General features: G+C 44.6%; 1 protein-coding gene and 1 long non-coding RNA gene across 2 annotated transcripts; one reads left to right on the forward strand and one right to left on the reverse strand.

The window, feature by feature from the left end:
- Nucleotides 1-5,969: 5,969 nt before the first annotated feature.
- SCG3 (secretogranin III) lies at nucleotides 5,970-57,320 on the reverse strand. Its single transcript, XM_082198644.1, has 12 exons — nucleotides 56,706-57,320; nucleotides 55,720-55,772; nucleotides 51,370-51,415; nucleotides 51,051-51,266; nucleotides 47,880-48,022; nucleotides 46,904-47,065; nucleotides 45,846-45,999; nucleotides 41,477-41,593; nucleotides 24,102-24,179; nucleotides 22,176-22,301; nucleotides 11,153-11,233; nucleotides 5,970-8,139 (listed from the first exon to the last, which is right to left on the reverse strand). The coding sequence occupies exons 1-12, from the start codon at nucleotides 56,794-56,796 to the stop codon at nucleotides 8,021-8,023; spliced, it is 1,386 nt and encodes a 461-aa protein (XP_082054770.1). The 5' UTR covers nucleotides 56,797-57,320; the 3' UTR covers nucleotides 5,970-8,020.
- Nucleotides 30,129-38,355, forward strand: LOC309518602. Its single transcript, XR_014213545.1, has 3 exons — nucleotides 30,129-30,153; nucleotides 37,366-37,805; nucleotides 38,184-38,355. It is a non-coding gene; the product is annotated as an uncharacterized lncRNA (long non-coding RNA).
- Nucleotides 57,321-64,353: the final 7,033 nt, after the last annotated feature.

Consider the following 64,353-nt stretch of genomic DNA (forward strand, 5'->3'; position numbering starts at 1 on the left):
CTTTTGCCTTCCTTTCCTCCCTCCCATTATATCCCTCTCCTGCATTCTTAGCCAGCTGCTTCTCTGCACACCCCTCTCGTGCTCCTTGTCCCTTCTGTGTTTTTCCTTCCCTCCCCACTTAAAATGTGGTTGCAAAGCATGGATCCACATGGATCCTCAGGATCTTTGCATTGGGTCACCCCAAATTCACCATCAGAGCACATAGCATGTCCATGGCTACAGCCTGCCCCCCCAAATCACGCACCCACTGTTGCCTGGGGCTGCAATGGTGCAAAAACGTGGTTACAAAGCATGGATCCACATGGATTCTCAGGATTTTTGCATTGGGTCACCCCAAATTCACCATCAGATCACATGTCTGTGGCCACAGCATGAAGCACAAAAATGATACATCCACTGTTTCATTCAGAATGTTTTTTCCCTTGTTTTCCTCCTCTAAAAACGATGTGCGTGTTATGGTCAGGTGCGTGTTATAGAGCGAAAAATACGGTAAATTTGATCACTGTGCTCTGCAGGCAAGGGCCTCCTACAGACACAGTCTTATCTGCTCTGTTCAGCACAATATAGGAATCTGGCCTTCAGTGTTGTGGCACCTACCCTTTGGAATTGCCTCCTATCAAATATCAGACAGTCACAGAGAGAATAAACACCATGGTGCATCTGCAGCAGCACAACCAGATGCCTTCATCTGCCCCAACTGCAACAAAGCATGTTTCTCCTGTATCAGTCTCTACAGCCACAGCAGGTGCTGCAGTCTTAACTTCACCCTCAAAGGCACAATCCTCCATTGTCTCCTGAGACAGATTGATGCCAGCAAACATACCCTCTTTCAACACGCCTTTTAAGCAGAGAGCTTTCCCAGTCTGCATCTGTATTGGAATTGTTTTTCGGTATTTTAATTGTTTTACCAGTTAGTGTTTGCTGCCCTGGGAAGAAGAGTGGGATATAAATGCAATTAATTGATTAATATATGTCCCTATTTAAAATCAAGTGCAGTACTTCTATTCTTCGATGGAACACAGCCATTCAGTGTCTCACAGCAGCCCTGAAGTCTGTTTTGAAATCAACTGCAAAGTTCTAAGGTTTTCATTTCAGATATCCCTGCTCCCCCCCCTGCTCCTTTTTATTCAAGCCCAGTGAAAGCTGTTGCCATAAGGATTGACGTTGGGGTGAAATGAATCTGCTTTAAGTTCTCCCTATAGATTTCCTGTCAACACTTCTTCACTTTCTTTGAAAGAGAAGCCTCCAGTGGAATTGTTTTGCACTTAGCAGGGGTGTTATGAAATACACTTACTTGCATCTCATAACACCATGCAGCTTGAAGAGAACAATTATCCTAGTGCCCAAAGTAATGGGTGAACGACATCTTTCGTATTTGTTTTAACCTCTGGAAACATGTTTAAAATACTTTCACATGCATATCTAGAGAAATTCATGAGGGATTGTGTCATTGAAGGCACTCGTGGACGGAGACAGTAATGTACAGTGGTGCCTCGCAAGACGAAAAGAATCCGTTCTGTGATTCTCTTCGTCTAGCGGTTTTTTCGTCTTGCGAAGCAAGCCCATTGACAGATTAGCGGATTAGCGCTATTAGCGGCTTTTAGCGGCTTATCTGCTGATCGGATCAGCTGATAAGCGGCTTAGCGGCTTAGAAAAAGGGGGGGAGGAAAAAAAACCAGCAGGAACTCTCAAGACATTGTTGTCTTGCGAAGCAAGCCCATAGGAAATTTGTTTTGCGAAGCTCTTTCGTCTAGCGAGTTTTCCGTCTTGCGAGGCATTCATCTTGTGGGGCACCACTGTATCTGAACACCAGTTGTTGGAAACCACAGGAGGAGAGCTTGCAGGTTTTCCAGAGGCACCTGGTTGGCCACTGAGAACAGGATGCTAGACTAGATTAGCCACTGGCCTCATCCAGCAGTCTATTTATGTTCTTAAATAGTATGTCTTTTCTGCAGGTTTTGTAAGTAAAAAAAAAAAAAAAAAAGGTAAAGGACCCCTGGATGGGTAAGTCCAGTTAAAGGCAACTATGGAATTGTGGCGCTCAACTCGCTTTCAGGCCAAGGGAGCCAGCGTTTGCCCACAGACAGCTTTCCACGTCATGTGGCCAGCAGGACTAAACTGCTGCTGGCACAATGGGACACCGTGATGGAAACCAGAGCACATGGAAATGCCATTTACCTTCCCGCCACAGTGGTACCTATTTATCTACTTGCACTGGCATGCTTTTGAATTGCTAGGTTGGCAGGAGCTGGGACAAAGCAATGGGAGCTCACCCAGTCGCAGGGATTCGAACCACCAATCTTCTGATCGGCAAGCCCAAGAGGCTCAGTGGTTTAGACCACAGCGCCACCCGCGTTTTTTAAGTGGCAGGTGTGGGTTTGGGCAGACTTCTGAAATAAAAGATTCTGAACTCTTCCTTGTCAGAATGATGATTTCTGGGAGATAGACATACTATTGTAGACATTGCATTCAGCTCCTAGCAGGCCCATTTAAATTAAGGAACCCAAATTAGTTATGTCCATCACTTTAAACGGATCTATTTTAAGCAGGAGTAGCAATAGCTACAAGTCACAGTTTCCACATTTTGTACAGATCCTTGGATATAGCCTTTCTGTTCTTACTGGCACCTGATCCAGCCTTTCTGAAATCAGTCGGAATAGGTTTCAAATAGGTTTTGCGTCACAAAATGTGTGTCTCACAAAAATGTGTCTCAAATGGCAGAGATTTCTCTCCACCCCCAATGCATGTTCATAGACGTCTATAATAATTTCCACAGTACAGGATCAGAGCCTTCAGAGAGGCGATGCACGAAAAAGAAGAAAACGAAAACCTGCGCCAATGTATCTTGTAGTAAAGCATTTAATAAAGTACAGTATCAGAAACAGGATTGTATTAGAAAAGTGTATTGTGAATGTAGTATACTTCTGTTACATTTGCCCGTCAGCCATAGTGAAGACACATCAAAATACCTAAATTCTAAAAGATACTTTGAATGTTAAAAAAAATATTAATGGTGCTGCGTGGGATTACAACTGGAGATGTACAGGATACATACTTCATTCCATGGAGGTGATAAGAGAAAATGCTTGCAAGCTGTGGTCTGAAAATTGCTACTAAAATGCTGTGATAGCAAAAGCCTCCAATTGTCAGGGTACCATATCAGGCATCTGCAGTGCTAATCGTGATGACCGAAATTGCTCACTTTGGCCTTTTAGCGCAAGCCACAGCCCTTCTGCACTGCAGGGTGATGAATGAGGCTGCCTCCTCTTCATAGCTGTCAACTTACAGATTTGAAAATAAGGGACCAGCAGTCTCGAAAATAAGGGATCAGCAGCCAAAATAATGGATTTTCAGAGCACAGGTATGTTCAACTTCTGAGCCCCTCCGAGCCAAAGGCAGAAAGCCCAGCCAGCAGCCAAACGAAGCCTCAAGCAGTGGTTCCCACAGCACAGCAACCCGGCAAAGGGGATGCAGCAAGGAAAACCACCGTCACCTCTCCACTGGGAAGCGCTGAGCAACGGCAAGTCCCCAGGCAACGCGGCCAATTTGATCGGCACAAGGCATGCAAGCTCCACCCCCCAGGCGTTCTTAGACTCATTGGGTTAGCAACGCAGCTGAGCAACGCAGCTGGGGCCTCCCTCCTCCCTGGCTGGCAGGGAGGGAGGGAGAGGAGCTGCTTCCTTTGAAACCCGGGAAATTTAAGGGACATCATCAATAAGGGACAGCAGTGGGACACGGCACTGGGATAAGGGACTTTCCCGCCAAATAAGGGACGGTTGACAGCTATGCTCCTCTTCGCATTGTCATCTCACACCATGAAAAGCTGTTGCGTTTGATGCAGCCTGACTGAGCCCATGCTTAGAAACGTGCACCGAACAAAAGCAGGGGGAAATGAACCTGCCGTTGTTGGTGCAACGTTCCCTCGCCATTAAAAAGACACTGGGTTGTATCCAATGCAGTGCTAAGTCACTTAGTGGTCTCCTTGTTAACTATGCTCAGTGGTAGAGTATTTGCCTTGCATGGAGAAGGTCCCAGGTTCATCCTCAGGTATCTCCAGGGGGGGGGGGGCTGCTGCCAGTCAGAGTAGACAATACTGAACTGGACTCAGTACAAGGCAGCTTCCTGTGCTTCAGTGTGTGTCAGAACAATGGCATGGACTGTTTCCTGCCAGCTCTTGCAAGTTGCTAGGTCAGGGATGGATCCATTCCACACAACTGGGCTGACAAATCTAGGAAACGCCATACATGGAGCCCCATTTTGTTTTTTCCACCAGTCTTTATTCTACTTTCTCCTCTTTCTCTATTCCTTAGTAGGAACCACAAAGAACTTTGCCCTTTTATCCCTCTGTTCCCCCTCCTCTGCACACAACTTCTCTGCATCTCGACAGCTTCTGCTACAACCTTCACGCTAAGGACTTGCAAATCTGCTTCTCTAGTACAAGTCTTGCTAATTCTCCAACACATCTCCAAGTCTCTTGTTGGAAAGAAAGCCTGGGGTCATCTTTACCTCCTTCCTTCATCACCTAAAATGCAAGCAAATTCTGCTTTTTGCTTCCAGCACCTCCAGGCTAGATCGGTTTCTTTCTATATGACTAGTGAAACTATTACCTGCATCTAGCATCCTGTGGTTAATGCCACCTCCTCCTATCACCTCCTTAAATCTTTCAAATGATGCCCTATAGCTATCTGCAATCGAGTTCATCATCCCACATCCTTCTCTTTAAAACCCACTCTTATTTCTGCCTTCCTCTGCTAAACTCAAAATTAGACTCTTTTCTTTTCTGCCCATTATGCAAAAGCTTGTTTGTCACTACTCCTGCTCCTACGCATATCTATCTTTGGTTAAAATGGGGAGCCTCTTACACCTCCTGTATCTGAGCTACATTCCTCTCCCTCTTTGGCATGCTACTCCCTATTCCCTTTATGTATCTTCTCAAAATTAACTTTTTCAGCAACCCCAGCCACACTGTCATCTGACCATTGCCATCTAGCTGTTCTTTTAGTGGGAAATTGCAGTCAGCCATAACTATGAATGAGTGCTAGTTAATGCACGAAGGGGTTAAGATCAGAGAGGTCTATTCCTAGACTCAGACCACACCATCTCACCTCCTCCTTCTCTTCTCTCACTCTATTTGCACCATGTAGCCAACCAGGAAGGACTTGCCTGAGCTTGCTCCAACCTCAGACTGCTTGCTTGAAACCACCTTTCTGTATTTTGTACCCAGGAGTATTCCGCTTGTGTTCTCCTTGCGGTCGCATGGAACAACACATGAATCAGAACTTTTGATTTGGTAAGTATTTTAACCTTACTTAAGTGTGTAGTCTGTAGGGATAGAGAGAGGTGCAAGCACAGTAAGCAGACGAAATGGGATATGAAAACAACCTATGTTCCCATGCTATACTGCTGCTTAACTCTTTGGCTGTTTTAAACTCCGCTGGGGAGTGTGTTAAACCCCATGTTTTGAAGCCAGGCATCCAGCCAATTCTTTTGTTAATAACCCACACGTGGGTCACACAGCTCTAATCCCCCCCCACTTTTCCCCATTCCTTTTTTCTTTCCAGGTACAGTAAGTCCTCTTTGGAGCCCCACATGTGTGGTCTGCACAGTGTCTAGCACATGCAAACCACTACACAACTAAAGTAGTCGCCAGAATTCTACTCATAGCTGCAACAATCCCAGGAAGGCTTTAAAATGTGTGGCAACTTTCTCTTCTACAACAGGGGAATGGACTGGGTGCAGAAGTATTTTCTTTTGTCTGCCCTGATTCTTCAAACAGTCAACTTCACTCAATGCCCCATAGGTTCTATTATTATAAAAGGAGAGAGGGAAAATGTCTCTATTTTGCTTTCTACACACAATGTCTAATCTTATTTACTTCTAAGTTTGTTCTGGGTATAAGCTTTCATGTGCATGCACATGAAAGCTTATACCCAGAACAAACTTAGTTGGTCTCTAAGGTGCTACTGGACAATTTTTAAATTTGTTTTGACTGCATCAGACCAACACAGCTACCTACCTGAATCTTATTTACTTCTATCACGTCCTGCCTTAGTCACATTTTTTCTGAACTCCAAAGCCCCAGATATTGTAACCTTTCCTCATGGTGGGGGGAATGTTTATTTCTTTTCTCACTTATTTCTTCTCTCTTTTAATACTCATCAAGCCATTTCCCTTGCACAACTGGAAAGCCCATGTGTTGTTGTTGTTTTATTGCATTGTTGTTTCTTCTTCCCACTTTTTACAGTCATGATTATGGTAAATCAGTTGTTCCCCAAAGCTGTGTGCCACAACATACCACAGTAGAACCAACACAAGGAGTTACTGGTAAGTAGTGAAATCATGAAAGTCCCCCCTGGACTCCAAATCCCCATCTGCAAAAGAGGCTGCCTGCTGCAACTCTGCATGATATCCAACTCTGGTCTTAGTCCCGTCCCCCCAGCCAATCTCTGCTTCTGAAAGGGCAGATTATTCTGTCACAACAATTCAGGATATGTGATTGGATCATTCAGCTATTCCTGAGGCAGCGGCAGCAGAATAGCCTGTCCTCTGATGAAGCTGATCATTGTCTCTTTGCATGTGTCACTGGAAACAGGCATGCCTAGGGCAATTTGGAGGCACGTTCAAAATTCATTTAAGCTTTATTTTTTTAAAAAGACATGCTTCCCACACACTGCATAACTGTATCTGCTTAGGTGTAAGAGGGATATAGACCTGATAAAAGTATGCTTCATCTCTTAGACATTTGGAAAACACTGGGTTGCATTCAACTTGACCAGGGTTTCCCAAACATGGGTCTCCAGCTGTTTTTCGACTACAACTCCCATCATTCCAAGCTAGCAGGACCAGTGGTCTGGGATGATGGGAATTGTAGTCCCAAAACAGCTGGAGACCCAAGTTTGGGAAACCCTGAAGTAGACCCACAGAACTTAACACATAAAAGTTAGCCATGCCTATTAACTTCAGTGGGTCTCCTCTGAGTAGGACTAACACTGGATACAGTCCATTTTGCTAAATGGCCATTCAATCTCCAACAAGCTTGAGGGTATAACAGCAATTTCCTTCGATGCAGGCCAAAAGTTCAAAACTTTGCATGGTCTGACTGGCAGAAGTGATGAGCAACCTATATTGATATTGACACCTCTCATCCTAAGCACACTTCTAATTCTAGGTTCCTCAAACGCTTTGTCTTTAAATTTCTCCTCCTCCTCCTCATAAATTAACAGCTATTTACATGTGCCATTAGGCTACTCACATCAAGAATTCCATTCTTTATACATGCAGAGAAATAACACTTATTAAAGAACTATGAAGGTGTGTTAATGACAACATTGCTGGTGTACCTGACCATAGCAATGCCGTGACACAACAGCTCCTTCTCCCTGTAAGATCTACTTTAAAGGCTTGATGCAGTGTGTCGAACATGTAGCAGCTACTCAGTGGCACACAGACAGGGACACAATACAGAATGCACCAAACAGCGAGGAAATGGCGACATACCAATTCAAACGGGACCATCTTTGACACAAAAGAATAGGAACGACAAATGGGAACCCGATTGTGAGATTTCTTAATATTTAGTTGCATCGTTCTCATCCTAATAATGCCCTTTGCAAATGCAGAGAGTGGCATCTCTACAAAGCCACTGAATGGTGGAACAAGTTGGCGGATGCTGGGCGTGAGGGGGAAGAGATATTTTCCAAAAGCATCCGCCTTCCCTAGAGGATGTCAAAAATTAGGCTAACGGCAACATGATGCCAGCATTTTACCCTGTTGACTAGAAAGTGGGCAGCAAAAAAACCCTGCCTTAAGTGGAATGGTTGATGTGCAGGGGAAAATGAAGATGCAGTCATAGTGGGTTGTGAACCAAGGCTTTTCACCTGGAAGAAATTCAGTACAACGCAGAGAATACTTTCTAATAATCTTGGGGTGAGAGGGCAGGGAGAAAGGAGGTTGTACTAGGTGTGGGTGAAGCTCGGCTAGAATTTCCTACAGCTTCAAGAGACGTCCCCTTTCCTGCTCTTTACAGGCTGCCATAGATACGTTTGATCACGTCTGCCTCTTCTTTATCCAGGATGCCCTTGTCGACGTAAGCGTCGGCTTGCTGGTCGATGAAGTCTCGCAGCTTAGAAAGATCGTAATCTGGAACACAAGAAAGGATTCATGCAGCAAGCCTCCTCTGAGTCAGTTTCTCCCAGTAAACATAACGTTTTCATTGCCAAGGGAGGGTTTTAAAAAGTTTTTGCGACGGTTTCCTAGCGCCTCTAGAAGTTCCCAGTTCTTTTAGCACAGCACAGTGTAGCAGCGAAGCCAAACTTCAACCATTGTCCAAACCAGAGATGGTGGTTAAGCTTCAACTCCTTAACCACACCGTGTAGCCTAATTTTGCCTGATGGTCGAGGGATAGAGACTTTATTCAGGATCCCGGGTCCAGGTGACACACTAAGTCAAACCTGGACTTAGAGGTTGTGATGTATTGTGCTGAAAGAGCTGGGGAGCAGAAGAGGCAGTGCCGGATTTATGTATAAGCTAAACAAGCTATAGTTTAGGGCCCCACTCTCTTGGGGGCCCCCAAAAAATTAAAGGAAAAAAAAGCTGGATGTACATTTCCAAAATATAAGATAAAAAACAAAATAAAACCTACATACAGCAACAGTGTTCTGTGTTGTGTAGGCTCCTATGATGTAAGTAATGGGCCCCTCCTGCTAGCCTGCTCCCTAAAATATCACTGGTTTGCTCATTTCTATATATAGGGTGCCTACATTCTGCATGTGCAAAGGGCTTTAGATACCTATTGGGTCCATAAATTACCATATAGCATATAGGTAAAGGTAAAGGTACCCCTGACCGTTAGGTCCAGTCGCGGACGACTCTGGGGCTGCTGCGCTCATCTCGCTTTATTGGCTGAGGGAGCTGGCATTTGTCTGCAGACAGTTTTTCTGGGCCATGTGGCCAGCACGACTAAGCTGCTTCTGGCGAACCAGAGCAGCGCACGGAAATGCTGTTTACCTTCCCACCGGAGTGGTACCTATTTATCTACTTGCACTTTGATGTGCATTCGAACTGCTAGGTTGGCAGGAGCAGGGACCAAGCAACGGGAGCTCACCCTGTTGCGGGGATTCGAACCACTGACCTTCTGCTCAGCAAGTCCTAGGGTCTGTGGTTTAGATATATGTGGTTTATATACAGGATATATTCAACACAAAAACAGTGACAATTTGTTGTTGACAAAGGACAGCTGGACATATAAAGGGCCCCATTACCTTCAGTAGCTTAGGGCCTCATCAAACCTAAATCTTGCCCTGCAAACGCCTCTTCAGAGCACACCTGCACAGTCTCTGTAAGCCACAGTCTGGCTTCCCATGACAGGTGAATGCAGCATGTGGGATGTAACCCTACATTAATTTCCAGCCTAGAAATTTGTAGGACTCCCCTTCAATTTGTATATTCAGATCAGCGTACTGTGAAAATATCTGCAAACACAAAAGATAATGACCAAGCCATCACATTTCACAGCACTCGCTTTCCAGGGCCGTTTAGAGAAACCGGATAATTGCTCAGTTCATTTGTCTGAATTGAATGTGAAAAAGGCCACCCTGTCACTTAGTTCACATTCATTGCAGCATTCGGCCCAACATTCCAGATGACAGGGGCAAATATATGTGGAATAAGGTCTTTGCAAATTTGCAGATTACGGCTAATTTGGTAAATATGTTTCACGGCACTCTAATAATTAACAGACAAAGCATGTCGCTTATCTCTGTTAAGTTTGGTGGAAAAGTATCGTAATGGGCACATTAACAAAAAAACAGCAATATCTTCCCATCTGCTGTCTCAATTAACACTGATGCCTAAGGACCACTGTTGTACCATTTCCCCAGGCGCGATCGCAGAGCTTTTCAGATTAATAATTCAAATACCATTGCCAAGTTTGTACTTGCTGTGCCATCTCATATCGCTCTCCCCTTCCTCCCTTCCTTGAGTCTCCTTTCAGATTTTCTTCCATTAACTCTATACGAATCTACACTAGCATCACATACGAATATTACACACTTCATTCTCAGAATTGTGTGCTCAAGTCTTTAATTTCATCTTGTTCCAGTTTTGTTTAATGGAACGATTAATGTTTGTGCAACAGATCTGTGGTCAAATGTTTGTGGAGCACGGAGACCTAAGTCTGCAGGCAGATGCAAAACAGCAAAAACAATACAAATCTAAATGCTGGCAGCCCAGTACCTTGAAATGAGAATTATTTAGGGTGCAATGTTACAGCAACAGCTGCTTCCCATTGGGTCTGGTAGGGCAGAAGGGAGGGAGACCAAACGGTAGGTGGAGCTGGAGTCAATGACAGGCAGAGCCTTTCCCCTGATTGGTTGTAAGCCAGAACTCAGGCAGGTGGGACCTGCTGAGCTTGGTGGGAAAATTGCCCTGATAAACCTTCCTCCAGTCCAATCCTATATACATATTTACCTGGAGTAAGCCTTATTGAACTCAAGGGAGCCTAGCTCAGAGCAGGCATGCCTAGGACGACACTATCAATGTATGAGATAATTTTCTTTATTTTTCTTTAAATTAAACCATCTATCTACCTGCATATAATTAAAAAACCCCCACCATGAAATCAAGATAACAAACTTTTTATAAAAGAATGGAAATGGTTTATGGAATATTTACAAAAAAAACTGTAAACAGATAAGAACATTGGCAGGATTATTGTAATAACCTGCAGTTTTATAGGAATATATATTTAAGGTAGATGAATAAATGAGCAAATTAAGTTAATTTGGATATGCAGAAAATATTAAAAAATAAATTTATGGAACCATAGAAATAGGGGGAAGGAAGTCAAGTTCTGAAATGTTAAAATGAATGTAAAATTATTGAAATGTATAAAACTGAATTTCAATGTATGTGTGATATATATATATATATATATATATGTAAATAAATATATATATATATATATGTAAATAACATGGTACATAATTTCCGTTGTACAAATGTAGGTAGAGAACAACCTTAATTTCATTTCTTGAAAGGAATGTTTCTTATTTATGCCAGCAAATCAGCCCATAGAGTCAGTGGCGTAGTGTGAGGTGTGCACAGGGGCGGTTGCCCCGGGCTCAAAATCACAAAAGAGTTTCTCCCACTCTACCTTCTTTCTTTCCTTGCTTGTTGTGCTTCTTTAGCCATTCTATGTTCTTTCTGATGGCTTCCAAATATGCCTCTGCTTTCCCTTCAAGAGAAAGAGAAAAGAGAAATGAAATTATTTAGTACCAAGTCCAAATATTCAGGGTAGCTATAGGCAAATAGAGATGGGGGTGGGAATCATTTTGGTTCTCGTTTAAAGCGAAATATACCAAATCCACTTTCCAATCTGAGATCTAAAACACAACTATCCTTCGAAATTCACACTTACAGTGATACCTTGGGTTATGTACTTAATTCGTTCTGGAGGTCTTTTCTTAACCTGAAACTGTTCTTAATCTGAGGTACCACTTTAGCTAATGGGGCCTCCCACTGCCATCGTGCTGCCGGAGCACGATTTCTGTTCTCATCCTGAAGCAAAATTCTTAACCCGAGGTACTATTTCTGGGTTAGCGGAGTCTGTAACCTGAAGCGTATGTAACCCAAGGTACCACTGTATATGAATTTTATGATGCAGTTCTCCAACCAAACGAAATGTTCACAAAAAGGCCTATTTTAGGGGGAAGTTATGCATAAAAATGAACTAATATTATTAACAACACATTTATTACGCACCCTTCACCATAAGTTCCTAGGGCAGGTTACTACAATCTAAAACACAATGTTAAAAATAACTTTTAAGGACTATAACTTTAACAAAACGTATTACAATAAAATGAAATAAAAAGGGTGGGTCCTGAAAAATAACATACAAAAATGCATCAGATTAGGAGAAATTGCTTGTATAAATTTGTACGTGAATCAGAACTGCATACAAAAACATGTTTCATTACAAAAATGCTGAAAAATTTTCATGAGGATTTTAAAAGAAGCAAATTGCTGTAGAAATGTGGAGTACTGAGTTTACAATTGGAAAAACAAACAGAACTGAGAAAACTGTGACTAGTAGATCTAACTGTTCTTATATGCAGTGATTCATTACAGCATGTCTTGAACACAATCTATCATTAGAATTTGGGAAGGTACATTTTAAAAGGAACTAGCTCTAGTTCAAGTTCAATGTGCCCAAAAGGAAACATCACACATATAGACTTCCGGGGTTGACGCGATCTGGGAATGGCGGATTCCCTCCGAGCTCCGGAGGGAATCGGCTCAGCAGGGGACGGGTCTTTGCCGTGCCGGCGACACGGGGACCCTTAAAACCGCAGGCGCGGAATGCCTGCGGACTGAAGACTCGGCGGGTGCCTTAAGCGCCCCCCCTGATTCGCGAAGAGCCTTTTTAAAGGCTGCGGAGGGGATACGGGGGGTGGCGCGGCACTGAGAGTCCATCGCTACCTCTGCTGAGCGAAGCCGCGAGCCATGACCGGAGAGCGCTGACTTCCTTCCTTGAAATTCGGCTGAAAAAACAACCCGTGAGTAATTTGGACTTGGCTTTTAAGAAATTTATCCACTGAATTTGAGACGATCGGGGGATGTGCTAAAAGGAAGTCCGCACCCCCTACCTTGCAGACGATCTAGAGCAACGAAAAAAGAACTAAGCTGGAGTGCCTACCCTGTAAAGGGTGAGTTTTAAAAAAAAGACAGTAACTTCCAAGATTTGGAAATTTTGAGCAGGAGAGAGGAGTGTTGGATGTTTTATGTTCTGTTGTAAACAACCCCCCCTCCCGGGCCCGGGAGCGTCCTGCTTTGGAGCTGGTTTAAGAAGTGCAGAGTTTGACAGCTGTCAAAGCTGGCAAACGGACTGTTAATAGTGGAAAATTGCTACCTAAGTTACCTCTGGATTAAAAAGAGTTACAATTGATCTAAAATTGTTGGAAATAAAGAAACAATAACAAGACAGAGGACTGTTGGGGAAAAGAATACTAAGTAACCAGATTCCCTCTAGAGGGAATTCTGTGGAATTACAATGGCTGTGGATGGAAAGATACTGGGAGAAATCGAAAGGATGTTTTATTTGGTTGGAATCTTACAAGAGCAGACTACGGCTATGAGTGAACAATTGATGACCTTGACTTCTGAAACAAGTAGTCCTGCTGAATGTAAAGAGGACCTCAATGAGAAAGAATCCACAGCTGAACCAGAAATGATAATAAAAGCAGAGGAGAAGACAAAACAAGAAAGAGAAGAAGTGATGTGGGAAAATACTGAGCAGAAGCTGACGCCTGTGGAATACAAACAAGGAGATTATTGGAGTAAATCTACTATAAATCCACGAAAGATGCAGAAGACGAAAGTGGAGGCCCTGGGAATCTATGAAATTAAGGAATTTAAAATAAAGAAATATAATTGGGGCCTCCACATAGACTCTGACTTTGATTACCTTCAAGATTCATGCCTTGTGGAAACTCTTCAGCAGCTGTTTGCAAATATGGGAAGAGACTTTGGATTGAAGGTGAAAGAACTCCTTCGAGATGTGACGACTGGCATAAAGGGTTACCAACAAGACCGGCGGAGAGGGACTGAAAGAGACTGGAGGGCCTCGGACGTGAGGAACCCGGGCTAAGAACTGTTATTTTGGACATGCTTTGGGAAGGGACGCAAACCGGGGATGGGAGGGAGGGAAAAATTAAGTTCTAACAACACTCATGATTATGGGATTTGGTTAAAAAGATCATTATTCAAGACAAAATGGGAAATCGATGGAAGGGAATTGAGGTCCAACTTAGAAAAAATTAATTTTGTTTGCTTTTATAAAAGGACTAATATTAGGACAGGGAAATGCCAATTTGCTGACATAAATTTGGAAATGGGGATGCAAGAGAGGGGGTAGGGGGAAGTCAATGACCAGGGTTAGGAAATAATATCTTCGGGAAAGTATATATGTTTGTTGTTGTTTCCTTTTTTTTTTCTTTGTTTATGTGTTTATTTGTTTTTTGTGTTTTTGTTTTTGTCTATATAAAATGTGAAAACCCAATAAAAATTTTATTTAAAAAAAAAAAAAACAAAAGGAAACATCATAGTTCATATTTGCTCCTTTACGAAAAGAACTAGTTTGGTTCACAGTCAGTTCAAATTTACCCACATAACCCTTGGCATGCACCCCCCCCCAAAAAAATCAGCATTCAGAATGTTACAAGCTGCTGCGCAATATAGACTAAGAAAACGTCAAAACACACACAAAGTGGAATGTAAATTATATAATTTAATTTATCCTCCCCCAAATTATTATTTTAAGCTTAAAGGTCTAAAGAGTCTCAATAATAAAACAAAACAAATACCCACACACACACACATACAAGAAAATGAACTGGAAGATGAACTCATTCTAAGTTCTACCCCTAAAATTAACTAATTCACACTCCTATCGCTCGGCAAGAATAGGAACTACTTTCGGGGATAGTTCAGAGAATTTTGAACTAATTTGGTGAATTTATTAAACCAAACCAGTCAGTTCCAAACACTGTTCTTAAGCTTGCAGCATGGGTTGGGGAGCAACACTGAGATGGGTCTCAGTGCCACAGTCCACCCAGGGCCTCCTCATTTGCCCATCCTGCCTCTGGCTGTACCATGGCCTTTTGGTTGGACCAATGTCATCACTAAGAGCATAAGAACACAAGAAAGGCCCTGCTGGGGCAGACCAAGGACCCATCTACTCCAGCATTCTGCTCACATGGCCAACCAGATGTCTATGAAAAGCCCCCAAGCAGGACCTCAATGCAACCGTGTGCTTCAACTCATGATCCCCAGCATTCAGAGGCATACTCCCTCCAGCAGTGGAGGCAGAGAGAACACAGCCCTTGTGAATGGGGTAACTGTGCCCCTGAAGGACCAGGTGCGCAGCTTGGGAGTCATTCTGGGCTCATAGCTGTCCATGGAGGCGCAGGTCAATTCTGTGTCCTGGGCAGCTGTCTACCAGCTCCACCTGGTATGCAGGCTGAGACCCTACCTGCCCACGGACTGTCTTGCCAGAGTGGTGCATGCTCTGGTTATCTCCTGCTTGGACTAATGCAATGTGATGTGTGTGGGCTACCTTTGAAGGTGACTTGGAAACTATAGCTAATCCAGAATGTGGCTGCAAGACTGGGAGTGGCTGCAGGGACCATATAACACCGGTCTTGAAGGATCTGCACTGGCTCACAGTACGTTTCTGAGCACAATTCAAAGTGTTGGTGCTGACCTTAAAAGCCCTATATAGCCTCAGCCCAGTATACCTGAAGGAGCGTCTCCAACCCCATCGTTCTACCCGGACTCTGAGGTCCACCTTCAAGGGCCTTCTGATGGTTCCCTGACTGCGAGAAGTGAGGTTACAGGAAACCAGGCAGAGGGCCTTCTTGGTGGTGGCGCCTGGCCTGTGCAGCGCCCTCCCATCAGATGTCAAGGAAATAAGCAACTATCTGACTTTTAGAAGGCATCTGAAGGAAGCCCTGTTTAGGGAGGTTTTTAATGTTTGATGTTTTATTCTGTTTTAATATTCTGTTGGGAGCCACCCAGAGTGGCTGGGGAAACCCAGCCCGATGGGCGGGGTATAAGTAAACTATTTTTATTCTTGTACAGTTGCTGGGAATACCTCTGTGAGAGGTAAACTTCAGTGCCCGGGATTCTCTGAGGGAAAGAAGGAGGGTCAGACGCTTGGCAGCTGCCTGAGGTTGCCCAGTGGTGCCCTGGGCCTGGCAGAGAGAGCGTTCCTGGAGCCCAGAGCCCATTGGCTCCAGTTCTTGGCCAGACTCTGACCTCACAGCCAGCTGTGGAATCCTGGGGAATGTTTTGTTTCCTCGGAGGCCAGGTGAGCTGCTTGAAAGGATCTCTGGCTAAGCTGAAAGCCCAGTCAGTTGGAGCAGTTAGCAGCCATTCAGATCACTTCTCCTGTTCTTGTCTTGAAAGCTGTGCAGATGGACTGACTGACTTTCTGGACATCTTCAGTTTTCTACCCCCATGGAACAATGTGCTGCTGGTTGCGCAGAAGGTAAAATCATGGGAAAGAGGGGAGACATCCTGAAGATTCATGTCCCCACCACATGCCCAGTTTTTAAAGATGCTCCTTGGACCAAGGACCTTGGTTATTTGACCATTGCTAGTATCATGTTGGGTGTAATGTGAGCCAGCAATTTTCCCAGGGAGTTTTCTGATTAGTTTTCTGAGTTTTCTTTTTTTGTCACCATCCAAATTGCAGCAGAATTACCATCCTCCCATCCCAAATATTCAGGAGAATGCTCCCTCCCCCACCAATCTCACCACCCACAAATAGGATGGTTCCTGGTATGTTTCTGAGCACAATTCAAAGTGTTGATGCTGACCGTTAAAGCCCTAAATGTCCTCAGCCCAGTCTCTGCCCCCATCGTTCAGCCCAGACACAGAGATCCAGCTCTGAGGGCCTTCTGGCGGTTCCCTCATTGTGAGAAGTGAAGTTACAGAGAACCAGGCAGAGGGCCTTCTCGGTAGTGGTGCCTGCCCTGCAGAACGCCCTCCCATCAGATGTCAAGGAAATAAACAACAATCTGACTTTTAGAAGACATCTGAAGGCAGCCCTGTTTAGGGAAGTTTTTAATGCTTGATGTTTTATTGTATTTTTAATATTTTGTTGGAAGCTGCCCAGAGCGGCTGGGGCAGCCCAGTCAGATGGGCCGCATATAAACAATAAAATAATTATGATTAGTAGCAGCAGCAGCAACAACAACAACAACAGAGAGCCTTAACAGAAGAACAGCCCTGCAAGATCAGGCCAGGAGCCCGTCTTTCCACCAGATGCCTCTAGGAAGTCTGCAGGTGGGACCTCAGTGCAACAGTGCTCTTCCCACTGAGCATAACAGCCCTATCGGCTCCCCTCTATCAGCTCTCCACAAGTGCAGTCCACAGATGTGCATGGGAGCAGGAGCTGCTTAGAAAGTGAAGCCATAGCATGCAAAGTTGAAGAGAGAAGGAAAGAGTCAGGCAGCAGACAACAGACAGGGCGTTAGAAACAGAGGAGAAAGAATAGTGGGAGCCGTGACTTAAATTAGTGCTTAAAATTCTATACTGCCGTGAGTCATTGTGTCTACAGGGCAACCAGGACAAAAGGTAACCTAATGTGGTCTCCAGTGGAATATAATAGTTTAATGGATTCTGATCGCTTAACTTTGCTGGAGCTTCACAGATGAAATCTGGTCCCATTTGGTCTGTGTGGCTCATTCCCTCAAGAGCCGGTAATTTGAAGAACAGGTGAATTAAGCGCTAGCAGTGGGATAATTTTTTTTTTGTTTCGAAGAGCATAGAAAACCACGCTATGGTGAAGAATGCAACAGCCCAACTCCCTCCGATTTATTATCATGCAAGTCCAGTGAATTCAATAGGGGTTGTGAATTAAATGGGAGTAGAGTTGAACATATGTGGTGAATTAGCTTTAAATAAAGTATGTATTTACCGCTTCAGTGTCACCCAGGAGGATCTTTTGGTTTTTATGTCAATTTTCCGCCAGCAGATGTCAAACCTGCTATTCCAGAAATAAAGGCTAATTCCTGGGTTGCTGCTATTAAAATGCATAGCCAATTGGCAGCAGAATATATATAATTAGTCTCGACCCGTAGCAAATCATTTGAAATACGTATGGTATTCTGGTTAACTCTGTCAACTTTGCTTAATTAGGATGTAGACTGCATACATGAAATTTGCATATATATATATTTTAAAAAAATAAATCTATGGTTTCAACAAATTAACAATATTCTGATCCTGGCGTACAAGACAGTCACTCAAAAGGAAGAAAGAAAAGCAGTTATTCACGAATCGGGTCCTCCCTTAAAGAGGGCATGTATTGTGGTGAGACCTGGACAGCCGACACCCTGTGTTGTGGGTGAGTACGATTGGTCAGCCACAACACCTGATTGGTAGGTCCCTCGAAGTTGGGTGCAATCTGGCCAATGGGACACAGTCCAAATAGTTTGAGGGACCTATTTATGCCCATGCACGTGACCCAGAGCTTCGTCTTTCAGTGCTTGCATTCGGAACACCCACCCACCTCTCCCTACTTTAGGGCTGTGTGCTTGACCTTGCTATGCCGTTGTGTGTCGTCTGTCGTTGGGACAGGGGCACAGCAGGAATTTTCCCCACTTGGCTGATTGGCTGTTGCCATTTTGGTTTTGCCTGCCACGTAGCAAATCATCACAACTTGTAAGGTTGCGGGTAGGCTATGGTTCAGGTGACAGGGATGGGAGAACGCTCTTGCCATCCTTATGTGAAGGGTATTCCGTTAAAGGAATCCAGGGACTCGATGGTTTGGTCAACCCCTGAGAGGGGGTTGTGCCCGTGCCTGAGTCCAGGGGGATATTTGGGTGGCGGAGTTAGCCTGTTCCCGGCTTTCCGCTTATCCAGGTGTTCACCCTTGGCTGACCTATGCTGGAACCTGGGTCAGCGCTACCTGCATGGCAGGGAGCTAGTCGAACCCGAACCTATGCAACCAGTCACTTTCTGTAATCAATAAAATTGTGGCCTAAATTCTGCCAAAAACCAAACCAAAATTTGAGACATGTGTGAATTTATTTAGGGGGGAGGTTTCTGGGTCTGAACACGCAAATGCCTGTTATTTGGTGACTGAAGCTTTGAGGGCAGAGAGTTGCATAGGTCTTCTCAATGGCCACTATGTTTTGCTCAGAATTCCCTGGGTGGAGTGTGGTTCTGGGGCATTCGGGGGGGGGGATGGCAGCTGTTATCCCCCCACTCAAATATCCCACAGTAGACTTCTTCAGCACGAGACCCTCCAGATATTGTTGGCAGAAGCTACTTGCTGAGTGGGGTAAAGAGGTTATGCAAACTTTGTGGCAGATGAGTCGCTGTTGTTTACTGGGAGCGGAAAGGGAAGGTGCAAGCTGGTGGGCAGTTCAGCACATGGCAAACTCGCCAGCAGGCATGCCAGTTTGCTCTTATGGGTACGTTTGCACCACGATGACCTCCCTGCCACCTCTAACTCTCTGCAAGCAACAGCGAGTCACCTGCTGCAAAAATTGCATAGCAGTTCCACCCCAGAATGGAAACTGCTTCTAACTGGTTGACGGCAGCTCCCATCAAGCACCAGAGCCTGAAATTGGGCCAAAGATTCCTGCATTGCAGCGGGTTGAACTAAATGACCCTTGTGATCCCTTCCAACTCTACAATTCTATGACCATTGGCTGTGCTAGCTGGGTCTGATGGGATCTGGAGTCCAACAACATTCGGAGGGCACCAAGTTGGGAACCTAGAATGTCCTAGAATGTCTCCTGGATAAAGTGAGGGAGAGAAATTGTGGCCGCCAGCCACCAACCACCAAGAGGGATGCAGCTACATTTTTGTGGCAAGGGTTATAAAACCGAGTAGAAAGGGAAACACAACAACAAAGGTCTGTTGCAGGGGTCAGCAACTTTTGTCAGCTGTGGGCCAGTCCACTGTCCCTCAGACCATTTGAGGGGCCAGACCATATTTTGAAAAAACACACGAACGAATTCCTATGCCCCACAAATAACCCAGAGATGCATTTTAAATAAAAGGACACATTCTACTCATGTAAAAACATGCTGATTCCCAGACCATCCGTGGGCCGGATTTAGGCGGCGATTGGGCCAGATCCGGCCCCCAGGCCTTAGGCTGCCTACCCCTGGTCTGTTGCAATTATAAGCTGATTATTATTTTTTGCACACACCCCTCCCAAAAGATTGGTCAAAGTGCCCCCCACTCCTGACACCTGCAAATGGAGGAGCATTATTTTTGTATGAGGGCAGGGAATAAATTGTATCATCGTCAAAATCGCAGATCAGACATCACTGCCAAGTTTCTGTTTAGCCATTCACTACATACAAGTTTGCGCAAGTGGTGATGTGGAGAAGGGATGTTGAAAGCCTCCACCTCATCCATCATATGGGCACTTTGTTCTGAGCCATTCAGCGGGCAGCATTATGCGCTGGAAATCGACTTGCAGACGTTGGTTTTTTACAGCACCTCTCATGTTACAGACCAATCAATATGCCCGGCCCAGACTATTGAGCTCCCTAATGATTTTACGTTCTTAAAAAGGGATAGATGCAATTAGGTGAAAATCTTTAGCTATAGTGCTGCACTGAATGTATTGAATTTAGGTCGCAAAAGTAGCATTCGGAGCCTGAAAGAAAAAATAAAGGACGCTAATTGCTCCGAATTCAGTATATCAACCCCAGTTATACTGCGTTGCTTAGACCAGAGGCTCAACATTGCTTTCCTGTTTCCTTCTATTTAGGGCTAAAAGCATTAATCAATCATTTGATGTGATAATCTTATGGCTGATTTATTGTTCACGTTTGTGACTTGCTCTCCTAGGAACTCAGCACAGTACTATATGTGAGGCCATTTACTCATTGCAACAGCCTCATGTCGTTGCTTGGGCACTGACAGCTGCCCAGTCAGACCTGAGAAATGGAAACCACAGGCAAGGGGTTGGAACCAGTTGATACTGCTGTTCTCCAGGCAAAGTCCCACCCTGACATGGAAGACTTTGAGCTCAGTCAAAGGTGTGATGCAGCAGCCAAAAAAAGCTCATGCAATTATAGGATGCATCAACAGAAGTATCTTGTACAGATCAAGGGAAGTAATAAAAAAGGTAAAGGGACCCCTGACCATTAGGTTCAGTCGTGACCAACTCTGGGGTTGCGGCGCTCATCTTGCTTTATTGGCCGAGGGAGCCGGCGTACAGCTTCCGGGTCATGTGGCCAGCATGACTAAGCCACTTCTGGCGAACCAGAGCAGCGCATGGAAACGCCGTTTACCTTCCTGCTGGAGCGGTACCTATTTATCTACTTGCACTTTGATGTGCTTTCGAACTGCTAGGTTGGCAGGAGCAGGGACCGAGCAACGGGAGCTCACCCCGTCGTGGGGATTCGAACCACCGACCTTCTGATCAGCAAGTCCTAGGCTCTGTGGTTTAATCCACAGTGCCACCCGCTTCCACTCTATTCTACCTTGGTCAGACCCCATCTTCAAGTACCATGTCCAGTTCTGGGTGCCACAATTTAAGAAGGATATTGACAAGCAGAGGAGGGTGACCAAGTTGATAAATGGTCTGGATATCGAGCCTTATGAGGAACACTTGAGGGCGTTGAGGATGTCTAAGCCTGGAGAAGAGATGACTGAGAGGTGATATGATAGACATCTTCAAATATCTGAAGGGCGGTGACAGCTTGTTTTCTGCTGGTCCCGCAGGTAGGGCCCAAACTGATGGAGCTTCAGACTAAACATTAGCAAGAACCTTCTCTGATGGCAAGAGTTGTTCGACTGTAGAATGGACTCCCTTGGAAGCTGGTGGACTCTCCTTTATTGGAGGTTCTCAAACAGAGTTCGGATGGCCATCTGTCAGGGATTCTTTAGCTGTGACTCCTTCATTGCAGGGGGTTAGACTAGATGGCCTCTTGAAAGACCTACATTGGCTCCCAGTACGTTTCCGAGCACAATTCAAAGTGTTGGTGCTGACCTTTAAAGCCCTAAATGGCCTCGGTCCAGTATACCTGAAGGAGCGTCTCCACCTCCATCGTTCTGCCCGGACACTGAGGTCCAACGCTGAGGGCCTTCTGGCGGTTCCCTCACTGTGAGAAGCCAAGTTACAGGGAACCAGGCAGAGGGCCTTCTCGGTAGTGGCGCCCTCCCTGTGGAACGCCCTCCCACCAGATGTCAAAGAGAACAACAACTACCAGACTTTTAGAAGACATCTGAAGGCAGCCCTGTTTAGGGAAGCTTTTAATGTTTGATGTATCACAGTATTTTAATATTCTTTTGGAAGCCGCCCAGAGTGGCTGGGGAAACCCAGCCAGATGGGCGGGGTATAAATAATAAATTATTATTATTATTATTATTATTATTATTATTATTATTATTCTACAATTATATTCTTTTATGATTCTATACTGGTAGGGATGTGCCTTGAGGCTCGGCTTCTAGGCTTCCCAGAGGCATCTCGTCGGCCGCTGTTAAGAGACAAGGATTCAGGGCTTTTTTAATGTATGGTCTTTGGCAACCAGCCACAACAATAATTTTATTACATAAGGTTTTGAAGACACATGCCGGAAAAACCCCGGGGGCTGGATCTGACAATGGCAGCAGCAAGGACAGGAACCTCTCCTTACCTTTGGGCTCCTCGTCGTTTCCTGTGTTTTGTTCTTCGGCTTTTGTCGAATCCTTCAGCATTTCGTATTCTTTTTCCATCTTCGCTGCTGCGGCTTTTGTGCTGTCGGCCTCTTCGGTGCTCTTGTCTGCGGGGGGGGGGGGGGGTTGGGGTTGGGTTGAAAGCAGAAGGTTTCCCTGTATCATCTCAACCGCATCATTTCCTGAAAGCGCACCAGCTCACCCTTACGCACCGAGTGGAATTGGAAGCGCCGTTTGGCTGACTTCTTTCTGCCAGGAGTACATTAGGGCTGTGTACACACCGTGCATTTAGAACGTAGTCAAAGCACATGGCTAGAGTTCCCAGGTTCTTTGGGGGAAGTCAAGCATTTTAAAGGCACTTTAACTTTATCTTGTGTGCACAGCCCTACTTTGCAGAGGACACCCCTCTCTTTAAAGGGCTTTTTCAAGTCTTGTTTAAAGATAAAGAAACTTCAGAACAGAGAGTGGGGGCTGAAATTGCCCATCAACAATGAGTAGTCCCCAGTCTTAGTAGGCATGGCAGCCACCTGGTTGGCTTCCCTCACTTTGGTGAGGCAAAATAAAAAAATTCCTTCCAGTAGCACCTTAAAGACCAACTAAGTTAGTTCTTGGTATGAGCTTTCGTGTGCATGCACACTTCTTCAGATACCATGCACACGAAAGCTCATACCAAGAACTAACTTAGTTGGTCTTTAAGGTGCTACTGGAAGGAATTTTTTAATTTTGACTATGGCAGACCAACACGGCTACCTATCTGTATTTGGTGAGGCAGATTGTGTTTCTATTTAAACTACAGTAGTACCTCGGGTTAAGTACTTAATTCGTTCCGGAAGTCTGTCCTTAACCTGAAACTGTTCTTAACCTGAAGCACCACTTTAGCTAATGGGGCCTTCCGCTGCCACCATGCTGCCGCTGCATGATTTCTACTGTCATCCTGAAGCAAAGTCATCTTGCCTGCTCTGTTAGGCCAACTGTGGATTGTGAGCTATGAGAAGTTGGGGCCATTCACAGAAATGAGCTCTTATACCTCTTAAATAGGCATTAAAAAGGTAAAGGTAAAGGGACCCCTGACCATTAGGTCCAGTCGTGGCCGACTCTGGGGTTGCGGCGCTCATCTCGCTTTATTGGCCGAGGGAGCCGGCGTACAGCTTCCGGGTCATGTGGCCAGCATGACTAAGCTACTTCTGACGAAGCAGAGCAGTGCACGGAAACGCCGTTTACCTTCCCCCTGGAGCGGTACCTATTTATCTACTTGCAATTGGACGTGCATTCGAACTGCTAGGTTGGCAGGATCAGGGACCGAGCAACGGGAGCTCACCCCGTCACGGGGATTCGAACCGCCGGCCTTCTGATCGGCAAGTCCTGGGCTCTGTGGTTTAACCCACAACGCCACCCACATCCCTATATAGGCATTACTCCCCCCATAAATAATCCTGGGAACTGTAGTTGTCAAGTGTGCTGGGAATCATACAACTGTGAGTGGGGTTTCCTAACAATTCTCAGCATCCTGATCAAACTACAGTTCCTAGGATTCTTTGGTGGGGAGACACGGCTGTTAAAAGTGACCAAAAAACTGCATTAAATTTATGGTGTGGATGTGTCCAAGATCCACTGGGAGCATCTTGCCTGAGGATCTGCCACTGAACCTTCTGCAAGCAGATCATGTGTTCTGTTACTCAGCTATGCGCTTTGGGGAGCGATAGCTCTCAGGTAGAAAACCAAGCCAAAGAAGCCAGACTAAGGCAATTGGAAAATTATGGGAATCAAATTACACTAGGGAATATAGGATTTTCACGACAGAAGGCTTTTATTATTTAAATCGATTGGACAGCTGTGCAATAAGCAGTTGATTATATCTACTGGGAACAAAGCTATAAAAGCAACGCAATATCAGAATAAATGAATACCTGATGGCAGCTTGTTTTTGGTGCTGGGCTTTTCGAGTTTCTTTCTTGTCTGTAGAGCTATCATTGCGTCCAGGTTTTCTAGAAAGTAGAAGCAAAAGATATTCATCCCTGCGCATTAGAACGGGCTTATATGAGGCTTGATTTGATGGGTTTGCAAAGTAATGAATTATTCCCTTGCATTGAGGAAAATACAGGTTTTCAGATGTTTAAAAAGCACATAGGATGAAAATAGGTAGATGGAAGTCCACAACAATTAAAATACACATGGAGATTCAATCCATATGGAAAGGTATTACATACAAAAAATGCTACTCTAGGACTGAATCGCGTTGAATAGTATCTAACAGAAGATACATATTGAATTATTATTTTTGTTATTGTCTTGTCTTTATTTTTTATTTTTTGTTTGCCCCCCCCTTATCTTTCTTTTTAAAGACGTTGAGATGTATGGTTTCTAACTTTTATATTATTCGACTTTTAGAGAAGTTGTCAATGTATGTATTTGTTAGCTATGTATTTATTTGCATGTTTGAAAATAAAATTAAAAAATAAATAAAATAATGCTGCGTATAAAATACCAAGAACCAAAAATGAAATCTATTCATAGACATGCCTGCTGCATTCGACAAAAGGCCAGTTTAATATTCTTCCGTTTTAACTGAGGAAGAGGGAATATGTAGCAGCAGCAATGGCCTGCAGTTATGCCTGCAGCCAGAGGAGAAATGAAAATGATTTCAGAAGGGGTGCATGGGGAATGGGGACTTCTATCACTGTGGGGAACCTTCAGACTCTGGGCCTGTCAGAGGCCTATGAGGCAATTTCCCCAAAACCACACCCACCTGTCAATCAAGTGACATCATTTCAAAGAGTGGGTGATGTCAGCTGATGGATGAGTTTGTGTTCAATTCTGTGCTGACTGCACACCCCAGTTTCTGTGAAGAGCTGACATGTGCAGCCGGCTCCCCAGGATTTAACCCCCTGCTAATCAGTTGATGAGAGAGGGGGTAAAACATGCTCAGTTCAGCGGGATTCAGCACAACCCCTTTCCTGACCACAAACAGATTATTGCATCAAACAAGATGAATTTTAACAGGGAGAAATGTAAAGTATTGCACTTGGGCAAAAAAAATGAGAGGCACAAATACAAGATGGGTGACACCTGGCTTGAGAGCAGTACATGTGAAAAGGATCTAGGAGTCTTGGTTGACCACAAACTTGACATGAGCCAACAGTGTGACGCGGCAGCTAAAAAAGCCAATGCAATTCTGGGCTGCATCAATAGGAGTATAGCATCTAGATCAAGGGAAGTAATAGTGCCACTGTATTCTGCTCTGGTCAGACCTCACCTGGAGTACTGTGTCCAGTTCTGGGCACCACAGTTCAAGAAGGACACTGACAAACTGGAACGTGTCCAGAGGAGGGCAACCAAAATGGTCAAAGGCCTGGAAAAGATGCCTTATGAGGAATGGCTAAGGGAGCTGGGCATGTTTAGCCTGGAAAAGAGGAGGTTAAGGGGTGATATGATAGCCATGTTCAAATAGATAAAAGGATGTCACATAGAGGAGGGAGAAAGGTTGTTTTCTGCTACTCCAGAGAAGCGGACACGGAGCAATGGATCCAAACTACAAGAAAGAAGATTCCACCTAAACATTAGGAAGAACTTCCTGAAAGTAAGAGCTGTTTGACAGTGGAATTTGCTGCCAAGGAGTGTGGTGGAGTCTCCTGCTTTGGAGGTCTTTAAGCGGAGGCTTGACAACCATATGTCAGGAGTGCTCTGATGGTGTTTCCTGCTTGGCAGGGGGTTGGACTCGATGGCCCTTGTGGTCTCTTCCAACTCTATGATTCTATGATTCTATGATAAAAACTCCTGCTAAAACAAAGGTCCCCCTACCATTTTAGCAGTGTCTTGCTGCCTGGAGGTGCCTTGAAGTCCCAGCTTAAGGCTTCAAGAAATCAAATCACCTGATGTCATTGCAATGTCAAGTAATTGACAGGTGCGTGACCCCGCTCACCTGTCAATTTGCCCTGCAAGGTCAATCCTGATAAGGATTTGGCCCACTGAGGCAAAAAATCCCTCAGCCTTGTTCTATTATAGCACCCTCTGCACTCACTAACTATTGTGCTCCCTTTGTATGCCACCCTGCCAATGAGAACAAGAGAGATCTTTTACCTCTGCACAATGAGCACAACATGATATGGGGGGCAGCAAACTATGGCCTTCAGACATGCTAACAATATTCTTATTCTAATATTCTAATAATATTCTTATTCTTATTCTTCAATTGTGAAAAAAAGAGTCAGTTTATAGGGGGAGAAATTATATAGCAGGTTAGAAACCTATGTACTCTGCACTTTCTGAAGCAATACATGAAATGAAATACAGCCAGCCTTTGAAATCTGCAGTTCTGCAAACTTTGCATCACTTCTCCAGCCAGGTTATGTGTAATAGAATGCATATACAGTGGTACCTCAGGTTAAGTACTTAATTCGTTCCAGAGGTCCGTACTTAACCTGAAACTGTTCTTAACCTGAAGCACCACTTCAGCTAATGGGGCCTCCTGCTGCCGCCGCGCCACCAGAGCACGATTTCTGTTCTCATCCTGAAGCAAAGTTCTTAACCCGAGGGACTATTTCTGGGTTAGCGGAGTCTGTAACCTGAAGCATCTGTAACCTGAAGCATCTGTAACCTGAAGCATATGTAACCTGAAGCGTCTGTAACCTGAAGCATATGTAACCTGAAGTGTCTGTAACCTGAAGCATATGTAACCCAAGGTACCACTGTATAAAGGGAAAATGTGGATATACGTGGATGTGTTATTGAAAACAACACAGAATATGTATTATATTTGGGAAAGTTGATTTGCAAAGCTGTGAATATTAGGCAGAATTGCATACAAAAATGTATAGATACCAGGCGACATTTACACTGATTGATTTTCATGACGAGTTGTTGTTTTTAATTGCAAACAGATGTGGAAAGGTGGAGGAATGAACTGAAGATTGTAAAACCAAGAAACTGCGAGCAGCTCAAATTACACGACCCCTTATTATCACATTTTCAAATTCTGTATCCACAAGGACTAGAAACCAAAGCAGCTTCTACAAGGCCATAAAATAATAGTTTTTGCAAGGTGTTGCCACATTCTCTCTCACTATAGTGCAACCCCAACTTTGTCGGCCGAGAAGCAATTTCTGTTGAGGCCATTTAGGCTTTGTCCCTGGCAGGATCACAGCGTCACTTCCCTAAAACTGTTTCCCCACAAACAAAATACAGAACAAGATTCTCAAGCGCTAAATGATGTCAAGAAGGACTTGCTACCTCAAACAAACGAGAACGGAAAGAGAAGCAACGCCAGCCAGCCCTGTTTCCAGCCGAGACTCTAAGTGCCCACCAGCTGTATATGTGTGCACAATATTTGCTTTGAGTTATCCTAATGGGGTGAGTCATTCTGAGAAATGTCATAAGCAAGGCCAGCAGCTTAGCAACTCGGTGTCCTACTTGGTCGTTTAATGAGATCTGATGTCATTGCTAGGCCGGTTGCCTTGGCAACCCTTAAAAAAACCAGAGGAAGGAGTTGAGCTCATCAAGGCGACAACCTTTCACCCATCTGGACACCTATTTCTAATAGGGTTAATGAAAGGGAAATGTTGCCGCAGCTGAACTGCTTTTTAAAAAGCTTCCAACTTAAATAAAACAGCCTGGTTTGTCTTGGAGACAGCTCTGCAGATTTCTAGTGATCTCCAGTGAATCCAATGTTTTGTTAGCCCAAAAATGGAAAACTCCCAACTAAAGAAGAATGGCAACTTGAACTGACAGAATATGAGCAGCTTGCAGGCTTAACATATAGAATAAGAGAACAAGAAGAACATATGTTTAGAGAAGATTGGAAAATGTTTATTGAATATATGGGGGGAAATTGTGCACACCTGAAAACATTGGCAGCATTAAGATAAATTCAACAGTGTAAATAAGTTTTGATGGATGCAGTAATGGAATACTGAATGGTTTAGTTTTTGTAAAATATGATATGCAAAGATGGGACGCGGGTGGCGCTGTAGGTTAAACCACAGAGCCTAGGACTTGCCGATCAGAAGGTCGGCGGTTCGAATCCCTGTGACGGGGTGAGCTCCCGTTGCTCGGTCCCTGCTCCTGCCAACCTAGCAGTTCAAAAGCACATCAAAGTGCAAGTAGATAAATAGGTACCACTTCGCCGGTAAATGGCATTTCCGTGCGCTGCTCTGGTTCGCCAGAAGCGGCTTAGTCATGCTGGCCACATGACCCAGAAGCTGTATGCCAGCTCCCTCGGCCAACAAAGCGAGATGAGCGCCGCAACCCTAGAGTCGGTCATGACTGGACCTAATGGTCAGGGGTCCCTTTACCTTTTATGATATGCAAAATGAACCATGGAAAGAGAAGAATGGAAGTCATTGATATGAGAAAATTAATTGGAGTAAGGAACATTTTTGACCCTGTGGGTCAGGTCTTTATCTATCCTGCACCCCATGGGCCAACTTTGACAAGGGATGAGGTGCACCCACCTGCCATCATCTGACATAATGATGAGTTATTAATTAAATTGTTGTTGTTGTTGTTGTTGTTGTTGTTGTTGTTGTTATACTTATTACCTGCCTTTTCCCAGATGATCTGAGGACAAGGTACAGCAATACAAAATACAGCATTGAAAATAGTTTACAATCACCACTACAGTAGGTCCTAAAATATATGTATCTCAAGTGTCAAAGACCAGGGTGAAGAGGTTTATCCTTGGTATAAAGGGAAAGCTGTACAATGAAGGTGCCAAACACACCACTGTGGGAAGGGAAGTCTGAAATTTTTTACACATCACTTGGGAAGACAGGTGAACTAATGCCAGTGTACTAGAAGAAGCAAAGATCACTAGTGTCAAAGCAATGATTCTTCAACATCAACTTCATTGGACTGGTCATGTTGTGCAGATGCCTGATTATTGTCTCCCAAAGCAACTACTCTATTCCGAACTTAAAAATGGAAAGCGTAATGCTGGTGGTCAACAAAAGAGATTGTTGACTCTCTCAAGGCAAATCTTAAAAAATGTAGTATAAACACTGACAACTGGGAAACACTGGCCTGTGAGGGCTCCAACTGGAGAACAGCCTTTATCAAAGGTGTCTTGGGCTTTGAAGACGCTCGAACTCAGGACGAAAGGGAGAAATGTGCTAAGAGGAAGGCATGCTTGGCAAACCCTCACCATGATCAACTCCCACCCGGAAACCTATGTCTCCACTGTGGAAGGACATGTGGATCCAGAATTGACCTCCACAGTCACTTAGAGACTCACTGTTAAAACCGTGTTCATGGAAGATAATCTTACTTGGCTACAAGGGATCGCCAAAGAAGAAGACAACGAAGGTGCCAAACACACCTCTGTGGGAAGGGAAATCCACAATTTAGGGGTTGCCAGAGAATTCCTTCTTCTGGGCCACACACCCCAAACGTCTGAGGGTGGTGGAACTGCCAAGAGCAGAGGTAGGCAACCTAAGGCCTGGGGGCCGGATGCGGCCCAATCGCCTTCTCAATCTGGCTGGCAGATGGTCCGGGAATGAGTGTGTTTTTACATGAGTAGAATGTGTGCTTTTATTTAAAATGCATCTTTGGGTTATTTGTGGGGCCTGCCTGGTGTTTTTACAGCCAGTGTGGTGTAGTGGTTAAGAGTGGTAGACTCGTAATCTGGGGAACCGGGTTCACGTCTCTGCTCCTCCACATGTAGCTGCTGGGTGACCTTGGGCCAGTCACACTTCTCTGAAGTCTCTCAGCCCCACTCACTTCACAGAGTGTTTGTTGTGGGGGAGGAAGGGAAAGGAGAATGTTAGCCGCTTTGAGACTCGTTTGGGTAGTGATAAAGCGGGATATCAAATCCAAACTCTTCTACATGAGTAGAATGTCTGCTTTTATTTAAAAAGCATCTCTGGGTTGTTTGTGGGGCATAGGAATTCGTTCATTTCACACACACCCCAAAAATATATAGTCCAGCCCCCCCACAATGGGCAGTGGACAGTCCCACGGCTGGAAAAGGTTGCTGACCCCTGGCCAAGAGGGCCTCCTTGCTGATCTTAGCATCTGACACGGTCCATAGGGAAAGGGGAGGACTTTCAGGTACAGTAAATCATTTGTCATTTGTCCAAACAGTGAGCTGCAAAGCAGATCTTTTGCTTTACACTGCCATTGCTCCTCTCCATACATTTCCAGAGCTCTCCTTGCATTTCCCGAAAAGGCAGATATTCTTTGCAAAATCAACATATGCCTGAGAGGCACTTTGTCAGCGCACACTTGTTCACTTGTCAGTATATCTTGGAAGCAATACGCATCAAAGCGTCTGTGGCATTCAGTCATTCTTCGGAGAAAAGACCTGACATTTCCCACCCACTCCCCCTATGGAAATGTTTTTGCACTAGAACACAAATATTTAAATATTTGTGACAAAGATCTTCGTCATCATCATCATAACACAGTCTGTATGGGATTGGCTTATATATTGTGTTTAGAGCAGCAATTTTAAGGAGAAATGTCTGTGGGAATGCCAAAAATAGTTTTAATATTTCCCCCCCAACAGTATAATGTATTTTACTTTGTTTTTATGTACGTTGCTTTGTAATGGCTTCACCTACAGAAATAAATAATTACCTATTTATATGCAATTTCCCTTAAGCTACACACTTTTTGCAAAGCAATTTCCCCTTTTCGGTAATACCTTGTAAGTCGAACAGAATCTGTTCCGGACGTCCGTTTGACTTCCGAAACATTCAACTTCCAAAAGGCGGCTTCTGATTGGCTGCAGGAAGCTCCTGCAGCCAATCGGAAGCCGTGGAAGTCCTGTCGGACGTTCGGCTCCCAAAAGAACATTAAAAAACTAGAACACTCGCTTCCGGTTTTCGATTGTTTAGGAGCCGAAATGTTTGACTCCCAAGGCTTTTGGGAGCTGAGGTACAACTGTATATGTATTTATATGCACACTTTACCCCAGTAAACACATTTTTGGACAATGCATTACAAAATTCAGAGAACTCTGAGAATTTCAAATTTTGGCTATATTTCAGTTTATGTCTTGTTTCATAAAATGCGGATTTGCTAAGTTTGCCTTCCAATGCAAACAGAAGAGAACCCCCCACATCCTTAGCTGGAAGCACATGTGACAGCCGGTAATCTCTCAGGACCACTGATCTTCTCAGTGATAAAGTCAGCGAATACAGAAATTCTTGCTCACATGAATTCATGATTTAGCTGTTAGGAGAGAACAGCTCAATGCCTCACCATATGCTATACATCCTTGACTCCTCTGCAGAAGGTGGGGCGTCCCCATCTTGGCAAAGTAGAGGAAAACATGGGGGGGGAGGAGAGGCATATGGTGACATCTGGACATGTCCACAACTACTCAAAACAATTCTCAGTTGCAAGATGGCCAGGGAATGGGCTTGCTGAGTCATGGGCGAAGGAGGAAGGTGTGATTCTGGTGACTAAGGAAGGCAGTCCGACAGCCAGTGGCTCAGCGAAGTAGGGGGAGTTGGGATGTAGATGGAGACATGATAGAGTTGTAGAATTGTTGAGTTGGAAGTGACCCCAAGGGTCCTCTAGTCCAACCCCTGGCAGTGCTGGAAACTGAGCTAAAGCATCCATGAGAGATGGCCACCCAACCTCTGCTTTAAAACCTCCTAGAGGGTTACCACCTCTAGAGGAGACCATTCCACTTATTACTTGCTTTTTCTCTAGACTAAGAAGTCTCAAATGCTGCACCCTTTCCTCATAGAAAACACTACATTATGTCAACCAGATCATCTCGCTCTTTATGCTGTTGACACTCTCGACAGACTTTGAAAGGTTCATGAGACGAGACTTGTCCTTGCAGAAGCCATGCTGGCTCCCCTTCAGCAAGGCTTGTTCTTCTACATGCTTGGTTGTTTTATCTTTAATGGTACTTCCTGTTAGAATTCCTGCTCCATTATTGCAGTCATGGGATTGCTGTCTATCACATGGCGGTGTATGTTTTGACTCCACAGAGTGGGAAGTGACGGAAACAGGATGTTTGTTTTACTGTGTTCCGTGAAGTGGGACTATTGTCCTTTGTTCTCTTTGCTGTTTGATGCGTGAGAGAGAGGGAGCCATGTTGCAGTGCTCCGTGTGTGTTTATATGTAAATAAAGTAGATTAGCCAAAATGCTGAGTTGCTGATGTCTGTCACGCAAGCTGCGAAGACTCTGAGGATCCCTAAGTGTGCCGATGTCTGTTGGTATCGGTCGCTGTGATGTTTGGGCTGAAGAAAGTTTTTGAAGTTCCTGAACAAACGACCAGGAGGGAGAGAACATGCCAGTTGGGCATGTGTCTCTGCCTGGGTCCTACTTGAGCTCCTGACACTTCCCACAAGTTTTTCCACTGTCAAACATCTCTTATTGTCAGAAAGTTCTTCCTGATGTTTAGTCGGAATCTTCTTGTCATTTGAAGCCATTGGTTTGAGCCCTACCGTCCGGAGCAGGAGAAAACAAGCTTGCTCCGTCCTCCAAGCGACAGCCCTTTAGATACTTGAAGATGGCTATCATATCTCCTATAAGGGAATGTGGCTTCAACAACAAAGTGTCTCCAAGGCTCAAAACAGGAGCCATTGGGTATAGGGCTTGGGAGTGATCTACCATGGATAATGAATGCCCTATCCTCAGAATCGTCTTCTGCTGCAGAAGCAAGGACGGTGTGCAGCATGTGGGAAAACTTAATAGAGAGCCATTGTGGTGTAGTGGTTAAGAGCAATAGACTCGTAATCTGGTGAACCGGGTTTGGGTCTCCGCTCCTCCACATGCAGCTGCTGAGGTGACCTTGGGCCAGTCATACTTCTCTGAAGTCTCTCAGCCCCACTCACCTCACAGAGTGTTTGTTGTGGGGGAGGAAGGGAAAGGAGAATGTTAGCCGCTTTGAGACTCCTTAGGGTAGTGATAAAGCGGGATATCAAATCCAAACTCTTTTTTTAAATAATAAACATCATAGTAAAATTTACCTTCAATATACACACGCTCAAAGCATTTCACGAATGCAACATCCTTACAACTGCTGTGTGAGCGGGGGTCAGTTGGGGGAGGGCTGAAACTGAGAGACCGTGGCCCAAAGTGCACCACGTACTCAGAACACAGGTTCTGATCTGGATTGTGGAGATTTCCCAATACATAGCACACAGCCTTAACCCACGCCCCTGTTTTTATCCACACCTAGTTTTCTGCCTGCACTGGTATTCTTAAAAAATACCAGCAACCCCAGAACATGGTTGGCTTGGCTTTCTCCTTGTCACTAAATAAGTTAGTAGACACCCATTGAATGAAACTGGATTCTCACTTGGAAGGCTACTGATGGATTGGGCAACAGAGAAACAGAACCTTACAGAAAGCACAGACTGTGATGGGCAGTCATGACACCTTATAAATTTGTGTGCACACAAGGTTGATGTGCCTGCTTTTGTTTCCCCCCATTTTTTAAAATTGATTTTCCACATTTATAACAAATATAACCTATAAAAGACACAAAAAGACAAACATTACAATACTAAAAGAAAAATAAATAAAAATAAAACACATTACTTCTAAAACCCAAATTAACTTTCTTTGTTATCTGACTTCCTCAAATCCCCCCTAACTGAATTTCATTGTGACACCTTTGTAACAGTTCTCCAAGATCCTCTTTCTAATACAATTAACTCCTTCAATTAATTACCTTCATCTCTTTTCTTACTGGCTTAAATCCATATTACTATACAACATTATTATTCTAATCCTAGGCCTATTTGATATTGATGTGCCTGCTTTTGCACATGGATGCTAGCACTTAAGAGAACATGGCTTGGGGGACAGAATGTGATTCTGGAACGAAAAGGTCAGCATAGGTTTCAGATTCAGAAGAATACAACTGCATATATAGCCTCAGTATCCTTTCAGTGAGCCTTGGATTTGCAGGCTAAGTCCTGCGCGGCTCGTAGTGAGACCTAATTCATCCCCTGAATGATGCTTGAAGACTGTTCTCCCTGGAGAGAGATCTTGCAAGGATGACATAATGCTGGGCCTTCAAATCCCAGACCAGCTGCTACCGAGATGTGCTTTTCAACGCAACTGTCTCTGCAGATTGTCAAGCAAGGAGCTCGAGAAGCATGTGATATGGTCTACTAAATGATTTATTGCCTTTAATGCATAATTCAGGTTCACAGCTTCAGCCTAAAAGTGGAGAGGGGGTGTTTTAATGCGCCTGTTCTAAAACCAGATAGTCTTGTTTAACTTCATAGATATTGCTGGTTGCTGCTGCTGCTACTACTGAGCTATGGTGGTTGTTTACTGCAGATTCCCTACATATAATCTCATAAGAGGTAAAAGGGGTGGTACCTATGTTGATTTGTCCTTGTCCCTAATCAATAATAAGTGATGGGTGATACTCTGAACCCCTTGTAGGAGGCAGCAGCAAAGATCCATGCTGATTACAAAGTTGCCCCTGAAAGAGAAGAGCATGGTCTCTGACATGTCTGTCTGTCTGTCAATAGAGAACCAAGATGAAGGTACTGATTCTCAGCAGGCTGACCCTTAACCGAATGGGGCATCCTGTCAACCTCTAGTGCCCCCAATAATTCTAAGCCCCGAGAATCTAGTTTGCTTTGGAAATACCCAGATCTAACCTTACAGACTTACTGGGTCATTGCCCATGATTGGAATGTGGCTTGATGTCAATAGCCTTGCCTACTGTTTATTGGCTTCATGTGAATGGCTGGAATGTATCATGAATGACCTTCATTATGCATGCAAAACATTCTTCCACCAGGTCCTTGGCTTATTGACATCTGATGTGTTGTGGGAGGGGGGAATTATTGGTTTGCAGCTGTTCTTATTTTTATTATGTATTTTGTGGTTTTTATATTGTCATTTCATGTTGTGAACTGCCCTGGGATTTATGGAAGAAAGGCAGAATAATAATAATAATAATAATAATAATAATAATAATAATAATAGAAATAAGGAAACGATTGTAGCTTAGTGTAGACCATCTGCTTTTCATAAAGGTCCTAAGTTTGATTCCTGGCATCTTCAGTTAGGACTAGGAGAGACATCTTCCTGAAGCCCTGGAGAGCTGCTCTCAGTCAGTGTTTGCTAATCCTGATATTTGGTGGAGCCATAAGCAGCTGCCACCTCTAGTGACCTCCATCACTGCTTATCCCAAGTGATTCCCAGCACTGAGGTCATTGCCTTTCCCGACAGATTTCTCACTTTCCAGGACTCCTGGCCTAGTTCACCCAACCTCCAACTGGGGAAAATGGCCCACAACAGCCACCTTAGTATAGCAAAAAAGGGAAGTGATTTCAGGCTTGCATCACCCTCTATGGTATTTTCCAGTACAGTGGTACCTCTGGTTATGTACTTAATTTGTTCCGGAGGTCCGTTCTTAACCTGAAACTGTTCTTAATCTGAAGCACCACTTTAGCTAATGGGGCCTCCCGCTGCCGCCGCCGCGCGATTTCTGTTCTCATCCTGAAGCAAAGTTCTTAACCCGAGGTACTATTTCTGGGTTAGCGGAGTCTGTAACCTAAAGCGTATGTAACCTGAAGCGTATGTAACCCAAGATACAAAAAATGCAGATATGAGTGATTCCCCTGGCTGTTAATCCTGCTCCGATATGGATTTTGGCAAATAATCCACTTTTTGTGGTTTACTTTTCAAGCCAGTGCTTCTTCTAGGTATTGTGTGGGGCTTCCCTTTACCCCCACAGCAACAGTTCTCTGCCCAGCAGTCCATGCTCCCAAGGAAACGCACACATCAGACCTTTTCACAAATCACAGCAGCTCTGGCAACAAAGCACTTTGCTCCCCCCGCCCACCCCTGCTATGCCAAGCTCATATTCTCATGGTTTCTTAAGCCTCTTGAGAAGAATATCAGATCAGCGTTTTGAAGGTAAAAAATAGAGTCACTTTTCAACTGCACTGCTAAAAATAGCCCAGCGGTGAAACAACTTGAAGCGTTTGAGAGAGAGTGTTTTCCTTCCACCACAGTTGACTGCTTCGATAGCAAACAACAATGCCCTGAGCATCACAAACCAGCAGAGCAGAGCGGAGCCACAGCTGTGGCTAGGTTTTTCTTGGGGCTGGCTCACACATGCATGTTCATCATGCGCGGTTTGGGGATGCTCCTGGAGGCACAGGTGTCCTTGGTGCTAAGAGAGCCTTTTACTAGTTCCGGTTGCTAAGGCAGCTACGTCCATTCCTGGATGGAGATAGCTGACCACACTTCTCCATGCGCTGGTAGCCTTATGGGTTTGATTACTGAAATGTGCTCTTTGTGGGGCTACCCTTGAGGTTGGTCTGAAGCAGAGGTAGGCGACCTAAGGCCCGGGGGCTGGATCCGGCCCAATTGCCTTCTAAATCCAGCCCGCGGACAGTCCGGGAATCAACATGTTTTTTCATGAGTAGAATGTGTCCTTTTACAGTGGTACCTCGGGTTACATACTCTTCAGGTTACATACGCTTCAGGTTACACACTCCGCTAACCTAGAAATAGTGCTTCAGGTTAAGAACTTTGCTTCAGGATAAGAACAGAAATCGTGCTCCTGCGGTGTGGCGGCAGCAGTAGGCCCCATTAGCTAAAGTGGTGCTTCAGGTTAAGAATAGTTTCAGGTTAAGAACGGACCTCTGGAACGAATTAAGTACTTAACCTGAGTGTCAGGGAACTGACATCAGAGCGAGAGGCGAAGGGGAGGCTCACAGATTATGCTGACGAAGGACCCAGCAGCAGGGGGAGAAACAGCTCAGTAGAGGGGGAAGCTAATCAGCGCAACACCAGGGAGAAAGGGGGGCAGATGGGGGAAGTGGAGAGAGGGCTCCAGGACTCTTCACTGGACGTCAGTGATGAGAGCCCAGGTCCACCGCTACCCACGCCTTCCCTGCGCAGAAGACTCCCGCGCAGTGAGAGGAGGAGGAGACTAGGTGTCAAACAACTTTTATGTTGGAAGAGGTTCAAGAAACGCCCACTGACGGATTCTGCCAGCAACTGAGGCAGCCGCAATGAGCAAGGGCTGTGCAGTCAGAAAGGTTTAACAAGGCAAATTAGCCTAGAGAGGCACCAGTTTACGCACGAGTAACTCATAGCCATTACACTGAGGTACCACTGTATTTAAAATGCATCTCTGGGTTATTTGTGGGGCATAGGAATTTGTTCATAGATTTTTTTCCCCAAAATATAGTCCGGCCCACCACATGGTCTGAGGGATGGTGCTGCTGGAAAAGGTTGCTGACCCCTGGTCTGGAGGCTTGTAGCTGGTTGTAGGTTGGGACAAACTACCACCAGCATTGCTTGTGGGATTTGCACTGGCTGCCAATTTGTTACTTTTGCAAGTTCCCAAGATATCAGAAGTCCACTCTACACTCAGAGCAGGACTTTCAACATAGATACACCTGTTCTGTGGAATAGCATTCCTGCCAAGACATTTAAATTTCAACAAGCTTTCCGGCTGGGCGACATGTTCTCAGCCATGTGTATCTATATTGTATTGTATTTTCTGCTGTTGTTCTGTTTTCTTTGCTGTTATTTGTGTTGTTTTTAACCTTCCTCTTGTGCATTGCCTTGGGACACTTGTGTGGAATGCAATTTATAAAAGGAATCATCATAATCACCCGACTACTCTAACAGTTAGGAATGACTTGTATATGAGAACGGTATACTGCAGGTCAGGGACGTGGGTGGCGCTGTGGGTTAAAGCCTCAGCGCCTAGGGCTTGCCGATCGAAAGGTCGGCGGTTCGAATCCCCGCGGCGGGGTGCGCTCCCGCTGCTCAGTCCCAGCGCCTGCCAACCTAGCAGTTCGAAAGCACCCCCGGGGGCAAGTAGATAAATAGGTACCGCTTACCAGCGGGAAGGTAAACGGCGTTCCGTGTGCTGCTCTGGCTCGCCAGAGCAGCGTTGTCACGCTGGCCACGTGACCCGGAAGTGTCTTCGGACAGCGCTGGCCCCCGGCCAATAGATGTGAGATGGGCGCACAAACCCCAGAGTCTGTCAAGACTGGCCCATTCGGGCAGGGGTACCTTTACCTTTACCTTTATACTGCAGGTCAAGCTACAGACAGAACTCTCACATAGCCTCCAACATGGTACTTCTCAATGGACTTGGTTCACACATTCCACCACCAGTCATCTAGTTCACAGTAACATGGGCTGAAAACTTTGCTCCTGCAAAACGCACACCTTCCCCTTTCATCAATAGTTTAGGAGGCCTGTGAAAGACTGGGGGAGATGTTTGTGTACTTCAAGCGAGAGCACACAAAACATGGCCGTCACTCTGATTTGGCTCCACGATGGCCAAATTGATTGGCCACATGATGCTGGCTGTGTGATTCCTGATCGGTTGGATCTTACTGTAGCCAAAGAGGTGGCATACACTGTCAAAGCAGCTGAACGGCAAGAAAGGCAAGGAACAGGAATGGTACAAAAAGATGAGGTTTAGTCTGCTCAGAATCCATGTCTGCTCAGAATCAACTCTTGTTGATTTCAAGGAAACTTCCTCCCACGAGACTGCAGTCTAAACCCTTGCAATTTTTTTTTACCATTTGGAGGAAGCCATCTAACATCACATCATGCGACTGTTTCTCCCTGATGCATCATGCGTCAGGGTATCTGTACAGATGTTTGGAATCTGCTGGGTACTTGCAAAGTGGCTTTCCACCCACTGGCGGTCGGGGGGAGTGCACCACCCCTGGCACCATTGGGGAGGGGGGTACAATTGTGGCCACCACCACCCCGGACATGCGTCGTGACCTCCCACAACACTGGACGCCATGCCTCCATGGCCAGTGCACCACGCCTCCAGGATGCACGCCACACCCCCAGGACGCATGCCATGCCCCTGGGGGACATGTGCCACGCCTCCAGGAGCACGCCACGCCCCCGGGACATGCGCCAGTCACGCCCTGCCTGCTCTCCGCCCCCAGTGATGGAGCATGCAGCCTGGCCACTGTTTCTAACCACCCAAACATTCTGAGTTGCCAAAAGGGTTGCAATCCAATGAGCCCACTGAAGCGTGTGGAAATGTTGCCATATATGCGGCGACAGCAGGAATTTCATTCCACCCCCTCCCCACCATGTGGCGCTGCCTCTGCACCAGGCTGCATCACAGAATGCTTTCTAGTGTGTACTTCCAGCCCTGGCCAACACTTTGTTTCCAAATCCATTGTTATGTACTGAGTTGAATAGGATCCAAACTGCAGCAGTCTGATTGGTCCTAGAACAATAGGATCCAAAATGCAGCAGTCTGATTGGTCCTAGAACAATAGGATTCAGAATGCAGCAGTCTGATTGGTCCTAGAACAATGCAGCAGTATGATTGGTTGGCAGGAACCACCCAATCCTGCTCCAGATAGAAGTGAATCCACAACCTGATTGGCTTACAGTAGAATTCCGGAATTAGCCGATCATGTGCAGCCCATTGTGTAAATAATGTATATAAAGCAGATACTTTGAGGGGACTTTCATTCATTCCTCCTCACCACTATGAGCTGAATAAAGAGCATGAAATCACTTTGCGACTCTGAGTATATTTCATCCATCTAGATCCCATTAAGGGCAAACTGTTGGGTTTGGAAAACACAAGCGATCAGAAGCAGTTCTGATGACCACTGGCTTCAAGGGCTACTACTGAATGGGAACTAAAACTGATCACAGGGAAATGTCATAATACTTCAAGGTCCTATTCACCAAGAACTGGAGACAGTAGCTCAATTTATACAGTGGTATCTCGGGTTAAGAACTTAATTCATTCTGGAGGTCCGTTCTTAACCCGAAACTGTTCTTAACCTGAAGCACCACTTTAGCTAATGGGGCCTCCTGCTGTGCCGCTGCCATGCAATTTCTGTTCTCATCCTGAAGCAAAGCTCTTAACCTGAGGTAATATTTCTGGGCTAGCGGAGTCTGCAAACTGAAGCATCTGTAACCTGAAGCGTCTGTAACCCGAGGTACCACTGTACATGTAGTGAGTAATAGCAGGAAAAGAAGATCTGAAATATAGGTTTTCTGTTGGAAACCTTGCAGTCAAGAAATGCTCTGTTGTTATGGAGCATCAGAAAAATGAATGAATATGTCAGTTCCAGTTTCTTTCTGTTTCTCATTTTTTCTGGTCATAAATTCAGTTTTTTTAAATCCTCATGAAAACTTGTCAGTATTTTGGTATCAGCTTCTCCTCATTTTAGTATACAGTTTTGACTCAAACACACATTTTTGCATACAATAGGCTGCATTTTTGGTACACATTTTCTGGATGAAGAACTGCATCACAAAATATGAAGTAGTGCAGATTTTGAAGGATTGATGTGTTTTTGTTCATGTACAGGTTTAAACACTGCAAATTAGGTAGTTTCTCATTGAAATGCAAACAAAATCAAATACCGCCCATCCCTAAGTAAAAGGCCACTGAAATGAACAGCCTTACAGCAGCTTACGGCGAACATCTGTTCAGGTTCAGTCTCATTCTGGTTGAAATCGTTTCACACTATGACCAAGAACAGAGAAACCCGGCACCTCAGCACTACTTACAATAAATTGCCATGAAAAAGTCACTGATTTTACAGGAACCAGCCCTGATGATGAGCAAATGATAGTATAATCACCAGTATTCATGGCAAAAAGGGAGGAACTAGGGCCGGATTCAGGTCTGATGAGGCCCTCAGCTACTGAAGGTTAATGGGGCCCTTTATATGTCCAGTTGTCCTTTGTCAACAACAAATTGTTGCTGTTTTTTGTGTTCAGTATATACTATATGGTAATTTATGGACCTAATAGGTATCTAAAGCCATTTGCACATGCTGAATGTAGGTATCCTATATATAGAAATGAGCAAGCCAGTAATAGCAGGCGGGGCCCATTACTTGCATCATAGGAGCCTATACAACACAAAACACTGTTTTTTATGTTATATTTTGGAAATATACCTCCAACTTTTTACCCTTAATTTTTTTTGGGGGGCCCCAAGACAGTGGGGCCCTAAGCTATAGCTTGTTTAGCTTATACGTAAATAAAACAACAAAAACAACAACAATTTATTATTTATTTATACCCCGCCCATCTGGCTGAGTTTCCCCAGCCACTCTGGGTAGCTCCCAATCAAGTGTTAAAAACAATACAGCATTAAATATTAAAAACTTCCCTAAACAGGGCTGCCTTCAGATGTCTTTTAAAAATAGGATAGCTGCTTATTTCCTTGACATCTGATGGGAGGGCGTTCCACAGGGCAGGTGCCACTACCGAGAAGGCCCTCTGCCTGGTTCCCTGTAACCTCACTTCTCGCAATGAGGGAACCACCAAATCTGGCACTGGGAGCAACGTTGTTACAAGGAGTTAGCAATGTGTTCTTACCTAGGTACGAAACACCTTCTTCTGGTGTGATTGTTCCATATTTCACCATCATCTTCACAAAGTCTATCAAAGTCTTCATGATCGTTATGAGCGTTTCTTTTTCTTTGGCTTCTTTCTCTGTGTTGATGAGCAATGCACAGGTGTAAACATGTGCACAGGTTGTGGAAAGTTAGGGACATGATGGGCTCCCCCTTTAACTTCAACTTTCAACATGGGATCCTCTTAATTTTTTAGTCATGCATGCCCACCTTCCCACTTTTCTCTTGGGGGCAATCTGGTTTAAGGGAGGAGATCTACCTCTGCCTTTAGCCTGTTGGTTCCTTTTGCAGATGGCACTTTAATAAATGCACCTTCTGAAATAGGAATACCCTCTTCTACAAAGGAGGTCTGTCTCCCTTTACTGCTGGCCTCCCTTCGCTCTATCTTCCTCTCCAAAAGACAACAGTATTCAATCTGTTGCTGCAGCCCACTTCAGATCAGGATACAACCCACTTCGGACCCCAACCCATCAGTAGAAGACCAGTATTCCAAGATATCTAGGTCCCAGCTCAGAAGGTCTTTAAGGCTGTGGTCGTATACATGTTCACTTGTGAGTATGTTCAATTCAAAAGAATGGGGCTTACACCTGAGTGTACACAAGTCCCAATCAGTTCAATGGAACTTGCTCTCAGGTAAATGTAATCTATATAGGCTAACCAGCCTCATATAATAACCAAGATGCTCAAGTCTAATGAATGCATGAAGGGGTTAATGCCATATTAGTATTGTTTTATTATTTACTAAATTTCTATATCACCCTTCATTCGTAGATCTCAGTTCACAGCATAAAAATACAAGATAAAAACACAAAATACATAATGATAGTGTTTGCGAACTCTGCTGCTGCTCCACACTCCAACCACATGGCTTCTTTCTACTTTCAATCCTTGTGTTCTGATACAAATAATTTAGGAACTTTCACCGCTTTGGAACTAACCTGTGTTTCATGATTGTTGTATGCAAAAGCACAGGAATCTGACCTTTGAAGGGTTTGTAAGTAAACCATTTTCAACTTACCAGACTGTCTTTTTCTTATGCTAAGGGAAGCGGGAAACTTTGGAAGGAACTTGGAAGGCCATATTTTAAAGGTCTAACAACCTGTATTTCCATGCTTTACTCTGCTGCATATTTTGTGATTTCAAATCTCTGCTGGGGTTCTCTCACCAAAGAGTACTTGCCCCAAACGTGGATATTGGCATTCAGGGAATTGTCTTTTTATGCCTATTTTTCTTTCTCTTCCAGCAATCTCTAAGGTGCAATCTGCAGCACTGTAAGACTGCAACCTCCCACCCTTTTACAATGGAGTAAGCCATAGGGTTGCACTTTATAGATCAGAAGGACTAAAATCACAAAGGAGGTCTGGGAGCGAAACGGTAGCTTGTCATAAAACCTGTAACATAGCATGCACATTTCCCTCTTTTACCTTTCTTCTTTCCTTCCCACTATCATTCATTCATTCATTCATTCATTCATTCATTCATCCATCCACTATCATTCATTCATTCATTCATTCACACAAGGGGGCTTGTGAAGAAGGCACAGCAGAGACTGTACTTTTTGAGAATACTAAGGAAAAACCATCTTCCGCAGAAACTGCTGCTTGCCTTCTATCACCGTGCCATTGAGAGCGTGCTCACTTATGGCTTATGTGTGTGGTTCGGAAGCTGTACTACCCAGGACAGGATGGGGTTGTGCAGGGTTGTTAAGGCAGCAGAGAGCATTGTTGGCTGCCCACTCTCCACCTTAGAGCAGATTTATGCCACAAGGTGCCATAGGAAGGCACTGGACATAGTAAAAGATCCATCACATCCTGGTCACTGTCTCTTCGAGCTCTTGCCATCGGAGATACAGGTCGATGAAGACAAGAACGAGTCGTCTTAAGAACAGCTTCTTCTCCAGAGCGATCTCGGCCCTGAATGGGAAGCCCAGACTTTGAAAGTCATCTAATCTCCCTTGCTGTATTATATTGTATTGTTTAATTAGTGTTTTTATGGAGCAGTCAAGTAATTTCGTTGTCCCCGATGGGGGCAATGACAATAAAGATATTATTATTATTATTATTATTATTATTATTATTATTATTATTATTATTATTATTTCATTGCATCTAACTCCCACCAGTTTCTCCGAGGAGCTCAAGGCGGTGTACATCATTCTCCCCCTCCTTCTTTAACCCCCATAACAACTCTGCCAGGTCAGTTAAGGCTGAGAGACAGTGACAGGCCCAAGGAGACCCTCGTGAAGGAGTGGGATTTGAACCCTCCTTTTCCAGGTCCTCTTCCAGCCTTCTAAGCACTATACCACACAGGCTGTCTCTGACTTTCCATATCTCTGATGCTCTCTGTGCAACAGACTGATCACCCACCCCAACTATACAAATACAAAAGGGATGGATGAATCTTTTGTTAGTCCATGTCAGTTTTTCACATAGTTCATAAGTCTGTTCCATCCATTTCTGTAGCTTACTGTAATCCTTTTCATTTATTTTTTAAAAGTGTATTTTTTGTGTGCATGTTTTCCCATAAAATAACATGTCGTATGCATTTCAGCATTAAAAATTATGACTTTTATAAAATTATGACATATTTTTGTGCGCTCTCTCTCTCTCTCTGTGTGTGTGTGTGTTTGTTTTAGCCAATAACCGCTTTGCAAAATTTAGAGAAGTGCAAAAACTGAAGGGTAGCTGCTTTCCGGCCCAGTGATTCCTCCAGGAAGTGCAAATCAGGCCGGCTTGATTAAAAATGCAGACTGAACAAAGTCCTATGACATATACATTTGCATTAGCAGCATGAAATTTGCCTACCCTGGCAGGGACAGCTATGCAGGAAGCCACCTGCGTGCAAGATGACTGAAGGGCACATTAATACAGAGCTGAGTAGCCTGTCATCAAGTGGTGAGAGGTGGGGAAAACCACTCAGCCTTGGCAGGGGACCTCGCTAGAAGAGCTTCAGAGCTGCCACAGCCACTTGTTTTAAAGAGAGAGAGAAAAGGCACCGCTTCCCATTTCTGCACACAGTTGCAATTCCAGGAGCCTCTTCTGCATCCTGGCTTGATGCGGGCTGACGGGACAAAAGCAAGAGAGCTGTGTGGATGGGATGGAGGACCGGTGACATACAAGTGACAATGACCTCCCTGCTGAATTATGCAAAGGTTCAAAGTGCCGCTCTCCTAGGTTGGCCGCTGGAAGCACTTTTGCCCAGGGATAAGGAATAAGTGGCTGATTCTGTTGCATAATCTTAACGATGATATGCTGGAACATCAACGGCTGCAGAGATTGTGAGGGCAGGGCTGTGAGTGCAGGAGGGCAAACATCAATGTCCCCTCAATGGGCTCATATGGACTGTTTGCCAGGTTTGGAACATCGGGGATAGCCTAGAAGTGATATTCAGTGGTGCTAGAACACTAGTATTCAAAAATTTGTACAGCTATTTCCCCTAATTAAAAAGCATTTTGGGGTGTTATCTACATGAATAAAGGGTAAAGGGACCCCTGACCATTAGGTCCAGTCGTGACCGACTCTGGGGTTGCAGCGCTCATCTCGCTTTATTGGCCGCTTCCGGGTCATATGGCCAGCATGACTAAGCTACTTCTGGCGAACCAGAGCAGCCCACGGAAATGCCGTTTACCTTCCCGCTGGAGTGGTACCTATTTATCTATTTGCAATTTGACGTGCTTTTGAACTGCTAGGTTGGCAGGAGCAGGGACCAAGCAACGGGAGCTCACCCTGTCGTGGGGATTTGAACCGCCGACCTTCTGATCAGCAAGTCCTAGGCTCTGTGGTTTAACCCACAGCGCCACCCGTGTCCCTCACATCTTCATGAATACATGCATTTTAATGCAGATTTTATCCTGGCATATGCAATTTGGTAACATCTTAGTTGGCTGGAGAACTGCACTGCAAAATTCAGAGAAGAGTGAATTTCAAAGGCTGGGTGTGCTTTTATCCATATATTCTTTTGGGTAGGTTCAGCTTTAAATGCAATGGAATTGAAATTCTCCCCCATCCCTAGCCAGAGAAAGGCATTTTGCTGCCGGAAACACAGCCCTAATGCAGGGTAAGGGTGCCATCACTTAAAAGGTCTTGCCGCACCATTCAGACATCAAGTTCCTACCTTCATTACTTCCCCTCTGCCCCATGTGCTGCCTGAATCAGGGGACTTGCTTCACCCCCTTACACAGTTTTGCAAGCCTTGGAAATGCTATGGCCCTGATGGGTATCTACCATCCTTTTTTTTATTAAAAAAAACACACACATTCACATCAGCGTATAGGCAGTTAGTGTTCCAGAAAACCAAACGTCAGAAAATATTTCAACCTGTATGAGACTCACCTGTGTTGAGACTCTTCAGTAGTTCATAAAAGTTAGGGAAATACTGGAGATCTTCAAAATTATCCTCGGGAGGCAGTTCGTTTCTTCTTTCCAAGATGTTGGAGGAAGTCCAGGTGTTATCCAGTGTGTCATCTTGATCAGTATTTTTCGTAGCCTCCATGTAAGACATTAACGACAGAAGTGTGTAAATATGGATGCCCAGTGGTGGCTGGTGCCCATTGAGACTGATAGGGTGGAAGGCAGGGAGGCCAACAGTAGAGGGAGCCAGAGCAAAGAACAGGCAAAGCCAACTCATTCTAATTTTGTCCCCATCCTTCCTCCTTCCTGCTGAGCTTTACAAGGGCACCGTTAAGGAGGAGGAAGCTGACAGTCAGGACCACCCTCTGGACTGGTTGCAAGTAAGAAGGAAAGCCCATCTGGCTGTCAGCTTCCTTCTCCTTAAAGGTAAAGTGACCCCTAACCGTTAGGTCCAGTCGTGGCCGACTCTGGGGTTGCGGCGCTCATCTCGCTTTATTGGCCGAGGGAGCCGTCGTACAGCTTCCGGGTCATGTGGCCAGCATGACTAAGCAGCTTCTGGCGAACCAGAGCAGCGCACAGAAACGCCGTTTACCTTCCCGCTGGAGCGGTATCTATTTATCTACTTGCACTGGCGTGCTTTCGAACTGCTAGGTTGGCAGGAGCAGGGACTGAGCAACGGGAGCTCACCCTGCCGCGGGGATTCAAACTGCCGATCAGCAAGCCCTTGGCTCTGTGGTTTAACCCACAGCACCACCTGCGTCCCTCCTTCTCCGTAGCAGGTTCCTTAATTCCAAAGGCTGGCGATAAACTCCAGGGACCCACCCTCACTTTCACGCACAGCTTGCCTGGCCACTGTATTAAGCAGAAGGCTGGACTAGAGGAACAAAACTGGCAGGTTTTTAGATTCCTACAAATACTTGATATATTGACAATGATAATAGCAACTCTCTAATTTGCTCAATATAGAAGTCACGTTCCCCCAAAGCAAAGATCAATGAGGGGGCCTTTCCAGAAAGTGGGATGAAACTGATAGGAATTACCATGTTTTCCTCCTGTTTTTCATGGGGATTACTCTCTGCTCTGGTTGGAATGTCACCAAGATCTTCAGATGCCTTTTCACGATCATTTGCTTCATTAGCAATGAGCTGCTGCAAGACTTCAGCCACCTCATCCTCCAGTGTGTAGGCCTGGCTTTCTGTGATCTGGGAAAGACAAGGAGAGTCTAAATTATCCATCTCCCTTCAGGTCTGCAAGTTGTTTCACGCAGGGACATCTGAAGAATGAATTAAGGAGACTGGAACATCCATTTCAAATTGAATTTGCAGGTTTCCCTTGGAAATCAATAGTGTCTAGTTTGATGCAGTTGGTGGTTTAATTGTGCAGTTTGAAGCACTACCATTGGCTTAAGACGATGCTGAACATCTGCCACAAGAATTCGTAAGGACAGTCAGAGCTTCAGGAGGTGAAAAAAACCAGCCTGCCACCTCTCTGAATAAAGTCCTTTGGCATCATATTTCAGCAATGATAAGCAAAGCAAATCAATTTAGACTTCAGCTCAGCTGGTTTAAATAGCCTGGTTTTATTGAAGTCAATAGTGCTATGCCTTATATCCAGTAATATTTGCCCTGCAGATTATTCTTTTTTATATATATTGCAAGTCACTCTGTAATCTGCAGCCTTGGTTGAGGGTTGGACCTTTACAGGGAATGTTTCTCACATTCGTGTGTCCCCAGCCCCTCTCCTTCTGGGCTTATTTGCCCATTATAAAACCTTTCAAGAACTTGGCATCTTGCATTGCATGGCTAAGCTTCACATAGCCAGTTTAACTGCAGGGTGAGGTTGATGCAAATTGAAACCAGTGCCCAGAGCCCAAGCTCTGCTTCAAAAGAACATCCATTTGTTTCAGGATCAAACTATTCATTCAGTGCTTTTTTAAAAATAGCAGCTAAGACTAAAATAAGAAAGGGGGAAAACCAGGCATAATAGCATAAATGAACTGGTGCCCAGAAAACTTACGAGTCCCAGATTTAGAAGCTTGGAAACGATCTTGTCAAAGACTCCTCTGTCATTTTCCTCGTATATCCTCATGGCAATCTTCTGAACGATGTCTTCAGCTGTTAATGGTGTACCATCAAGTTGGTGGAGTCCATCTGGATCATCTGAAAGTATCACAGGTTGACCAAGTGATGCTCTACTCTACTACGTTTGATGATACAGATAGGTAGCCGTGTTGGTCTGCCATAGTCAAAATAAAAAAATTCCTTCCAGTAGCACCTTAAAGACCAACTAAGTCTTAGTTGGTCTTTAAGGTGCTACTGGAAGGAATTTTTTTATTTTGACTACGTTTGATGAGTTTATCTTTTGCATGGGTAAAAACATTAGGTGAAACTGGACTATGTTATTCTAGATACTTTCCGGTATGAGAAAATGACTGATGGTGGGAGAAACACCGCAGTGTTGATGGCCTGTTCTGACCCCCACCATTTGTCAACTTTGCAAATACAGGGGACTGCTAGATTCTCAGGTCTGGCACAGTCAAATTAATGGTGTGGGTGCAGAAATTCTCATGCTACCATCTATCAACATGGGCTTGTGCTTTCGGCTTGATGAAGTCCATCCATCAACTGAAAAAAAGTCTTAAGAAATAAGGGCTTTTTAGCTGTCAAAACAAACACCCACACAAGTCTAAGGGGACATGGCAGAAAAGGATATAAGCATGAATAATATCAAGAGATTCATTGTCTCTCAAATAATTAGAACTGTAGGGTTACTCAATTAATTCTATTTGCAGTCAGCTGGGAAGGGGAAGAAATTGGATTCAGTCCACATTTAAATTCACATTTACCAAATTCGCACATTCCAAAACTATGCAAACTGAGCCCGTTCTATGGATGTGAAGGGAGCAGTATACATAAACTGGAACTCCATAGACAACCGTCATAGATAAATGAGGTAACTGTGCCCAAGAGGAGCCTGTGATAAAATGTTGCCATGAAGAGCGCTTCTCTTCAGGATGTTCCACTCCTTCCTCCCTGTCTTACGTTCCTCTCTATTTCAACAGCAAGCCAGCATTCTAAGGCTACTGAGTATGCTCCATTGAGCTGTTTTTAGCATCCTTCCTCTTGGGTGTTTTTTCTACGGGGTTTTTTGGGTGCATCCACAAAGCTTTGTGGGATGTGGGCGGCGCTGTGGGTTAAACCACAGAGCCTAGGGCTTGCTGATCAGAAGGTCAGCGGTTCGAATCCCCGCGACGGGGTGAGCTCCCGTAGCTCAGTCCCTGCTCCTGCCAACCTAGCCGTTCTAAAGCACATCAAAGTGCATGTAGATAAATAGGTACTGTTCTGGCGGAAAGGTAAACGGTGTTTACATGTGCTGCTCTGGTTCGCCAGAAGCAGCTTAGTCATGCTGGCCACATGACCCAGAAGCTGTACACCGGCTCCCTCAGCCAATAAAGCGAGATGAGCATCACAACCCCAGAGTCAGCCACAACTGGACCGAATGGTCAGGGGTCCCTTTACCTTTACAAAGCTTAGAGTTCTCCCGAACCTGCTGGTACTTTCTACTCTTATGCATGGGTGTTATTTGAATAACTACATAAGCATCCAGAGAACTGATATTGCTTTTATCATATATGGTATTTTGTGTTGTCAACATTGTCTTAATATATTGGCAAAACATAATGGCAAATTCACAGTATGCAATAAGACAAGAAGAGTGTTTATGGAATAATGATGCACTGGAAGAGGTCCGTTTTGTGCCATCTATAGTTCCGCTAGCATATGAAGATTACTTTGCATTTGGACGCCATCCATGAAGACAGGCTGGGATCTGGCAATGACTGGGATGTTATTCCTGCATCAAACTGTGCTTGCAGACTTGCCTGGCTTCTGCGTATGAATTTACAACAGCCAAGACTAAGGCGTCTTAAAGTTTGCTTGGACTGAACCTCCCCAATTTTACTTCAATGTTGATCTGACAACCCCCCCCCCCTCTCCATGACACCAGTCCCAAAGGATAGAAGGCTAAACCATAAATGAATGAACTGCTTTGGTCACATCAATATGATTCTAGGGTTTTCTCATAGGCTGTTTCTGTGTGATATACTTTGCTGTGCTTTGCACTGTTTATGTCGTTTATGTCCTCTCCCACGTGAAACCATATTATACGTGGCATCCTGCAAATGACTCTCTGTCTACGCAGTACTAAGGTCAGGTGTCGCTGGGCATTTTCATGGGCTGAGTACCCCAATTGATTTATTTGCTTTATGAAACTATGTTTTTCCTGCCATACCATAAAATATCAGGGTGGTGCACAATGTTAAAACATAAAACTTTCTTTCTTTCTTTCTTTCTTTCTTTCTTTCTTTCTTTCTTTCTTTCTTTCTTTCTTTCTCTCTCTCTCTCTCTCTCTCTCTCTCTCTCTCTCTCTCTCTCTCTTTCTCTCTTTCTTTCTTTCCACACACACATCCACACACATCCACAAATAATCATTCAGGTGACTGGCTAATCAAAAATAAAAATTAATCAGCTGTAAAGTCCTGTTGGCATAAAAAAAAGTCTTCAAGCGGCACCTGAAAGTGGAAAGTGAGGATGCCTGCTGCATCTCTGCAGTGAACAGTGTTCCACTGCAGAGTGGTAACACTAAGGGGTCAATACATAATATGGCAAGATTTGCTGGTTCAGGATGCAAGGGATCTCTAGTTCTGCCAGCATCAAGTCCCCAGCTCCAGTTTAGCGAAAGATACACAGGCAAAGCTGGCAAAGGCCTGTTTAAGTCCCCCAAAGGAAGCAGGCTTAGAGTGAGAAGACTTAGGCTGGATCCTAAGCCTCTTCAGCTTGGTCATGTGATCTAGCAACCCAGTGTGAGACACTCTTTTAAAGGCTTGTTTCCCTTCTGCCAGGCTTAGGCAGACCAGAAGCCCTGCTGCTGAGCTGGGTTTGGATCTGGCGTAACTTCACACCGGCTTCATTTGCACTGGTTTGCTTTGCATCACCTTCTTGAGCGCTGGATTGCTCCCTAAATGCTCAACTTCCAGTCAGAGGACTGTGTGCAAATAGTATTGAAAATAGTATTGCCCCAACAGCATCATGAGCACAAAGAAGAATGAATGAAATGGACATCCGGAGAGGCCCTATATGCATTATACACTCAAAACACAAGCTTGGTGTATGAAGCCTAATGAATTACCTTGATATTTATAGTCCGGGCTGCTTTTAGTGGAGTCATAATCGTCAACCAGCCTCCGGCTCTTGGTGGAATCTGTATCCTCGAGGGCAAGCTGTTGGTCATACAGGGAGCTCCTGATTGATTCCCTTTCCTTCTCCTTCCTCTCTTTTTCTGCTGCCAATTTGAGCAGGTTCAGGTCGTCAGCAAATGAGTAATTTCTGAATTCCGGCTTGTTGTCTGGAAGACGTACAGCACAGATGCCCAATAAAACAATCTCATACCTCTGAACAATCAGCAGTATGTGTATGCAATGAATAAGGGGAAGAAGCACGAAATATACCTGTAGAGGCTGGCTTTTTCATTTTATCCGTCTCTGCCTCAGCAATCTGTTTTGGGGAGAAAGATAGTTTATAGATATATGAACACACCGTCTCTGTTGCACTGGAATGAATCGTGTGTAGCTCTTTGTGGCAATCATACAGGGCCCCGGGACGTTTGACAGTCTACTGACCCTGTGCCACCACTGTGATTGCTTTCTTCGCTGCCACCACCCCGCTTCTCATGGGGACACACGGAGTCCAGACAGTTGTTAACATTAACAAATAATCAAGTTTATTTTTAAATGCAGGAACAAGCTTATGGTTACAGTTTATTTTTCTCTTGTCAGTTTCTTAATCATAGTTCCTAACAACTCCCAACTGATTATTCCCAACTATCTATCTGACAATTCCTCTCACTCTCTCACAATACAACTCTACAAACCCACACCTATTCCTCCCCTTTCCTTCTCCAACTCCCAAAACTCAACTCTCAACTCCTAAACCTCAACTGACTTTCAAAACCCCCCACTCTAACTTTTACTCCCCCCTTGCATTCTCACTGGCCAATCACATCACACCCATTTTAACCCTTTCCTTATGACCCAACTAGGAGGCAAATGCCAGACTCTTTTCCTCCAATCTATTTCTTTTAACCTATTGGAATGTGCAAAGCTGCCTGACGCTGAGTCCTTCTAGCTTAGCACTGCCTGGCAGTGGCTCTCCAAGGTCTCAGGCTGGGAACATTCCCAGCCTTACTTTGAGATACCAGGAATCAAACCTGAGACCTTCTACATGCATAGCAGATGCTCTCCCATTGAGCCACAGCCCTTCCACTTCCCACCACAGCATCATTTGTCCTTTTCCCAGGAGGTGATGAAAGCATTTCCCTAAATAAAAGATTCTGGACTAGACCCTTTAATGCCAATTTGTGCTCTTTTCATGGAGAATTTCCTTTCTTTTGTGGGAAGCTGCTCTTTTTTGAAAATTGACTTGGAGTGGGGGGGGACATTCAAAGCTGCAACCCTCTGCACACTTTCGTGGGAGTGAATCTCATGAAATACAGTAGGACGTCCTTCTGAATAAACATGTCAAATGGCATATTTTTATTGACTGCTGCAAGACATCACCTTGCCAACAAAGGTCCGTATAGTTAAAGCTATGGTTTTCCCACTAGTGATGTATGGAAGTGAGAGCTGGACCATAAAGAAGGCTGATCGCCGAAGAATTGATGCTTTTGAATTATGGTGCTGGAGGAGACTCTTGAGAGTCCCATGGACTGCAAGAAGATCAAACCTCTCCATTCTGAAGGAAATCAGCCCTGAGTGCTCACTGGAAGGACAGATCGTGAAGCTGAGGCTCCAATACTTTGGCCACCTCATGAGAAGAGAAGACTCCCTGGAAAAGACCCTGATGTTGGGAAAGATGGAGGGCACAAGGAGAAGGGGGCGGCAGAGGATGAGATGGCTGGACAGTGTTCTCGAAGCTACCAGCATGAGTTTGACCAAACTGCAGGAGGCAGTGGAAGACAGGAGGGCCTGGCGTGCTCTGGTCCATGGGGCCACGAAGAGTTGGACACATCTAAACAACTAAACAACAACAATAGTCCGACACACCCCGGTGGTGTTTTGATACCAAAGGGGTTTTTGTGTGTTTGGCATCAAATTTGTCAATTTTTAAATTTTTATTTAAAAAACATGTTGGGGGATTTGTTTGTTTGTTGCTAATTTTAATGATGAAGATCGAGTGATAAAAAAATGATTTTAAACAGTATTCCACAGCTGATGGGAAAGCCTTTTGGAAGGCAGCCTTGAGAACTGCAGCTTTTGCCACACCCACTTTCGCTCTCTATGCCTACCGTGATATGCAGCCCTTGGAGGCTTGGGTGTGGGTCACTGTAGCCCTCAATCTGCCCCCCAAAGAGCTAGCCACCACTGGCATACATCAAAGGTCACATAACATTTAAGTTTAAGTACAGTGGCTAGAAAGGTATAAGAAGGCACAAAGAACTTAGGAGGGAACACAAAAACCAGAACTTAGGAGGGTACAATAACTAAAGATAAGTCACATTTGAGGCTGGGATATAAGTATAAAACTATTATTGGAGGTTTGGTAATTTGAGGAGTTCCTGCGATCTGGAAAGTGGGTATGTTCAGATGGGAACAGGTGGGAATAACCTTGATAATCATAAGAGAAGGCATCATGACCGGGTTTGACATTTGGGTAAAATGTATCTGGGAATGAGAAGGAGAGAAAGGGGGCCACTTCTGAAAATTCAAGGATCTCTTGTAAGAATATATATCTGTTCTTCTGTTCCACTTCTCCGCCCCCAAATGTGGCTCTATAATCTCTTCCATAAATCCTGCATACTTTCACTCTTAAAATGACCTTGCTGTTCGGTTCAAAGGGTGGTTAGTATACCACGGACCAGGTTTTGCTCTGTGGGAGGGGTTTGCAGGACTAGTCAGGAACACAGCTTGTCCATTTTTAAAGCCTCTGGGTGTAATATACCGATAGGGTTGAAAACGAACTGTGACTTTCATAAGATGCAGTCATACCTCAGAAGTTGAACGGAATCTGTTCCGAAAGTCCGTTCAACTTCCAAAATGTTCAGAAACCAAAGCACGGCTTCTGATTGGCTGCAGGAAGCTCCTGCAGCCAATCGGAAGCCGCAGGAGCCCCATCAGACATTTGGCTTCCAAAAATAGTTCGCAAACCGGAACACTCACTTCTGGGTTTGTGGCATTCAGGAGCCAAAACGTTTGAGAACTAAGCTATTCAAAAACCAAGGTATGACTGTGCTTCGAATGCAAGCTGGAACAGAGAGAGTGAGAGACAGGGAGCCATTGTGGGGTAGTGGCCAGAGTGGTTGGACTGAGGCATATGAGACTGGGGATCTAGACCCCTCACAGCTATGAAGATCACTGGGTGACCTTGGGTCGGTCAATCACTGTCTCTTAGTCTAACAGCAGGATGGTTGTGAGGATAAAATGGAGAGGGGGGAACCATGTACGCCACCTTGAGCTCCTCGGATGGAAGGTGGGCTATAAATGAAATAAATTGTGTGTGTAATAAATAAAAGAAAGCCACCAGGCTTTAAGATCTATTGATTCCATCTGGGTAGGAAACTCTAGTCCTTGGAGACAAGGCTACACTTGATCAGCCTGGTGGGAGATTAGGCACCTTGTGCTCAGAAATACTTTTATTTATAACCTCGTTTATGTCTCTTTAAAGAAGGAACATGACACTAAATTCACATGGCTGGAAGAGGCTATGAAGGCTAGAAGGTAACAGTTCTTGAAAGAATCCCCCCACCTCCCTTATATGCTGTTAAGACATTGCATATCCAGAGGTTACAAGCATCTGAAATCAATACAGAGTGAAGCCAAGATATAAATTATTAGGTTCAGGGTGCTCTGGAGCTTTTCATGTTGCTTAGGACTAGATGACCGTAGGGGTGCTTTCCCTCTCTGCAATTCTATGAATCTAAGTAAGCCATGTTGATCACAGTGGGACTTACCTCTGAGTAAATATGGCTTGTACGAGACAAATTCTCAGGGTAAGTGAAAAAGAATGGCGCACTATTGGATTTCCCTGCTATATGTGTCTACTGAATAATTTGTAAGTTGTCATGACAGAAGACACTGGCTGGGCTAGAAGTGAGCTCTGAAAATATGTTCTTGTTTGACTAGTTAAATGATTTTCTTCTTGAACTCTAGCTAGCCTGAAAAACATTCAAGAATCCTAGGACACCTTCAGAAGACTAGCACAGTTATTATGTCACGAGCTTTTAGCACACCAAGAGTCTACTTTATCAGATTCATTCCTCCAATGAACTAACCTGCCATCCTCACCCCACTTAGCTGGGAGTAAGCCCCATTTGATTCAGTAAAACTTACTTCTGAGTAGATGTGGTTAGGATCGCACTGTTACATTTCTTACCTGCTGAAAGCTCACACCACAAATAAGGCTGCAATGACTTGCTTGGGTGTAAGAGACATTGAACTCTGTGGGCTTACAACCAAGTATATTTGTACAAGTTAGTTGGGATAGTTATTAATCTTTATGGCAACATGAGACTTCATTCCCTCCGCCCCCCCCCCCAGTCTTACAACAGCTCACATGGCCTACCATTCTTCCATTCATCTCATCAAATTGTTGGGACTCTTCTGACAATTAAAAGCAGGGCTATCTGCAACAACTTCAAAGAGAGTTTGTATTTTACATGTCTTTAGATTAGTTTTTAATTTTTATTATTTTATTTAATTTTTCATTCTCTTGTTTTATCATTTGAGTGTTCATCATCCTGGGCTCCTTTGGGCAGAAGGGCAGGATAGACATTTAATAAATAAATAGACACTGGTTTTACCTACCTGTTCTTCTAGTGGTCTCTCTACACTTAATTCTCTGTTGTGTAAAGCTTTATCTAGAAAAGAGACACACATATACATATAATTGTGGTATGCAGTCTCTCTCTCTCTCTCTCTCTCTCTCTCTCTCTCTCTCACACACACACAATAAACAAGTTATAGTATTAAACAATATACCCTTAATACCCTGCATGTACTTAAACATCAGTTCCTGGGATATAAATATTGAAGATGCTGAAGCTAAATCTGTAATCCTATGCATACTTTTCAGGAGGTACCGTAAGCCCCATTGAACTTCTGAGGAAATATGCATAGGATTACATTGTACGTCACAGAAAGGAAGGAGGGTACAGTTTGCCTGGTTCCTGCCTTTGTTTAGGAAATTAGCCTTGAATATCTCCTTCACGCTGGACTGTTCCTACATTTTCTCAAGCAGAAAACCAACACACACACACGCATAAAAAAGAAAAACCTCACATAAGCGCTGGACTAAAATAGCAGTAATCTAATCGGATTGGAATAATCAAGAGCTTAAAAGATTTTATGACATTCAGAGCAATCCCCACAAAGAGAGACGTGGAAAACTGCTGCACTACAGATCAGGCTGGCTCAGAATACACTCCAGAATGAAGAAAATCTAGCATAAAAAAGAGAATAAACATTCATTTCCTTCCAATTATCCGGGGTGGGCGTGGGTGGAAGAGAAATATGCCATTTTGCTTTTTACCTTGGCACACTTATCCACCTTGTTCAGCTATGACCCTTGGCAGTGATTTCAAAACAGAATGGCATGTAATATGTCAATAGTCACTAGAGGAAACTGGATCAACTTGGTTAAATAAAATAAAATAAAGTGTCCCAATTCTCACAGCTATGCAGGAATGAATGATCAGTAGAGATGACCCACCTACCCAACACTGGGAAGTTTCAAAATAGGGGCTGCACCTTTCAAAATAGGTGCTATACCTTTTACCTTTTAAAGTACCTACCTCCTCTAGTGCCCTCGGGCTTGGGGAATCCATGTGCCTGGCCTACAATCAGTGCCAGCACCGGTATCAATAAAGACAGCTTGAGAAGCATCCTCCCGTGTGTTAGGTCTTCTTTGCTGCTCTGACCTTGGCTTTGGAGAAAGATTTGCGGCAGAACCAGAGAGGAGAGGATCCCCTGGCTGCTTCAGCAAGATAAAAAAATGCTTCCCTCCCTTCTTTCCAGCAGGCTTTGTGTGTCAATGCCTCCCTTGGCGGACCTAGACTGAACCCAACTGGCAGCGGTACCTCGCCCGCCGCAATGGGAGCTGTCCAGCACTCTTGGTGCTGAAATCACAGGAGCCGCAGCTGCAGCTCACTGCTCCGGGATAAGGCTGGAGCCCTTACTGCTTAGCCTCCTCCTCTTCTTCCCTTGCCCTGATCGATAGGCGAGCGAGGTCCTTTCCCCGCTGAAAGCTCCGGACAGGGGTGGGAGGAGAAAGAAGGGGAGGAGATCGGGGAGGAGAATGGGAGGGAGGGGGGCTGCGGATGTGGGAGCATGCGTGCTCCACCTGGACCTACACGCAGCTCCCTAGTCCAGCCAGCCTGTTGGATAAAGCTGCTCTATCCGAGCCAGCAGCAAGCCTTGAAATCCACAGGCAGGGGATTCCTGCCTCCGGAATTGCATGCATACAAAATCTCCACCCACAGAACGCCCCTGTGCCCATTCCAAGCAGAGGAAAAGGTCTCTATTCTGCAAGCGGCATCTGTTTAAGCGATGTGCAAGGCATATGATTCACATTTATGACGTGCAGCAGCTTGGCTTCTCAATCACGAAGGCTGGAGAGTGAGAACAGCATTGTTTCATCTGTTAGGCGATTTATTTATTTTTTAAGGGGGAAGGCTGTTAAGGCAGAATCTGGGAACCTCAGGCAATTTGGTGAGCTTTCTGGAGAAAGACTCCATCTGCAGACAGTATAGAAAAGCAAGTTGTTGCAAAGAATGGGTTTTACCTTGGCAGAATTCAGACCCGTTGCAGCAGCAAGCGAGCATAATAGCTAAATCACCACCCCCACATTCCGCTCACACCCTTCTGCACAGAGCAGTTTCATCTTTCCTGAGCTGCAGGGCATGATAAATCAGTTTAGCCACAATTCCCCTTTTATCTTCTATCTTGTGAAGAGCAGAAATGTGCGTGCATACACAGACATACACACATGTTTGAGAAGTGAAAAAAGATATTTTTAGGCTTCTTTATGAGTTTTCAAAGATCAGGAACAGAGGTGTATGTTAAACAGTATCCAGAGAGCCTTGTGGCGCCTTCAAGGCCAACAAATTTATTGTGGCACAAGCATTTGTGGACTGCGGTTCACATCATTGGATCCATGAAGTGTTACAGGTAGACATACACATTTTTGGGTGTGTGTGTGTGGAATGACAAACAGTGGGAATACAGGGAAAAGAAACACATAGCAATGCAGACAGTAATAATTGGTTGCTGCTTTGCTTCTGGGTCCAATTCAAGGTGCTGACATTAGTGCTTAATGCCCTAATCTACCCAGGTCCCAAATACCTGAAAGGCGGTCTCCCTCCCTACAGACCTTCTTGGGTGTTAATAGTGGCAGAGGGCTTCTTATTGGTTGTTCCCCTGCCCTCAGAAGCTTGGGGTGAAGGAGGCCCAGAAGAGGGCCTTCTCCGTGGCAGCTCCAAGTTGTGAAACTCTTTCCCCACAAAGCTGCATTTGGCATTTTCATTATACAGCTTTTAATAAATACCAAACACACCTCTTTTAAAGAACCACCTTATTCTGTGGTTGTAAGTTGTTTTAAACTGCTTTTAACATTGTGTTTTAATTGTTGTAACCTGCCCTGAGACCTAAATAATAATAATAATGATAGCATGAGTTTCACCAAACTGCGTGAGGCAGTGGAAGACAGGAGTGCCTGGCGTGCTCTGGTCCATGGGGTCACGAAGAGTCGGACACGACTAAACAGCAACAGCAACAACAACAACAACAACAACAACAACAACAACAACAATGTTATATTTTATGTGGTGAATATTGTAACATAACACATGGGGCCGTCTTGGTAGTTCCAGGAGCTCAGAGTCCAAAATCTTATTAATCAGCCTGAAACCTTAGCTATCTACAAACTTATTTTTGTGTGTGTGTTCATGTGTGTGTGCACGAATGCTTTCACTCTTACTTAGTTATGAAGAAAATGTTATGGCACTTTCCACATAGAAGCTGTCTTTGAACATATGCCTGGGTTTGCTCAGAAGGATACTTTGTACATGCTCAATAGTGAACTTGTTACAGCTTCATATTTATGGCTGAAGGTAGTGATGGTGTATTCTGGCCTTCTTACTATCATGCAGATTACAAAATGAGAATAGTACATTGTGGAATCTGAGTTCTGTTTTAAGCCCTAGAAAATCCTCATCATTGTACTGATAACTGAGAGATCCCAAAGCTTCCTTGGCGTGGCCACCTTTAGTAAGGTATCACTAGAAATCAGTCTAAACCAAAGATACTGTATAATACTGAGACAGAAAACCAGGCAGATCAATTTCCAGGCCCCATGTGGCGTGGTTTTCCTTCCCGTCATTGTGCTTCTAGGCTAATGATCATGTAGCTTTAAATTAGGTTCCCAAATTTGCTAACACAATCAAAAAGAAATTTGTCTCCCACAGCTGCCTTTCCTTCTTCCGCTGTAATTACTCTATGCTCTTTTGACAACTCTTTATTCCTAGCCCAATGCTGAGCAATAAACCTTCCAAATTCAGTCAATTATGAGCGGCCGAAGGCAAATTAATGAATTGCCAAGGATCTGCTTGTGCTGCTGCCATGATTCTTGGGCATTAAAAATAACAAAATCAGGAAAATGAGATGAATAACATTGAAATAGGGGGAATGTAATAAGCCCGAGGGTCAGTGTGGTGCACTGCATTGAATGCTGCCTTTTGACCAAAAATACATTTTAAAAGTGCTATATAGAGAATTTTGGGATGGCACTGGACAGTGAAATTTAGGTTCCTCAGAACTGCAGCTCTCATTTAAGAAAGCGCGCGCACACACAAAACAAGTTTCCAGCACTAGTGGCTGTGGAGATGCGTTTGGGGGAGGTTATTGTAATCCATTTTCTGCTTGTGATGGGTGCAGATTTGTTTACATACCCTGAGCTCCTCTGTTTGCAAAGGCTTCTGTATTCCTCTCAGTGGAGTAAACAGTGACATCCATTCAAAGGGCTGTGCACACCAAGAGACTCCTGCCATTCAAATTAATTCATGGGGCTCATAGGAAAGGAACTCTTAGGAATCCTATGAATGACAGGCTGAGAATGGATAGTTGTCACACAGAGTTGAAGGTGGTTTGAAAGGGAGATGGTTGTTAATGAGGCAGTCTACACTCATCCTATGTTTCCCTCTAATAAACAGGGGCTGCATGGTTCTGTTGTCTTTTCCAAGACCTGCAGTACCTGCTTGACCAGAGATGATACTGTGACCCCAAAAATATTGGTGTGTTCCAAAGAAAAGGAAACATCCCTCAAACCATTTTCAACTCTCTTTAAAAACAACTACTACCGTATGTCTCTAGGCTAAATCCACAAGAAAACCCAGTCCAGACAGCAAATTTTATTTTTTTGCAATTTGGAATGATGTTCTGTGTTCTTGCTGGATCCTCAGTAACTGTTTGACCTGCCAGTAGGTATTATGAGACACAGCTCTTTGACTCAAGAGGAAAGCTGTGGCTGTACGTTTCCAAGCACAATTAAAAGTGTTGGTGCTGACCTTTAAAGCCCGAAATGGCCTCAGTCCGGTAGACCTGAAGGAGCGTCTCCACCCCCATCATTCTGCCTGGACACTGAGCTCCAGCACTGAGGGCCTTCTGGAAGTTCCCTCACTGTGAGAAGCCAAGTTACAGGGAACCAGGCAGAGGGCCTTCTTGGTAGTGGCACCCGCCCTGTGGAACGCCCTCCCACCAGATGTCAAAGAGAAAGAAAATTGTAAACATTTGAAAACATTTGTAGGTTTGAATTAAAATGCTTTGTAATGTGAAAATAAGGAAGCGCTTTACATATAAGGAGGTAATTTTCATAAAAAAGAAGATTTAAGGTAAAAAAGTGATTATAGAAATGCGAGAGTTTAGTAAAAGGTGTTTGGAAGTCAGAAAGAGGGAGGGAAGGAAGTTGATGCTCTGTCTGAGCAATGCTTTATGTTATAGATTTGTGTAATGACACGTAATTAAATATGGAAAACTGAATAAAAATTATTTAAAAAGAAAAAGGGGACATCAAACAATTTGTGTATACTTAAATTCCACAAAACAGTTAGCATACCTGTTCCTTATAGATAGAATCCATTTTACTACTTTGCCCTTTCAACTCCTGATCTATCCATTGTGTTCATGGATGAGGTTGTTTTCATTTATGGTACTTTTTGTGGTTCTGACACCTTGCGTATTTGCTAGATACTGTAGCTCTCAGTAGTCACTGTGCTGGGAAGTGCGATGGGAAATGCAAAATATCACCGTTCACATCATTCTCTCTTACCCAAGAATTGCTTAAAAGCAAAGAGCAAGCAGAGGACCTGCAAGGATGACCGGGAAAGGAATAACGCACTGCCCTCGCAGCCAGTTTTTGAGTGCTGGAAGGAGGAGACTGCCAGATGCAGCTGAAACAGCAGCCAAGCAAAGCAGCTGAATCACAATAATGGGAAATTGTAGCAGAGTTTCAAGTTTTTGCGGCAGCCTCTGACAACCAGATTTCCCAGAGGGGCCAATTTAAAGCAAAGCTCAGTGCAGAAGGCCAAGCCAGTTCTCTGCCATACCACACGCGCTTGCCGCTTGAGGTGTACTCACAGCTGAAAGCATCCCACACGCACCATTCTGTCTTGGAACAGAATGAGATTCTCCATGCGCTCCTCTTCCCTCCTGTCCCAAAACAAGCGAATGTCTTAACATGCATATTTTACATCAGCGCTTAAGGTCTTAACCTACGTATTTTAATTGTTTTATATCTGTATTATTTACCGTGCTCTAGTTTATAGAGTTTAATTTTAACCTATGTATATTTGCATGTTCTCTATCACGGTATATGCCCGTGTTTCTGGTCTGTGAGCGTAATAAATTGATTCATTCAGCAGCGAGAAGACTGCCTTCCAATGGAAGTCCAGACCCCTGCAATGCAGGAAAAGCTTCTGAGGCATCCATGAAAGATGGCCTTCCTTGTTAAAACTATACCAGGGGATAGGACTTCATGCCAGTTTAAGTCTCCCCTGACAAGACAGAAGTACTGTTTTGGGGGGACAGGGGGCAGGCGGGTGTGGAGAACTCCCTGGTCCTGAATGAGGTAACTGTGCCCCTGAAGGACCAGGTGCGCAGCCTGGGAGTCATTCTGGACTCACAGCTGTCCATGGAGGTACAGGTCAATTCTGTATCGAGGGCAGCTGTTTATCAGCTCCACCTGGTACGCAGGCTGAGACCCTACCTGCCCGCAGTCTGTCTCGCCAGGGTGGTGCGTGCTCTAGTTATCTCCCGTTTGGACTACTGCAATGCACTCTATGTGGGGCTACCTTTGAAGGTGACCCGGAAACTACAACGAATCCAGAATGTGGCAGCTAGACTGGTGACTGGGAGCGGCCACTGAGACCATATAACACCGGTCTTGAAAGACCTACACTGGCTCCCAGTACGTTTCCGAGCACAATTCAAAGTGTTGGTGCTGGCCTTTAAAGCCCTAAACGGCCTCGGTTCAGTATACCTGAAGGAGCGTCTCCACCTCCATCGTTCTGCCCGGACACTGAGGTCCAGCGCCGAGGGCCTTCTGGCGGTTCCCTCACTGTGAGAAGCCAGGTTATAGGGAACCAGGCAGAGGGCCTTCTCGGTAGTGGTGCCCACCCTGTGGAACGCCCTCACACCAGATGTCAAAGAGAAAAGTAACTACCAAACTTTTAGAAGACATCTGAAGGCAGCCCTATTTAGGGAAGCTTTTAATGTTTAATAGGTTCATTTTAGTGTTTTGCTGCAAGCCGCCCAGAGTGGCTGGGGAAACCCAGCCAGATGGGCGGGGTATAAATAATAAATTATTATTATTATTATTATTATTATTATTATTATTATTATTATTATTATTCCTCTTCAAGAATGCAGCGGGGAGGTAGGATGGGGACAAAATCAGAATTAGTTGGCTCTGCCTATCATCAGCTGTGTCCCCTCCCCACTTTCTACCCTACCAGTCTCCATGGGTGCCAGCCACTCTTGGACATTTTCTAGCAGGAAATGGTGGGCCAGTTGCTGTCCAGGAGTAGTAAGTTGCTGACCAATCTTTTGCTAGATTCTGCTTGAGGAACAACCTCACTCACTGTATCCAGGATCCTGGCTTATACTGAGTGAAATCACTGATCATGGAAGAAAGTTCCTACTTCTTCATTTACTGCATAGTTATACTATGGATCTCATTCCCACAGGAGTCAGTGATGGCCACCAATTTGGATGGCTTTTAAAAAACATTAGACCAATTCATGGAACAGAGATGACAGCTGTCTTCTGCCTCACTGTTTCTGAATACAAGAGCCACAGGAGGGAAGAGTATTATTGTACTCCAATCTTGCTTGCTGGTTTCTCATGGGCATTTGGTTGGCCACTGTGTACTCTTAAATTGTTATTCTAAAAGTTGTGTCGTGGTGCCACCTTCTGGCTCCCCGGGTTCTATTCACAAGGAGCGTCGGCAATAGTAACATGATGCGCTACTGTATTCTCAAGTTCCAAATGCTACCAAAATCACAACAATTCATGTATCTCTGAGGCAAAGGGCTGTTTTTGGTCACAGTGCAAATTCTAGTAGACCTCTTCCTGTAGTTGGGTGATTTAAATGCTCTCCTAGCCTTTTAACAGACTGGGGAACATGAAGTGGGGACAGGAAAACTGTGGTCCTCCAAATGTTTTCAGACTCCAGCTCCCATAATCTCTGATCACTGGGGCTGATGGGAGTTTGAGTCAACATCTGGAGACATGGATTCTTCATGCTTGATATAAAGGCTCCCCTAGGCAATGATTCCATGCCTCCCTAATGTACTCGTGCACATTTACATACTTTATTGCTGGATCTTCTGTTATTTTGGTCCAAGTCTGGTTTAAAGATCCATAAGAGGAGAGAGCAGCCACTTGCCGGGAACTGGCAGTTGATTATGCACTGGGGGAAGGGGGGCTGGAGTCTGACTGGGGGGGGCAGTGATTTGTGGGGAACTGTACCAGCCAGGAGACCAGGAGAGTCAGAAGGAGAGGACTCTCCAGCTCTGGAGCACAGGATGGGTTGGAAGAAGAGGAGAAAGAGTCAGGCAAGTGAAGGGCTGGGTGCTTTCCCATCCTCTCCTGCACCACTGTCTCCCAGAACTACGTACGAGGGGATTGAAGAGGGAAAATAAAAGGATGCTTCCACACAGGCATAGTCTCCCCTGTTGCTGCAAATGCTGTATAGAGCACAAATTAAGTCGGTCATCTTCAATTAGCATCTGGACCGTAGACTGAGCAGGCACGTGGGTGACATGAGGTGCTTCCAGACTGTTGCTGTTTTTAGATGGGAATATATATATATATAGATAGATAGATAGATATAGATATAGATATATATATATATATATATCTATATATATATATCTATATATATATATA

Source organism: Podarcis vaucheri (genome assembly GCF_965113315.1).
Source record: "Podarcis vaucheri genome assembly, chromosome: 14".
Taxonomy (NCBI): Eukaryota; Metazoa; Chordata; class Lepidosauria; order Squamata; family Lacertidae; genus Podarcis; species Podarcis vaucheri.

What these genes read in the sequence shown, in the direction of transcription:
- SCG3 (XM_082198644.1), bottom strand. Translation starts at nt 56,796, where the DNA reads ATGCTTCTCAAGCTGTCTTTATTGATACCGGTGCTGGCACTGATTGTA. An exon ending in GAAAAAGCCAGCCTCTACAG is followed by an intron (nt 51,267 to 51,369) that starts GTATATTTCGTG and finishes TACGTCTTCCAG; the next exon opens with ACAACAAGCCGGAATTCAGA. An exon ending in ACTGAAGAGTCTCAACACAG is followed by an intron (nt 41,594 to 45,845) that starts GTGAGTCTCATA and finishes TCATCAACACAG; the next exon opens with AGAAAGAAGCCAAAGAAAAA.